The sequence below is a fragment of the Lactuca saligna genome, chromosome 3 (assembly GCF_052625555.1).
Source record: "Lactuca saligna cultivar CGN05327 chromosome 3, ASM5262555v1, whole genome shotgun sequence".
Lineage (NCBI taxonomy): Eukaryota > Viridiplantae > Streptophyta > Magnoliopsida > Asterales > Asteraceae > Lactuca > Lactuca saligna.
Window position 1 is genome coordinate 18,581,531 of NC_136419.1, and position 71,879 is coordinate 18,653,409.

Here is a 71,879-nt window from a genome sequence, read left to right on the forward strand (position 1 = left end):
GACTTTACTTTAAGTAATGATTTATTAAAAGAAATTTTTGGTCTTAAATTTTGGGTCGTTACATATAATGTTGTGGTAGTGACGTTCTTCGTGAAAAGGTAGGGGTATGAACTCACCACAAGTGTGTGTTCTTGGTTAGGTACGATGTGGTAGTGATGTTCTTCGTTAGAACACGCGGAAAAATTCCAAGTCCTAATAATATTTAAACATATAATATTGTGTTTAAATTAGTGATATGATTAACATAAGTGTTAAATAACACTAGTTATGTAAAAATACTTACAATAAATCTTTGGAAATTAACTTGATATATTGATTTCCTGGGAAAACTTGAAGATGTTGTGGATATCTGCTTTGAAGATATGAAGGATTGTAAATGGGTTTTGAGAGCAAAATGTAAAGTTTTCTAAGTTGAGAAAGAGAAATGAGGCTATGATTTTGGTTATATATATATATATATATATATATATATATATATATATATATATATATATATATATATATATATATATATATATGATAGAATGTTTACGTTGGAATGTGTATCTTATCACTTTGGGAACTTAATAAAATAAAATATCTAGATATTTAAGGTGGATTTCGGCCATAAGAAGGATGATTTCGGTCCTAGCATGAACGAAATCACCTTGGATGCCCCGCAATTGATTGATTTTGATCATAGAGGAGAGATCAAAACCGAAAACCTAAAGTGGTCCAAAATGCTCAGAATCGAAAACCTAATATTTCTAGATGCTTAAAACCGAAAACACAATTGTTCCTAGATTCCCAAAACCGAAATCAACACGATAAAGTGCATTTCATGCTTTTTAACTTACTTCCTTGACTTATGTTGACTTGCATTTATCTTATATATGCATGGTTTTCAATATATATGTAGATATAACTTATATTAAATATGGTTTTTAAAGTATGCTCATAAATAACGTATATATAAACCTACCCTTATGCCATTCAAAGTTCTTATTGTATCATTATTATGATGTGAATTCACTTGTATACGGTTGCAGTTTTGACTTTTATTTAAACAAGTTTGACTTATGTTGACTTGAAATAACGGGTTGTTACAGTCCCTAACTTTGTGTTTTTCTAACTTGGAAAGTCCTCATGATATGTTTCTACTTCGTCTATGGTCCCTACTAGACATAAAATGACTATTTTTTTTTCCTTATTGATTGTTTTTATTTTGTTAATTATTTTTTCTATTTCATTTATTATTAAACTTACATTGACTTGAAATAACGGGTTGTTATTGTCCCTAACTTTTTTTGTTTTTTTTCTAACTTGGAAAGTCCTCATGGTATGTTTTTACTTCGTCTATGGTCTCTACTAGACATAAAATGACTATTTTGTCCTTATTGATTATTTTTATTTTGTTAATTCTTTTTTTCTATTTCATTTATTATTAAATAAACAAAATTTATTAAATATTATTATTAAAGGGACCCACCCTACCTTAATCTTCTTCCAGTTCCCGACACCACCTCCGATCACCATCTCCGAATCCGACATCACCTCCTGTCATCATCTGCGGTTCCATCTCCGACTCCAATCATCCTCTCTCCACTATAGATCCAATGCCATGGAAATCACCATAAAGTCACACAAACTACATGGCCTTCAACAACAAATTAGAAAATACATCTACAAAAAAGCTTTAATTCTAATCCAAAACCAAAATAAAACCCAAAAATCAAATCAATCACCAAAATGGAACATACGATTCAAAACTAATTCCAACATCAAAGCTGCAATTCAAACAAAAATAAGAAACTAAAACTCGTGTAAAAACCACCAATACACTCACAAAATCAGAAATCCCAAATACAGTCCCAAATGCAAATCGATTAATAAAAACAAACCCAAATTCAGGTGAATCAACACCAGAGACCATATTTGAACATTCAGATTCCATTACGTATCCTACAACCTCATAGATTCCTAAATCGTACCCCCTCTCTCGTCAGTAGCTCCAAACTCCTTTATTCACGGAAATCAGAAACGAAATCTCTCAAGAACCAAGCCAAACGGAATCAAATAAACGTGTAAATCTCACTCCCAAACAACATAGAAAGATGAGGGGTGATGTAGGTGGTAGCACAAGAACAGACGATGATGGCACAAAAACAGGCGGAGATGGCACAAGAACAGGCGCCGATTGCACAAGAACATGAAACGATGGCGAAGAAGATGATCAAACTAGAAGTCAGCGGCAAAGAGCTTTCTGACCAAAGAAGCAAGGTTAAACATTTGTTCCGACAAGAAATGAGAGGGGTGATGCAGCCTCCGGTGAAGGGAAATGATGGAGGTGGAAGAAAGGGGTGTGTGGAGGTTGTATCAAATAAGAGCAAAACGTAGGTATGTTAAGAAAGAAATAGTTGGTCCATATTATATTTATATTTATATATATATATATATATATATATATATATATATATATATATATATATATATATATATATATATATATATATATGGGAGGGTTCATGCGAAAATGCAAATAATTTGCGAAAACGCGAAAACAAGAAAACCATATGATATTATGTCACCTCAACATTATATTTTGGAAAATAATTCATCCAAACTTTGAAATACATGATGATAATCGATGATAGATGATAGACTATTTCATATTAGCAAAGTATGATTTTTAACATTTTTATTATGAAAACATGAATTTAAAAATGATTAAGGACGTGAAAAAAATATAATTATAAAAACCGTCTTTAAATATATATTATCATAACACCATCTAATGTAAACTTACTATTTTTAATTTATTGCTAATAAAATTATTTTTTTATAGTACATGTATCTAATTTTCATAAGATAAAAGCTGTTTTCACGTTTTCGCAGGATATTTATATTTTCGCATGAATTTACTTCTATATATATATATATATATATATATATATATATATATATATATATATATATATATATATATATATATATATATATATATATATATATATATTATTTTAGTTTGTTTAATAAATTACCAAATACAAAAAAAATGATTGTTACAGGAAAAAAGTGATTTTATGTCTCATAGGAACCATAAAGGCATCTAAAACATATAATAATGAATACCATCCGAGGTAAAAAAAAAAAAAAAAAAAAAAAATTAGTAACCAAATATAAAAATTACCCAGAAGCATAGGGACTATCCATGTAATTTACTCAAAAATCTTTAATATGAGATAAATAAATGAATAGCATGGAACGGGAGACCCACACTCACCGGAACCAGAAACAACAATGTCTCTCCTCTTCTCCCACAACCCATCACTTCTCTTCGAGAACTCGGCCACCACCACCACGGCTACTTCTTCCATGCTCCACTACTCTCCCCCTATATCTCTATCTTTTTCAATCCGCCAAAAAAGAATCAAATCGGCATTCACTCGGTTCTCCTCAAACAATCCCCCAACAACCCCTGAATGGAACGCCACTGACCAGACTGTCAACGACGACGAAGAATCAGACGGGTCGCAGCTACCCACGGTCACAGATGAATGGGGAGAGAAATCTGAGCCGGAAAATGAACCACCGACGAGATTGTCAACCTCAGATCCTCCCCAAGATGAAGACGAGTGGGGAACCGGTGCTATAGAGCAACCGGAGGAAGAAATTTCTATTGCCGGCAACGGCAGTCAAACTCTAGAAGTGACTGCAGCTGAGGATAATGGTAAAATTGAAGAGCTGAAGAGGTGTTTGGTTGACAGTGTTTACGGGACTGGTCTCGGATTCCGTGCGTCGACGGAGGAACGGGCGGAGATTATGGAGTTGGTGACTCAATTAGAAGCGATTAATCCGACGCCGGCGCCTACTGAAGCGGTGGAGCTTCTTGATGGTAACTGGATTTTGCTGTAAGCACACTGAAACCCTTCGTTCGTATCAACTTTTTGATATTGTGTTTTCTTGCAATTGCTGTGATTTTGCGGATTAGAATGCATCAGCTCTGGCTTTATCGATCTCTCAATCTATCACTTGTCAATTAAATCCAAGAAAGGTCTACGCTGCACTTATTATTTTGAGATAACCAAAAACTAGAACTGTTGCATTTGTATTAGAAATTATGGACTACGAGTGTAAAGCAAAGAAGTAACGACATTTGGTACCTTATTGTGAGAAAATGCAAAAGATAGCTGCCTATTGTTTATTAGAATCAGACATAGACATCTAAGTAAATTCAGAGTAATACATCACAATTCACAAATGATGACATTTAGATAGAACAGATTTTTGAAGGATAAAGCTAAGCGCATATGTCTATAACGAAACTGTAATTCTTCTATAGCCCTGCCCTTTCTTTATACTACTTAAAGCCTTTACATTTCTCTCATTGTAATTTCAAGTTACTTTCCCATTTAGCTATTTCTTCTTACTTCACTTGCTTCACTTAACCTTGTTTACAAGAGGCTGTCCAATCATCAATTAATTATTTATTTTTAGTAATCATGTTTACTTCTTTCTCCAACCATTTTCCTCATAATTTCTTAATTTTCTTATTCTGCCCTTGTTGTGTTCTGAAACATATTCTGTTTGTGTGGTAACACATAACAATTAACAGGTACACTGCATTTTCTGAGCTACTGCCACTTCTGGCTGTGGGCACAACTCCATTGTTGAAGGTTGACAAGATTTGTCAAGAAATCTCTACCACCACACTTACCATTGATAATTCCATCACATTCTCCACCCCTTTTGCTACTTTCACATCCACTGCATCTGCAAACTTTGAAGTCAGAAGTCCCTCAAGAATCCAGGTACCTTTTTTTTTTACAATACAAATGTACTACAGACTTCCATTGATTTGTTTATTATAGCTTAGCACCCTACTGTCACTTCTAATTCTTCCTACTACAACATTAATGTCGTCTGATAAGAAAGAAGAAAGAATGGAAGATGAACCAAAAGGAGAACTTAATTCATTCAAACAGAGAAAAGCTCAAATGAGTCTTCCTGCCCAAGCAACTAAGCCGAATACAAAATAACCTGAAGCGCTAAAGCCTTTGGGGACCGATGCGCTAAGGGCTAAGCGAAAGCGCGCACCTAGAGCACACGATGCGCTCCAAATTGAAAAAAAATATAAAAATTATGGAAATACTTAAAAATCTCATAAAATCATAGTAGCGTCATTAAATCCTAAGTACTTGATAAGTTATAACTAGTTTCGTCTAAACTATCATACATGATAACAAATAACTTATGAATTATGTGTATGACTTAGCAGTTAAGTAACACAAGTTAACAGCTAACAACTTCATAGAAAACATATAAATATTATGACCAAAGTTCATACTTCAAACTATCAAAGTTTATAGTTTTAGACTTGAGAAGAGAATCGAATATGTAGATTAGTATAATTGAATGGAAGTAGAAAACATTAGCAGAGTTGATTTCCGATTACTTGGAGAAGATGTGTTGGAGCGATGATACGATTTGCTATGTTTTGTGTATTTGTATGTATTGCCTACAAGATTGATTCATCGTTTCCATCCTTTTTTTCAAATTTATATAAACCTATTTGCCCACCTAACTTCATTAAAACCCCATTTTCTATTAATTACCGTAAGCGCTATTAAGCACTGAAGCACAAAGCGGTAAAAAGCGGAAAAGGCGACTGCTTAAGGGAATCGCATCGCATCTCATTACTTGAAGCGCTTTAGGTCATCGCTTGGGCGCCTAGCGCATTAAGCGTGCCTAGTCGGCGCTTTTTTAAACCAAGGGCCCAAGTTTTGGGTTGATCGGCAGCAAAGCATCGTAAATAAGTCTCGAGGCTGCGATTAACCACCTCAGTTTGACTGTCTGTTTCGGGGTGGTAGGCTGAGCTAAACTTCAAATCGCTCCCTGCATTTTAAAAATTTCTTGCCAGTTTTGTTGATCTGGAGTGGTGATTCTCTGTTCCAACAAATGTTTGAGGCTTTTTTGATCAGCGAATACAGTAAAATTTCGACCAAGGAGGTAGGGCTGCTAATGTTGGATTGAAAGGGCAAGTGCCATGATCTCTTTTTCGTAGGCAGATTTGGCTAAAATATTAGCTGATAATGCCTTACTGCAAAAGGCAATGGGTCATTTTTCTTGCATGAGGACTGCCCCATGTCCTCTCCCGGAGGCATCACACTCAATCTCGAATGGTTTAAGGAAATTAGGGAGGGCGAGGACCGAAGCGGATGTCATATGAAGCTTCAAAGGTCTGGAAAGCTTGCTGAGTTTCAGGTCCCCAATTGAAGTTGTCCTTCTTGGTGAGTTCCGTGAGTGGTTGTGCCAACTTGCCATACCCCTTGATGAACTTGTGGTAATACCCCGTAAGACCAAGGAAACCCTGTACGCCCTTCACGTTGTTTGGAACGGGCCAATCCAAGATGGATTGGATCTTGCTTGGGTCCATAGAGATAGTTCCATGCTTGTCGATGATATGGCCAATACTCCACCGACTTCAGACCAAAATGGCTCTTCTTTTGGTTGACTACTAACTGATGTTCCTGCAATAAGGTCAACACTTGTGATAAGAGATTGAGATGATGGTCCCATGAAGCGCTATTCATAAGGATGTCATCAAAGAAAACAAGCACTCCTTGTTGAACAAGTGGCCGGAAAATATCATTCATCAATGCTTGGAAGGTGGCCGGAGCGTTGGTGAGGCCGAAAAGCATCACGAGAAATTCAAAGTGCCGATAGCGTGTACGTAAAAACAGTCTTTTCAATATCCTCATCTCGCACTTTGACTTGATAGAAACCGAACTTGAGATTGATCTGTAATTCATCGAGTAATTCTTCGACCACAGGAATGGGGTATTTGTTGGGAATCATTACTCTGTTTAAAGCTCTGTAATTGATACATAGGCGCCAGGAGTCATCTTTTTTTTTTTTTTTTTTTTACGGGCTGGAGATAGAATTTTGGTTGACCCGAATGATGCTAGTTTGTAACATATCATTAACTTGGTGTTGTATCTCATTCTTCTGGGCATGAGGGTAACGATATGGGCGGACACAAACCAGGCCCTGGCCCTTGAGGAGGGTAATTTTGTGCTCGATGTTACGAATAGGAGGTCGAGACCAAGAGCGCGAGCAAAAGCTTCTTTGAGAGGAAATTGTGTGTAGCTCCACTATCAATAAGGATTAGGGTAGTAATTTCAGTGTTTTCAGATCGGAGGAGGAAGAATCAAGTGTGACACCACATAGCTCGAGGGCATGACATTCACCATCTGGTGGGGGTGTCATAATCCTAAGCGATGCCGTTCTTCCCAATCGGATTTGGATAGAGGGCGGGTCCGGGTAAGGGATGACGAAATGGGTCCTTTTGCACCGGGTGGCCCAATAGCAGGAAGGGGTTTAGTGAATGAAATGGGCTGAGGTGTATCCGACTTTGTGAAGGTCTGAGTGCTCATGGTGTGGTCGGAGACGTAATACTCCAGGGAGACGAAGGACAGGATCTGGTGGACGTCACCAATGTACTAGTGGTGGCGATAGAGACGTGTCTGTCGAGATCCATGGCATGATCACACGAAATAGGGTTGAGAGCTCGTACCCAGTTTCGAATCTCCTCCTGCAATCCCTTAAGGAACATTCCAATCCGATTGGTCTGGAATGAGGGCAGAAAGGGCTTCAAATTCCTCAATATACTCTTCGATGGAGCCCGGTTGGAATAGGGAACCCAGAGCTTCATGAACATTACGAAATTTTGTGCCATTAAAACGCACCAGGAGTTTATCGCGAAATTGGGGCCAATCATGCTACTGACATATATAGATCTTATTCCCATGTAACATAATTATTCCTTGGCACGTGAATTGGATCTCCTTCGACAGACCATAAATGGTTTCGACCCATTGGGTTGCTCCACACTATTGGACTCATCCATTTGTTCTTTATCGTCATCCAAATACATATAAACTATAAGTACAATGCTGTAATAGAATAGAAATACACAGAATAAACGAAAGCATGTTGCTGTTTCTTGCATTTAGTTATTTTCAATATATTGCTTCATGCATTGAAAATGACCTGTTTACTCTTTAATTTAAGTTAAATCTATTTTCTGTATAATAAATATTTCATGATCTTTTCAGGTACAATTTAAGGAAGGGAGTTTTCAGCCTCCAAAGATAAAGTCAAATGTAAGCCTTCCGGAAAGTGTTGAGATTTTTGGCCAAAATATAAATTTGTCAGGTGTACAGCAATCTCTGAACCCTTTGCAAGAGGCTGTGGCAAGTTTAGCAGGTGCCATTTCAGGTCAAGCTCCTCTTAAGATTCCAATCCCAGGTGAAAGAACAAAATCATGGCTTTTAACCACTTACTTGGACAAGGATTTAAGGATTTCCAGAGGTGATGGTGGCCTCTTTGTTCTTGCTAAAGAAGGAAGTCCTCTTTTGGATTAATTATCAGGTATAGATTATTGTTTTTAATTTTTACATGCTTAAAGCTATAACCTTACCCAGGAGAGATGGTAAATTTTTTTTTTTTTTTTTTTTTTTAAACAGATTCAGGGTGTAATTGTTGCAGAAATTGAAGCTTTTATGAATGAATCTAAGGAGGAGGTTTTCAAAGCTTATAAAAAATTAAAATATATTTATTTGATAGAGATGAAAATAAGCATGGATGTTGTTGAAAGGTGTAATAGGTTTATTTACTTTCATATGTAAATTGTGTTGTATATTACTATGCTGAATTCAAGCTCCTGTGCTATATGTAAACTCATTTTGCCTTGTATAACAGCTTTATGTGTTAAATTTTCTAATTAAAAATGATAGATTATTTGGAAAAAGAATCACAATGTAGATTCTAGAACAAAACGACTTGTCATCACATCGTATGAATGAGAATGAAAATCCACAAAAGTTGCATGAAATGGATTTGGACACTTAAAAATCAATATATGACAGTCGGTCAAAATGATCAGGGGGTCAAACACTCAAAGTGATTGGAAGTCAATATTCACGAGGGTGATTTTGTAATTTCATAGACATTATTCCAAGCATGATTTGTAATTTCAAAAGAGCGTGTGGACCTCAACTCGAAGTCTCTTTAGTCACTAGGACGGCAACTAAATTTGGGCAGGAGTCTGGGTTAAACTATTGTGAGGTGATTCCCACAGATGTTAACATGCTACCTACTACGACCTATATATTTTTTAAAAGTCAGATTAGCATCAAATATCGACGTTTGTTACTTGTTAATTAAATCAAATTATCTTTTTGCATCCTTTTTTATTAAGTGGGTCTATACACCGTACCAAATATACCAATTCAATAGACTCTTCAAGTCTCTTGAGTTTTCATATATCTCAAGAAATTATAAAGTCAAAGGTTGATTAACAATCAAAATTTGATGTGGCATCATCTCATTGGTAAGAGGTGGCAGATGGATCATAGCATAGGTGATGCAGAGGATCGCAACCATCCTACCCTTGTTGTGGAAACTTTTAATTTTTCAGAAAGCGGTTGAAAAGCCAAAAAGACGTGCCCGGCTTCACGCGATTGCCGCCGCTTTGTCTTTGCTATTAACTTTTTTTTTTTTTTAATTTTTTTTTAATTTTTTTAAATTTTATTTAGTTCCAACAAAATTTTAAAATTAATAACTATATTATTATTATTAAAACTAAAAATTGAATTTGTTTAATGAAAATACGTCAACCAATGGTCGTGTCCACAATTCAATCGATCCATTAAATATGGAGAGGTTAACTACCAATTCCAAATTCCAAAATCCAAAATCCAATGCAGATAGCCAGATACAGACTCATCTCATCTGAGTAATCGTAATCGCTTCGTGGAATGTTTGTTGGGTCAATTCTTTCTTCGAATCCCTATATCCACCTTCATCATCTGTAATCTGTATAGATCTGTTTGCCATGAAATTTTAGATTGTTTTTCAAACACGACGGAAATGAGCAGTGACAAGGAGGCCGTGAAACTGGACGACGAACAACTGGGAGAGCTCCGGGAAATATTCCGATCGTTTGACAGAAACAACGACGGCAGCCTCACACAACTCGAATTGGGTTCGTTGTTACGATCGTTAGGTCTTACACCAAGCCCTGACCAGCTCGATGCATTAATACAGAAAGCCGATACCAACAGCAACGGTTTGGTGGAGTTCTCGGAGTTCGTAGCGCTGGTGGCGCCGGAGCTTCTTCCGGCGAAGTCTCCCTACACAGACGACCAAATGAAGCAGTTGTTTAAGATGTTTGATCGCGACGGCAACGGGTATATCACGGCGGCAGAGCTGGCTCACTCTATGGCGAAGCTGGGACATGCGTTGACGGCGGAGGAGCTGACGGGGATGATCAAAGAGGCGGATACTGACGGCGATGGACGGATCAACTTCCAGGAGTTCTCTCGGGCAATCACTTCAGCCGCTTTTGATAATTCTTTTTCCTGAAACATCATCATTCCGGCCATGGGTTTCCCTTATTTTCCTTTTCAGGTAAAATTTTCTATCTAGGTGTTGCTTTCTTCATCTTGTGTTCAGATTTGTTATCATCAATGAGGTCAGATTAGTAGTCCCAAGGTCGAAGGGTTTGAGTTATGAGCATCTGAATTGTTTTGTATCAGTTTATAAACATGAATGATTTGTAATTAACTTGTATGTTTCTCAACCCAAAGATATATCCCCTTATTGAAAAATCGAAGACAAAAATAATTAAAAAGTGAACTTAATGAGTAAAATATATAGAACTGAATGGTTTTGTTTTGTAATTGGTTATCAGATGATCGTTGTAGCTTATTGACAAAGGGGCTAGAATCTCCATATCGGTGATTAAAGGCTCTTCAACTTTCATACATGATGATACACATTATAAAGCATGCATTGTGAATATGGTTCATGGTTGTTTGTTTCATGAGTAGGCCACTTATCGTGGATAAGAACTAAGAAACATGTGCAGAGATGAAGATAGATCTGGTGAAGTCGATGATATGATGGGGCACGTTCAAATAATCTGTACATGTTTGGCTCGAATTCCTTACTTTTGTTGCTAATAAGCATCATTCATTCATATATAGCTACTTTTGGAACCAAATTAATGTTAGATTCCCTTTCCCCATCATGCATGGATTTACCCGTCTGTCTTTTTGATATAAAAGAGTACTGATCTATTCGTTTACAGTTTTTGTAATGTTTTATATGAAAAAGGTGTGTGCCAGATGCTTTTTAGTTTTTACAAATATCATAGTAGATAGGGAATCAAAATATTAATACAAGCAAGTTGTATTTTGAAAAAGGTGTGTACCAGTGACGCATATAATTATTCATGTCATGTACTTCAACCTTAACCCGTGTCTCCTTCACGCATACATGACCCGTCTATCAATGTTCAATTATACGACACATAGTTATTTGTGTCACGAATGTATCTGCCAACCCAAACACGACTCGCATAATAAACGGGGCATGCGGGTCAACCTATTTATGACCAAACCTGTTTATTTTTGTGTGTCGCTTCTTGTTGAAAAATTGTCATCCTTAATTGAATGATGTTTTGGTTAATCAAATAATAATAATAAACAATTTTTATATTAAATGTTATAAATGAAAATAAAAAACAACTCTATCTCCAAAATAATTTATCCATCTAAATTTTACCAATAAGAAACAGTAGAAATAGAATTGTCTCGTTATCAGATAAATTTAAATATTATGCAATATTAATTAAAACCAACATTGTTGACAATTTTCCATCAATATGATCATTATGAATTTGGAATCTTGTCCTTCAAAGTTTGTTTTTGTATGCTGCTTATTTGTTGTAAGTGTAAGTGTAAAACCTAGATTTTAATGTACAAAATGTATTGGTTCCGATAGCAATGCATGAGAGCTTCAGTGATTAAAATTGTGTGAAGTTGTATTTATACAACCAAAACCCTAGTATTTATGCGGTAAAACCGTATAGTGGGGAGACATGTAACATCAACCCAACCAGAACACAACACATGACCAAAGAATTGACAAACCATAGTCACACTTTGACAACACCAGAACACGACACATGACGTATTTATGCAGGAAAACCGTATAGTGGGGAGACATGTAACATCAACCCAACCAGAACACAACACATAACCAAAGAATTGACAAACCATAGTCACCCTTTGACAACACCAGAACACGACACATGATCATGCCAAAGAAATGACAAACCATAGTCACACTTTGACAACACACGATAGTTATTAGAGCACCAGAACACGACACATGACCAAAACCCTAGTATTTATACAGTAAAAATAGTCACACTTTGACATCACACTATAGTTCTTAGAACACTAAAACACGACACTTGACCAAAACCCTAGTATTTATAGGGTAAAACCATATAGTGGATAAATACTAGGGTAAAACCCTAGTATTTATAGCCACACTTTGACAACACCAAACACGACACATGACCATGTCAAATAATTGATAAACCATAGTCACACTTTTGACGACACATTGTGTATGTCTAAAGTGCTAAATGTGCATACAACGCGTCACTTTGTGAACCTTGCGTATTTCCATAAACAACCACGTCTAAAGGCACATGTGGGTTGCACCCTCTTTTAGGTTTTAGCCCCCACCATTTTGTCTTATGTGGTAAGGAGAAAAAGTTCTATATAAACCAAAATTTGGTTTCTTTTTCCACGTATATGGGTCAAAGGAATGAACGACTTCCAACCTTCTCATCCCACGTCAATTCCAACAATTCCCCGTCAGGTTAGAAAATTTTCCTTTCATTTAAACAAGTGGTATCACAAGTGTCATGAAGATTAAACCCACTTTAATACAAACAAGGTAGAAGTGATTAATTTCAAGGTATCCCATGGGTTTAAAGTTTAAACCAAAGAATTCAGTGATCTCTCCGGCTAACCCAAACAAATACATGCCATCTTTGCGTTCTTATTGAACATTAAAAATAAAAATAAAGAGAGAGAGAGAGAGAGAGAGACCCACGTCTCTGCAAACTAACAATATGTTTAAAGGAAAGCAAGACGTCTTTTAGCAACTAGGCGAAAGTAATTTTTGCTCTTCATTTGAGGTGACACTACCTTTAGATAATATAGGCAAAGTTTTACATCCATGTTGATATGTTGTTTAGACAGCCTCCAAAACTTTGTTACGAGTATGGACACAACCTTATTCTCGACAATGACATTATTTCTACCTCACATAGATATATCATTTTGATAGCACCTTTTCTTTGTTTAAGTGACTTGTTATTACATATTAAATTTGAGAGATTGAAGCACTAAATCAAGTTGGGTTCCCATTGCTAAATGCTAACCGATTAAATTGTGGTTTGAGATATATGTCTCGTTTGGTAGTTCTAACCAAGTCTCTCTTCAGAGGCTTTGTTGCATCTCGATGAACAGGATGGTCTTGTGTTGCATTTAGCTTGAATTATATACCATTGTGAATAATTCTTTTGGTATGCATTACAAAAATATGGTTGGTTGAAATGAATCATGAAAGCCTTCTTCATCATTATCATTCAAGAATTGCCCTAGGAAACCGGTCTAACTCAGTCATGTATAAGATTCCAAATTACTTTTAGTTGCCTTTTTTCCGATAACAATTGTGTTTCAATATTTCCCTTTGTATCCGTTTGTAACATAAACAATGCTGTAGCTTTGAATTTCAAATTAAAACTGAAATGCTTTTGGCAAGTGAATACGTCGTCTAAAGATATGAAGAGAAATTACAGTTAGTATTTAGAGAGATCACACATATATTTATATTTTTCCAAAACATGTCATATTTCCTCTGCAAAACTAGAAAAATAAGACTAGATTGCAAAACTTGAACTAGGCTTTCTTCTTCTTGGAGTTGGATTTAAGCATGACATATCCAATAAAGACAGATAAGAAGCAAATGAGAGAGACACCAGCATAAACAGGTAGCAGGATTGCATACTCTTGGGGTAAGAAGTAACTGTGTACAAAGTGATCCGAGTCTACAAAAGGCTGAAAGACCCATAATATAATAATAAGTAAGACCTTAAAATCATATGGTAATTTTAAATTTTAAGTAATTAGATAAAATGAAGAAATTAATGAATTTATGCAAAAACTAACCAATACAATCACCCAAAAGGAGTAATACGTGAAAACAGTCACACTGATGCTTGCTAAAATGAACCCAACTGCCCTGTCTGCCAATTCCATTTCTACTTTTGTAGTAGTTTTACTGTAAATCCTATCCTACAACCATTTCTGTAAACGTTAAGTATTAACAATCTCAATAAAGCCTTGAATATCAGGAAAAGCATTGATGTTTGTAGATAAAAGATGAGTCAAAGTGGTTTGACTAAAACCATCCACGATGGTGAGGAAGTAATTAAAGCCATTGTATGTGGAAATTCAATAAGATCCACATATATCAATGGTGAATGAGTTTAAAAAAATAGATGAGTTATGGCTATGAGGAAGATATTTCGCTCGAGGATAAATATCACAACATATGATTTCATGAACGTTTGTATGAGGAAAACCAACTAATTGCTTCAAGTTGATAAAGCTTTGCTCCATTTGCTTGACCAAAGCTCCTATGGTGTTTCAATATACAATACACTTTCACCAATCTCTCTGGACAAAACAAACCTTTTGAAATCTATGAGATAACCATGTCATTGCATCGTTGCCAAAGGTCAAACAAAGGAGATATGGATGTAGGTCTAACAGATCCGCCATTAATGAAGCTTAACTTGTTCCTAACATAGAGTGCAATACTCATGGCTATCTTCCAAGCCCTAAATCCTGATCCACCAAATTGTTTGGAACACACTATATAAAGGATGAGAATGATCGAATGAAGGATCTGAAGAAGACGAATTAGCATAATTTGACATGATTTGAAATGAAATAAAAAATGACTGAATGGGAAAGTAGGTTGATCGGGATGAAGATGATGATGATAACAAGAACAATGAGATTATCACGAAATTAGGTTAAAATGAATAACCAAGCGATGGAATTCAAGACATCTGAACGATTGATGAACTTTTCATTGTTATTGAAGTACTGATACTAACTTGTAACTAAATTCCTCTTTACACAATCCTAACAACTTTACATAACATTTTAGGAATCGATCAGGAAATATTATAGTCAATAATCAAGTGATGAACTATTTTCATTATATAACAGGAGACAGAGACATTATGAATCTAGACACTAACGGAAAACAGAGGAGTAAATAACAGAAACTTACTCGATTATCGACGAATGTAAATTAGGGCTTTTGTTGAATGCTCAGATCATGCCCTTCTGCAAAACGTTCCTCTTGTATTCGTTGAAGACCAAATGCTCTCGGAGTTTGACGAAAACCCAAATCAGGAATAACCAAATATTGACGGATTAAACTAAATCAAAATTTGGTTGTCACCGGGTATATTTGCCTATTTGGTTGTGTTTTGGATTTTGTTGAAATGGAAATCACAGTAAATCCCGAAACGTATGAAAAAAACCATGTTGTCATAATATTTTTTTGATGCAGTTTTTAATAAAAAAAAAATGCAACTTTTATGGTTGGAAAACTATCATGTTGTCATAGTATTCTTTTTTAATGCAGTTTTCCAACTTTTAACAAGAAAAAAAAAATTATAGTTTAAATCATTTTAAGTACCAATTTTTATATTAAAATATGTTAATATCATTATCTATATGTAGAGGAAAATAATTATGCATTTTGATGATTTTTTCTCGAATAAAACAAATGTAATTATTTACAAAATAAATTTTGTTAAAAAAATTAAACTCTACAAACCGTTAAGTAAGTATGTGAAGTGAGAACTTTATGCCTTATATGGCAATCATGAACATCATCCCAAACAATTTTATTTATTTAAAAGTGGTGACGTGGAGTATTTCATAAGGTAGATAAAAATATTGTGAACCTATGTGACATTGAGTTGGAGGTAAGCACATTGTGGAGTATACAAAATGACCTAAGGTAAAAGTGGTGGATCAAAAGTCTAACGATTTAATAATCCAACCGTTTTTAGCCCAACCATTTTGACGATCCAACCCTTATGAAAACAACGGCTTTGGATAAATACTAGAATAAGAAACATCTCTAATTCAATTTTACGGGATATTATACAGTGGTGGAACCGGTTTTAAAACTAGGTACAAAAAACTCATCTCACCGAGCACCTAATGTTTCTATAGTTGTCTTTTGTTTCACTAGCGTATATGTATGTCAATCACTCAATTGTCATGTTAGATAGAGTTTTATAACTTCTTGTTTATTGAACCCATGAAAACAAAAAAGCCATATGGTACACCATATAAGGCTGCTATTTTTCTCTAATTCAAGTATCTATAGTTTCATGCACTTAAATTAGCATCTGGCTTACTCTTCATATGTGTTTGTTGGTTCAAGACGTCTTTTTTGGTATATGAAAACAAAGTTGGACAAATACTTGAATATTGTGTTAGAAATTTTTAAAACTTGTTTCAATATCAATTTCGGCAGTAGACCCCACATTCTGATCGGGTATCCACCAATGCCTAACCCTATCGTGAAGTATGAACCCCATCACAACCCAAATTATATATAAATAATCTATTTTGACACATTCTCATTACAAGTCTTCCTACACAATAAAAGTTAGACCACGTGTTAACTCTCATGACAAACTCACAAGCCAAACTTGACCAATCGAACGCTAGCCTGGTAATTAGATTTTTACAATGTTTTTTAGTTTATAAAAGATGTGATTACTAGAAAAAACATTTAACCTTTCATCAAAGAGAATATTATATTTGTTTTAAAAAGTTAAGACAATGCAATTAACAACCTAAGAATATACTTTTTTCATTCGGGATAACTATTTCTTTTTGTTATTCTAAGTCATTAAAATTACAATTACAAAATCACTATGATAAGATGAGAACATGTTGTGAGTTGCGCTTTTGTTTTGTACCCAATTTTGTGCCAGCAAAGGGGATCTCACATCAAAATCAAAGCCACTCGCAATTCATGTGAATGAGAGAAGTTTACCCCAAAAATCACGCTCACAGTCCAACACTTTCTCTAAAGTTGCCTAAAAGAAACAAACTCACCCAAAATCTCTCAACCAAGGGACATTTTCTTTTAACTTAATTTGCTTAATGAGTCAAACACGTAAATTGGACATTTATAGACGCTTCCTTTTGACTTGATCAAAAGATAATAACTTAGAAGATTCAACCAAATAACATGGCTTAATGTATTAACACATCAACCCTTTAAGTATTTGCCCATCTTATTTTTCCTCCCAACTTCTCTCATGTTATAATTGATAAATATTGTGAAAATTGTTTGTTAAAATATAAAGATAAAATGATCATTTAGCTGGTATGTATAAAACAACTTAATTTTTTTTAAGCTTATTGCGATGCAATGTTTTGTAGATACCTTTTGATAAGCTCGTGAGGCTTTGTCCACAGTTTTCCAAATTTACCATAGTTTTTACTTGTATATTTAAATATTCTTATATTCTTTCATTGTTTTTTTCCTTAGTTTTCCAAATTTACCATGGTTTTTTGTTATATATATTTAAATATTCTTTTATATCATTTTATATTTGTCATTTAACTTATTAATATTTTTTTTATCTAACATTATTACTTTTTCTTTATCTAGGTTCTCTGCAATCAACTAACTTATTAGCCAAAAACTAGATTTTTTAGCTAGTTTGCTAACTACAGTTTGTCTTATTCATATAGTTTATTTAGATAGTTTATTTAGAGGTTGCCTCTTCAGATAATTTTTGATGCGTACATTCACAACACTTGTTCTTTTGCAACAATTTCTTAATTTTTTTTTTATAATTTTCTTCTTTTATGTTCTTTAAAATTAGTTTTTCCAGAAAAAATTGATAGCTTCTTTTATAAATTTTATATTTTTGGTCTTTTTTTTTTTTTAAATTTCAATGTTTTAAAACTAGAATTATTAAAATTTCAATGTTAAAGAAATATTTTCAGATTATAAATCAGTTTATTGAAATAGTTTGTAGATGTTCAAAAACAAATATATTTCTTATTACAGACTGCAACCATTTGGTCCATCTCTTCTGTTGCAAAGGGTTATAGAGGTAGTCTACGGATTTCATGAATTTCCGCTTAAAAAAACAATATACATTGAACCTCATATATATACATTGCTTAATAAAAGACAACCATCATTAAGCATTTAGCCACTTTACCCATATATAAGGGGAAAAAAACAGCCCAAGGCCTTTAAACACTAAAAAAACTTCAATCACCAACTGTATCAAATTTTGATATATTCAAATTCACGACGAATGATGATATAAAAATGAAGTCTCGCAACAATCTAATGATGTAAAAGTTGTATCATCACCACACGACAATGGGTGAAACACACGATTTTCCCATACAAAATCCAATTTCCCAATAAAAATAAAAATAAAAATAAAAATGTATATATATAAAACGGGCACCTACAGAACCAAACCTGTGACAGGTGCAGGCTTTGAAGGATGATGCTGCTGCTCACTCACATCCGGAGCAGTTGGTGACTCAGACAAATGAACCTCAGCATAATCATCCACCATTTTTTTTCTCTTCTCATCTTCAGCCTTTTCTACTTTCTCTTTAGTCTGCTGCCCTACTTCCCCAGCAGCTTTTGCCACTTTATTAAAAGCACCAGTTACCCATGAAGCACTAGTAAACACATACCTGTTCTTCATTATAGCAGATCCAGCATTACTTACTGTGTTCTCAGCAGCTGTGAAGGCTGACTTAGCCTTCTCAGAAACCTGAAGCTTCTGATCAACTTCTTTCACTTTATCACTCACAATAGAAGTCCCAACATTCACTTTCTCAGTGAACCCAATCTTCTTGTCCAATGAGGCTACTTTAGCAGATGCTGTGGATGTCAAACCGTGTTTCTCATCAAACGTTTTTGCTTTTCCAACAGCATCTTTACCCAATACAAAACCCTTTGCAAACATGCTGGTGACAACATCTTCGGCTTTTCGTAGAGCAGAATCGGTTCTAACAGGAGCATTGCTTCCATATGGCTACAAGAAAGTTTCCAAGACTCTAAGGGTGAAAAATGTTTAATGGTGGAAAACAGGTTGTGAAATTAGTCTTACTGGAGAAGAAGCAGCAGTTGCAGCAGGTGGAAGCTGGTATTCTGGGTCTAGAGTTACAGTGACAGTTGTATCGACTATTGTTGCACCCTGATTCATACGACACAAACGGATCAATCACATGTGGAAGGTGTAGTATGTATAAACACTGATTGGATGTAAAGAGAGAAGTGAATTACAGAAAGAAGAACAGCGGTTTCAGCTCCTTGAGAATCTGTGAAGGTGACATATGCGATTTGGGAACGCTCGGTGTCACTGTAATCAGAGGATTGAACTGGTTTTAGTTGTAACTTGTAAGAAAAGGAAAAAGGGAAGTTTAAAGTCATTTAGTTTACTAACCTTTTTGTCTCAACATATACAATATCTCCAGAAAAGGAGAAGAACTCCCTTACATCTCGCTCAGAAGCCCCTAGTGAAAGATTGCTAACTTTAACAGATTTAACCTGATGCATCAATGGTGAAAGATGTTACATCGCTACACATACAAGTAAAGAAACAAACATTTCCCAGCACATATCCAGTATAGTATACTTATACGCTTGTTCAAGATGTTCCAATGCTCTGATCTATTAGATCAATTTCCATAGACTTGTATCTATAATTCTATATCATCAGTTTTTTCTAGATCAAACTGGAGTTGTTAAACAGTAATTAAATGGACATGCCTCTGTTCATATAAAATCACCTCAATCATAACATGTAATATGCGTAATGATAACTGTTAAATTAGATCCTTGTGGTAAGCAAATACATCAATCGCGATTTGGACCAATTTGCAACCATTAAGTTTCCGTAGTTATTTATTCTGAGAAAGGAAAAGCGAGTAATACATGTGTAACACACTAAAATCACCAAAGAGTCGAAGAAAACTGAAAGATGCGTTGTTGATTATCTAGTCTCGTAAAAATTTAGATCTATTGAATCAGCCAACACTCAAATTTGCAGTTCTCAACCATCTTGACTCGTATTTGACTAATCTACAGTACTTCAAATGCTAAAAACAAAAAAATCAAATTCACAAAAACAGATCTACACTAAATCAATTAAAATAATGGATTAAGCTCTGCAAATAAGCAAGCAAAATCGTCGATAATAACGAAGAATAACAGGTACATTAATATTTCGATACGATTGATGCTTACCGACATTGTAAATGCTCGATATGAGATCAGATATCAGATAGAAGAGAAACGGAGGGTTTTCCTCGATAACAGAAATGTTCAGCGGAGAAACGCCGACTAACAAGAACAGTCACCGGAAACTGCAACAAATGTATAGATAGAGGGTTTTGAAAATATGTGGAATTCGAAAGGGGTTTGCGTTGACGGAGTTGTGATTGAAATTTCTCAAATCGAGGTATTTATGGAAAGGAAACGTACAAGTTTTAAAGGAGAGAGTGCGATGAATGATGCATGGGTACGCTTTAGCGTATTTGTACGCAGTGCGCGTAGAAAGTCGTGGAGGCAACTTCTCACGTGTTCTTGCAATACGACGTGCAATGTGGATGAATGATACTGTGCGATCCAATCGTACTATAAGGAGAATACACGTAATAAAATGTTTTAAATTATATTTTTTAATAAAATAAATTACTCAGAAAATATTCCCAAATAGCAATCATCTGTCAAGTATATTTTATATCTAGTCATAATAATCATTTAATTATTTAATTATATCCGATAAACGAGTGAATTTTTTTTTTTTGTATGTGTGTGTGAATGTCCGGTCGAATCATTTTACCAAAACGTTGAATCCCTTGGCAACTCTTATCGACTGACACCTAACATCCCGAAAACTAGATATATACCGGTCCTTTAGAATCAAAGTGTTTATTTACTAACAAGGAGCTCCAAAGAGGACTAAAACCACAATTGGAAAATCATAACAATAAAAAAAAGAGATCCCAAAATCAGGGGCGGACGCAGGAATAAGTAGCAGTAGGTGCACAAAAAAAAATTCCGATAAAATATAACAAAAAAAAATACGAGTGCATTAAACATAACAAACTATTGTAGACAAACTTCGTGAAGGTCGAATTGGTCTTTTCATGGAACAAGTTTTTGGTCTCGTGGAGTTTATTTTCGTGTTGATTGTGGTTGTACAAAGTTTTGAAGGCAATATTACCAAAATTTGATTCCGAATTAATGCATATTTATAAGTTCCATTGTTTAGAGCAAAATATAATATACAAATGCTAACTAATAAATGCATTTTTATAAGTTCGATACATTTGCTTAACAAAACAAACAATGTATAATAAGACATAAATTGAGTTGACCTAAATTTTAATAATTATGAAGAAAAACAGTTGTTTAGTTTGAAACATATGTAATGCGTATGTACACATATATGTGTGTGATGTGTATGGAAAAAACTGTTAAAGTAGGACCCCTATAGGAGGAGGTTAGCTCGCTAAGTAATTATTTTACGCTAAAAGTGAATATAAGATCGTTAAGTATACAACCTTACATATAGAACATATTAAAACTATGTAATTTTGATTAAATCTTATATAAAAATAAATGACTATTCAATGTCTATATTTTTTTCTAGTATATCTCCAAAATATATCTTCTTCCCTCATTCACTCCACTATTTTCCGTCACTTCTTATCATATTATTGTATTATTGTTTTGCTGTTTTTTATGTTACAAAAGCTATTACGTTGAGAAGAAATTAAATAGAAAATTATGAAAGGTCATGGGTCACAAAGAATTTGTATATAGCTCTGATATGCCTAATTGTGTATGAAAATATATATTAAATATGAAGACGATTGAAATGATTTTGAGTTCATGGAAGCATATATTTGCTAACGGAAAAAAAATGATTTTTTATTAAATGGTTATCAAGTTAATGAAAAAGTAAACTATTAATATAAGAATTTTAAACAACCATTAAAGTGATTTAATTGAGTTTTATTGAAAGGGTTTAGTTTTAACAAGTTATATTCACCAAACCCTTACTTCATATGTATGATTTTTTTTGCTAGAGATTTTTGGGACCAGTAACAAATAGTACGTAAAAGGAAAAGTGAAAAAAAAAAAAAAAAAAAAAAAAAAAAAAAAAACCCTTGACGCTAGGAAGATTTGAACTCGAGCCCTTTTCCAAAAAAGAACTTGAGCATACGTCTTTCACCAACTTAGCCATACCAACTTTTGATTATATCAGTGAAGTGTAATGTTAATATACTCATTCCTTTATAGGTTTATAATAATAAAAAAAAGTTTTTTTTTTCTATATTAATACGAAAAAATCTAGTGGTTGCCGGTGCAACCCCGTGCACCACTATAAATCCGCCCCTGCCCAAAATTCCATTGTAATAGATAGGATGTCGACATTCATGCATCCATTGGTGGTAGAATGACTGCATCATATCATGTTGAAAGAGCGTGACACCAAAAATATTCTTCTTAATAAGGAAGTTATCTCATTTTTCTTAATTGAATAGTTTATCTTCCTTGCTTAATTAAGAAGAATTTCCTTATAGATAAACATTAATGCTTAAGTTTTCGCTTTGATACATATTATAATGCCAAGTCTCTCTTAAAAATAGAGGATTATCTTTCTTGTTAACCATCATCTTATTTTCAAAAGCATTGTAACATAAATCGATATAGTGAAGTGATTTTTGGCATCTTCACTCGTGGTTTTTTCCGGTTGGATTTCCACATAAAAATCTTGGTGTAATTTTAACTTTTTCTTTATTTCTTGTTTTAAATTGTTTTTGGTTGTTCGAATAGTTGATTATTCTCTTTGAATCATTATCATAATACTTGACTTAACGTCTAATCTTAGAGATTGTCGATTTGTCAACATTTGGTGTCAGAGCTGTTGGATTTGGTGTCAGCTCATAATTATAATTGGTATAAACTTGAATTTATAGTAGCATAATCATTTTAGGTTGTCCTCAAACATAGTAATTGAATATGGTAACTTTTAGAGAGAGAGAGAGAGAGAGAGAGAGATATTGATTGATTAATTTATTATATGATTAATAAATTAATTAGAAATCAAATAAATGATTTGTTAATATATTATGAGAATAATATATTAATTAGAAATAACGATATTTAATTAATAATTAATCATAAATTAATTATGATAAATTTTGGGATTAATAAAATTAATTAAAAGTACAGAGGTTAAATGTAATTGTTCAATAGTTGAGCAAGAGGCATTCTAGAACCTTCCTAAAAGCCTTGGAAGAGTTTTTGTAAGGATCTAAAGGATCTAGAATTATTCTTAGAGGATAATTAGGAAGTTGGATAATTAACAAAACGAAATAATATTATTTTATTCATTTTAGGGTTATTTAGGGTTTCCTTGTGACACTATGTAAAGACCCCTTGGGATCCTAATTTCGGCCATGACTTCTATAGAAAGGTTAGGCCGAAATTCTTACCTCTTTCCTCTCTCTCTCTCTCTCACTCTCTCTCTCTCTCTCTCCAAGTTCCTTGGTTTCTAGGGTTTAAGTGTGAACCATTAGAGGCACGACACTTGTGGTGCTTGCTTCCAAGAGTTTTTCAAGAAGGTTTTTGATTAGTAATTTACTATAATAACTAAAAGGTAAGTAAACCCTACTTTGCTTTGTAAAATTCGAAAATTAGCCTAGGGTTTGTAGTTTTTGTTGTTCAATAGAATATTACTTCAATAGAGTTGTGACACATATCTTTAGGTTGCATGTACCCTTAAGTGTTAAGGATTTATCCAAATTAATGCATGTAAAACCCATCAAGAGCTTCTCCCCCTCCTCTAATCAATTCTTACTGACTCTGTCCTTATTGTCAATGTTGGTATCCTTTTATAAGTTTCTGATCATCTATGTCACTCACAATGAATTACTGAGAGGTATGTTTGAAATTATGTCAAAATAGGTTCTACAACAAGTCCACATCAACATCCCCATTTTTCTTACTTATATCTTCCTCTTGTGTTCATTATTACTCGATCAATATTCATATTCATACGTGAGAGAAAATTCATCAAATGACGAAAAAGAGGGGGTGTTTGTAGCAAATGACCATGAAACACACAAATTTATTAAATGACCACAACTTCCGCAGAGAGGTGCTTTGCGGAAGTCTTTACGCTTTGAGGAATGGGAAAATCACTATGAGGAATCGGACACGTGGGGAAAAAGACAAAAAAAGTGCTTTTACATAGTTACGCAGAGAGGGGCTCTGCGGAAATAAGTACGTCTGCGGAACGCATGTACACCTCTAAGGAAATGGTACTTGAAAGCATTAATTTTTTTTCTAACATTTCCTCATAGGTGTACATGCGTTTCCAGAGTTGTACTCATTTCCACAGAACCCCTCTCAGCGAAACTGTGTAAAAGTATTTTTTTTTTCTTTTTCCCTACGTGTTCGATTCCTCAGAGCGTAAAGATTTCCACAGAGCCCCTCTTTGCGAAAGTCATTATCATTTAATAGATTTATGTTTTTCAGGATCATTTGCTACAACCCCCCCCCCCCCCCCCTCCCCCAATCTCCTCTCCTTTTGGTCATTTGATAAATTTTATCTTCATACGTCATAGCTAGTCTAACAATTATCATGTAAAACTTTCTGTGTGATTTCAACGAAACCTTTTTATAACATAAAACTCCTAAGAGTCTGCTCATTTTAAACCACCCACCTTAATATTGGAGCACCCGTAATTTACGGCATAAAGTTTAAGCTTTAGTGAAATTCCTTAAAAAATAAATTAATACTAGAATTAATAAAACAAAAAATGGATTTAAAATTTAATTTCTTAGTTAATTGAAAATAGTTAACTATATGACATAGCTAGTCTAACAATTATGATGTAAAACTTCTTGCATGATTTCAACGAGACTTTTTTATAACATAAACCTCCTAAGATTGTGCTCGTTTTAAACCATCCGCCTTAGTATTGGAGCACTCGTAATTTAGGGCATAAAGTTTAAGCTTTAAGTGAAATTCCTTAAAAATAAATTAATACTAGAATTAATAAAATAAAAAATGGATTTAAAATTTAATTTCTTAGTTAATTGAAAATAGTTAAATTAAATTTTATTAATTGTTAGGTGAATATTGAAGTAAAACAACCTTGAGATTGAGAGTTTAACTTATAATATTAAAAGTTATGACATTTGATTAAATTATTAAAATAGAAAATAGATCTAATTTAATTTGTAAGAGCTTTAATATCTAAGGATAAAATACAGGAGTTGGAATATTAAATAGTGTCTTAGGATAATAGAAAGGGATAATGAATTAAAAGGGTAATATATTTTTTAATTTGTACATATTTGATAACTGAGTTTATTTTTTATTAACATTTACCACTTCAACTTGTTAAACTGTACACATTCGGTCCTTATGACCGGTTATCTCAGGTTAACCGGTAAAAATATCTTAATAATAAGGTAATATATACCTCATTTTGTACACATTTACTCCTTATATTTTTGTATACATTTAGTCCTTATTTTTTTTTTTTGCAAAATAATTTATTTTGTTTTTGTACTCATTCAATACTTATGAATGTTTTCTTTAAATTTTCTCACAACATCTTACATGGAACAATCATTAACGATGTGTTTTATGCTTTTGATGCTTATGCCCATCGCGATATCGATTACTTGGTTGCTTAGGTCATGTGTTTTGAACGTCATAACTTTTTCATACTATCTCAGATTTTAACGATCTTGATATCTATGTGTTTGTATTTTAGTCTACTACAACTTCCGTTTAGATTATTCCCGTTAAAAAGTATATATTTTTTAATTACGATCTTTATATCCATACGTTTTTATGAATGCATGTATGGATGTTTTTTATAAAATCGTAAGTAAAAACATATTATATTTTAATGGGAGTAATCTTAACGAAAGTTATAGCAGACTTAAAAACGAACACCTAGATTGATGATGTGCCTACGCCAGCACGACGAAACCACACCCTGGCCAAGGCCTTAGCGTGCTGGCCAGGCAGGGATCAGTAAGCTCAGCGTTCGCCAACGCTCCCGCTAGCAGGGCGCCTCAACAAAAGTCCTCAGCGCCCGCTAGGAGCACTTCTGGAGTCCCAGCGAAAGGCCTGCGCCAGCCAAAGGACGCTCCCAACTCCAAGACAAAAGATATGGTCAGGAGACAAGTAGAAGGGTCAGGCCATTACCGTCAAGGCCAATGAGAGCGCTCTAACGGTTAAAGGCACATGATCCTCCAATCAGCGCCCCTGATTCTGACTCCCCCAAAAAGCGATCTTGTCTGGTACGGATTAGACAAGAGCGCTAAGTATAAAAGGATACACCCTCGGGCTCACAAGGTAAGCACTCTTCTCTGGCTTAGATACACACAGAGAAACCCTAGAAACACTTTAACTCGGCCGTCGGAGCGTTCTTCCGGGAGCACTCTCCTGGGAACGGCTGACGACTTTCTTCTCTTGATATTGTGCAGAGGCGACGAAGAATCCGATCACACAGCATTGGATAGATCAAGCTCGCCACACGCATCATAGATATAAAGATCGTTAAAATCAGATATCATATGAAGAAGTTACGACGTTCGGAATACAAAACCTAAGCCAAACCACAAGACATATGCAACCAAGCAGTCGAGGCCACGATGGACATAAGCATCAACAACCCCAAACACCTCATCAATCAGGGACGGACGCAGGATTTGATAGTAGGTTTTTGCTGGTCTGTAGTAGTTGTTGCCGGTAAGTATAAAAAAAGAAAAAATATCAAAAAATATCGAAAAATTTACACTGCATACAGAAAAAGCAGGGGTTGTCGGTGCCACTGCAGGCACCTAAAGAGAACCGTCTCTGTCATCAATGATAGTCTCATGTTAGATGTTGTGAGAAAAACCCTAAATAAATCATTCATAAGTACTAAATTGGTACAAAAACAAAAAATGACTTATTTTGAAACAAAAAAATAGTAAGGACTAAATGTGTACAAAAATATTAAGGACTAAATGTCTACAAAAAAAAAAATATCGTTGTCATCCGATACCCGACGGAGCACAACATCATCCTAGAAAGAACAACCCTCCTAAAGCTAGGGGCAGTCCCGTCAACCATGCATGGAATCATGAAGTTCGACACTTCGGCTGGTCCGGGTACAATACTTGCCACTCCACCCAAAGAGTTGCAATGCCTTACAGTCATGAAACCGTCAGAGATAACCAAGGAGGCAAAGAACCTGCGACACGATCCTGCAAAAAGCAAAGAAGTGATCGATGAAATACACCCCGATCAGCTAGTCAGTATCGGTTATAATCTCCCAGGACATGTAAAAGAAGCAATGGTTAACCTCCTCAAGCGATACAAGCATGTGTTTGCATGGACTCCTACGAACATGGTGGGGGTAGATAGGAAGCTCATTGAGCATAAACTCATGATCAAACAGGGGTAAAGGAGGTCAAGCAAAAAAAAGGGTCCAAGGAGGGGACCGGAACAGGGCAATTAACGCAGAGGTAGCTAAGCTAACGGAAGTCGGAATAGTAAGGGAAGCAATTTTCCCAACCTGGATTGCTAACCCAATTATGGTACGCAAGCAATACGGATTGTGGCGTATGTGTATTGACTTTTCCGACCTGAACAAAGCATGCCCCAAGGACTGCTATCCTCTCCCGGAGATCGATCAGAAGGTGGAGTCGCTGCAAGGATTCAAGCTGAAATGTTTCTTGGATGCATATAAAGGGTATCATTAGATTTTGATGCGCAAGGAGGACGAAGAGAAGACGACTTTCTATACAGATCACGACACCTTCTGCTACACCAAGATGCCTTTTGGTTTAAAAAACGCAGGAGCCACATACCAACGTTTGGTCGACTCGGTTTTCGCCAAGCAAATCGGGAGAAACATTGAAGTATATGTTGACGATATGGTGATCAAGAGCCCAGATGAAGACAGGATGTTGCAAGACATCGAGGAAACCTTCCGCACACTAGAAAAGACCATAATGAAGTTGAACTCGGCCAAGTGCACATTTAGGGTAGAGGAAGGACAGTTTTTGGGATACTACATTACCAAGCAGGGCATTCAACCCATTCCGGTTAAAATAAACGAGTTTATGGAGACACCGCCCCCAGGCACCTTGAGAGACACACAAGGCTTGAACGGGAAGCACACTGCCCTGAGTAGGATCATCTCGAAATCTGCGGACAAGGCAATGCCATTATTTCATATCCTAAAAGGCTACATTGAAAAGAACAACTTCCAATGGACAACCGCGGCGGAGGAGTCGCTCCAGAAAATCAAGGAAGTGCTACACAGGTTGCCTACACTAGCCAGCCCCATCCCAGGGGAAACGCTACAAATGTACCATTCGACATCGAATGAAGATATATCCTCGGTATTGACCGTATAAAGAGAAGGAGAACAGAAGTCGGTATACTTTATGAGTAGGGCGCTGGAGGTCCCCGAACTCAACTATCCCACCCTAGAGAAATTAGTCTTGGCACTTATTTACGCAGCACGGCGTCTGAGATGCTACTTCCAAGCGCATCAAGTTGAAGTACTAACGAAATCCCATCAAACAAATACTGCTCAAGCCGGAAACATCGGGCCGGCTAGCGAAGTGGATGATCAAGCTAGAGGAACATTACATAAGTTATCGGCCAAGAACAAGCATTAAAGGGCAAGCATTGTCCGACTTTTTGCTCGAGATCCCGGATGAAGGCGGTCTGGCTAAGGAAGGAATCTGGGCAGGGTAGGAAGTCCCGGCTAGCAACTGCTCATGGACCTTGTATACTGATGGGGCGTCCAGTAGGGAGGACTCAGGGGCGGGCCTAATCTTTACCAGCCCAGAGGGGGAAGAAGTAACTTACGCCCTCCGTTTTGACTTCCATACTTCGAATAACGAGGCCGAGTATGAGGCCTTGCTGGCGGGGATGCGGGTAGCTAAACAAATGGGCACGAAGGTTGTAACGGCCTTAACAGATTCGAGGCTAGCTGCGAACCAGATCAATGGAAGTTTCGAGACAAGACATCAAAGAATGGAGAAGTACGTAAAAATAGTGAGATGATTAATTCAATCCTTCATACAATTCACGATCAAGAAAATACCCTGGAGTGAGAACAAAAGGGTGGATGCCCTAAGTAAGCTAGCATCTACATGTTTTGATCATTTATCAAAGAAGGTTTTAGTAGAGGTACTTAAGGAGAGGAGTATAGACGAATGACAGGTAAATGCCCTTACAACCACTGGGTCCACATGGATGACACCATTTATGGAGTACTTGCAAAGGGGTATACTACCAGATGATCACGGCGAAGCCAGGAAAATACATATAAAGACGCCCTTATACGCACTGGTAAACAAGGAACTGTACCGAAGAGGATTCACGGCACCATAGTTGAAGTGCGTAGACCAGTACAGAAGAATGGAAGCGTTGAAGGAGGCGCACGCAGGCCAGGCGGGCGCGCACGAGGGAGCACGAGCTTTGATGGGCAAAGTGCTCTGGATGGGAGTATACTGGCCCACGATGCATTAGAATGCATTGGGATTGACCAGGAAATGCGAGGAGTGCCAGTCGTATGCCCCGGTACAAGCGAACCCTCCAGTAGCACTACACAACATATCCAACCCATGGCCATTCTACCAATGGGGTATAGACATCATGGGACCGTTCCCAGAGGCACCCGGATGGCTAAAGTACATGGTAGTGGCAGTGGACTACTTCACAAAATGGATCGAGGCAGAGCCTCTAACCTGCATATCCGGGAGACACATGATAAAGTTTGTATGGAAAAACATTATGACGAGATTCGGAACACCCAAAGTGCTCATCAGCAATAGTAGTTTGCAGTTTGCTGAGAATCCCTTTAGAGAATGGTGCGCCAATAAAGGAATCAGCCAACGATTCACTTCAGTGGTGCACCCGCAAGCAAACGGCCAGACAGAAGTATCTAATCGAACCATCGTGAATGGAATCAAGAAACGCTTAGGTAAAGCTAAAGGGAATTGGGAGGAAGAGATACCAACAGTACTATGGTCGTATCGAACTACCCCACGAACAAGCACACATGAAACGCCATTCAGTTTAACGTATGGGACGTAAGCCATGTTGCCTATGGAAATGATAGTAGGCACGCTGAGATCAACCAATGCAGAGGAAGAAACCAATACCCAAGACCTAAGGCTAAACCTGGACATGCTGGAGGAAAGGCACAAAAAATCAGAGATACGCCAAGCCGCCTACAAGCGACTAATGGAGAGATATTACGATCAAACGGTAAAATAGAAAGCATTTAGGGTAGGCGAATACGTGTTAAGGAAGAACGAGGCAAGCTAAGCCCAACCTCAAGGCAAGTTGGGTCCAACATGGGAAGGTCCATATAGAATTGTAGAAGAAAATTGAAACAGCGCGTATGTTCTGGAAACAGTGGAGGGAAGACAAATCCCAAGAACCTGGAATGCCAGAAATTTGAAGAAGTTTTTCTTTTAAAATGAAGCAACGGATAACTACGGATTATTGAATGTCGTATTTAGTGTACCACATCCTAGGTAGTTAGTGTACTTAGTTTCATGCTTAGTGACATGATTCTCATACTTAGTTTATTGGAGACCACGAGTCAATGTAAGTTAATGGCTGACATGCCAAACCTTGATACTCAGTGTAACAACTTTTGTAAAACGTCTAAATTCTTGATGCATTAAAGTTGAACGTTATGAATTTAGAGCTACCAACTTTGACATTTAGCATGTTAATACTAATATAGGCAAGACAAAGTGCTTAGCGCATTAAAATACTGACAAGTAAAGCAGTGCTTAGGGCATGCAACTGGGTACCTGATATACCAAACATTTCTGCATACATAAAACGAGAAAGGAAACAATGTTTAAGCAAAGTCCATACATTACATGCCCCAAAGTAAAACATACAGAAACTAGAATGTCCATAATCGTAACAAAATGATTAGCAAAACGCCAAACACAAAACATAAAGAAGGTAACCGAAAGGAATATATTCACGCCCCAGAAGAGGTAGCACACGATGCCAGAGCATCTTCATTTTCAGCAGATGTAACCACCACCACACTCATCGAATCTCCACCAGGACCTTCACCACTCACCCCAATGTTGCGGTCACTATCATCTTTGACACCACCTTGACCATCTTTGCCAACATTACCTTCAATCGTCTCCACAGCTTCCTCTACCTCAACCACCACACCCTCCGGGGTACCCCCCCCCCCCCCAAATTGGAGAAACAACACAACTCCCGAAGGCCCTCAATGTCCAAATATCCCAATCCCAACAAAGATGCATGGTCCATGCTCGCAAAAGATAGCAGAGCATCGTTCACATTACTATAGGACCATCAGCAGGAAGGCAAGCACCGACACCCTCAAACCCAACACCAGCAGCGGCCTTCTGAAACAGATTCAACACCAGCCACAAAAGCAACATGTCAAATGAGACTTATAGCATTTGTAAATCCTGGATGCTCGATCAATTTGTCAACAACACGAACAACACCAACATGCACTAACCAATTAAAATCCCAACGTAAGGTATCAAAATTTGCTTGCAGAGAAGAAACCATCTTCTCATGGTCAACAACATCACGTTCAAGGCTCTTGACTTGAATCATCAATCCTTCATTGACCTGGGAAAGGTAGTCAACCTTGGCCTCTAAAGTAGCCTTAGTGTCCTCAAGGGTAGACTTCTCAAAGGCAAGGAGCTGATACTTTTGTTTAGAAAGTTGAAGGTCCTCACCAAGTTCACCAACACGACGCTCTAACCCCACATTACATGCTTCACAGGTGGCATGGGCGGTTTCCATCTCACCCAAAGAGTGGATACGTCGAGAGCCCGCGACAAGATAAAACATGTCTTGCGCTGTGGCGTAAGCCATGTCATGGACAAGGGCAGGGTTGCGCATAGCATCCATATCACCAACCACAACGGGGGGGGGGGGGGGGGGAAGGCATGGTGAGACAACTCAAGAGCATTAGCGTGGACAGACAACCGAGAGTCATTGTGAAGTTTCCATGAAGGGACAAAGAAAGGGGGCTTGACAAAACTCTCCCCAGTAACGCCTCTTGAAAGGATCGAAGGTTGACTGGGGATGCTAGAGTCACTGACAGGTAATAATTTTGGAACCTTAGCAACTGGGACACTTGGAACAGGTGGAGCAGGAACAGATAAAGCAATGGGCTGATCGAACGCCCTATCGATCCATTCGGATTGTTGTGTGTCGTCATCAGAGATCACCACCACACTGGTCGGGGTAAAAGTCATATTGTCCAACAGGTGGGATAAGCTACGCCTGGTTTGAACCCTTTTAGCAACATTAGATGCATCAACGACCGACTCACCGATAGATAAGATAGTTTTCCTTTTCGCTTGCATGCACCGGACATCAGTGCTAATCCCCTCCTTGCTATCTTCACTACTATCCAAGGAGGACGAACGAGTACTGCCCATAGGCATGAAATCAGACAAAGGGCGGACATGTAAAAGATCCATCTCTGATGCTGACCCACCCATAGGAGGAGCAGATGGGGCAGCAATTAAGGCAAGTCGATCCATCCAATGAGGAGGACGAAGCAGATCAACCAGATCCACCTCACGGTGCTCCAACTTACCCCGGTACCGTTTCCTCAGAACTTCATCCATAGATAGAGGACTCAACACCTAGATATTGAAACACAAAGTGGTAGCCGACTAAGGGCGACAAGAAGAAAAGAGAAAAATATTGGAAAATACAAAGCACTTACCATTAACAATGCAAAAAAACACCGCCATCCTACCTCGGCATCTCCAAGAGGGACTCATCCCCACACCAGAAATGAGAGCCTCAGAGTAGTCCTCAGGGGATACTTGGATGCCCTTCAGGAAGTCGGCGATACCCTGATTGTGAGGGAAAAGTTTGGGGATGGTATCAGCAAAGGCAGTCGCACGATATCGCCCACTCCCGAACAACTCTTGATTTACCCATAGCCATTTGCCTTGCCAATTCTTAGGCGTCCGCCCGTCGGGAACCAGAGCGTGTCCCCCTCGCCGGACTGAAAAAGTATACTTATCTCTGGTAACGCAGAATCTGAAGAAGTATTTAAAAACAAAGTAGTCGGGAAGATAGTTGTTAGCCCTGCAGATCATTTTGAAAGCTACTACCTTGTTGAGGGAATTTGGGGTCAACATCTGCACACTGCAACCATCTTTTTGGAGTACTTCCTCTTGGAAATCTGTTAACGGGAAACGTATCCCAGCATCTAGGGTTTTTAGGAAAACCCCGATTTTACCAGAGGGGGGATGAGATGCAAGAACCAGGAGAAGGATATTCCATGCCTTCCACAGAGGATAAGCCGTACGTAGCCTCAAGATGACGATATTCAGCGGCGGAGGGAAGGATACTAGGAAGACTCGCCATGGAGAATGAAGAAAGGGAAACTTAAGAAAAGAGAAAACGAAGAACGAAGAAGGAGAGGTCAAAATAAAAAATAAAAAAAAAACCCTATAGACGCTCTTATACCGGAAACGAGAAAGGCGGGACATTTAAAATGACTGACAATGACGTAACCACCAACCATCATGCACAGTCACGTCACCATTAAAAAAAAGGAATGGTGGGCAAAGAAGAAATAGACACGTGTAAGCTCCTCAAGCCCGAAACGCAGCAACTAGCACTGCAACGCTACATCTACCAGATCGGGGGACTTGATGACGTGCCTAAGCCAGCACGGCAGAACCACACCCTCGCCAAGGCCTTAGCGTGCCGGCCAGGCCGCGCTCTGTAAGCTCAGCGTCCGCCAATGTTCCCTCTAGCAGGGTGCCTCAACAAAAGGCCTTAGGCCCCGCTAGGAGCACTTCTGGAGTCCCAGCAAAAGGCTTGCACCAACCAAAGGATGCTCCCAACTCCAAGACAAAAGATACGGTCAGGAGACAAGTAGCAGGGCCAGGCCATTACCGTCAAGGCCAATGAGAGTGATCTAACGGTTAAAGGCGTATGATCCTCCAATCAACGCCCCTAATCCTGTCTCCCCCAAAAAGCGATCTTGTCTGGTATGGACTAGGCAAGAGCGCTAGGTATAAAAGGATACACCCTCAGACTCACAAGGTAATCATTCTTCTCTGGCTTAGATACACATAGAGAAACCCTAGAAACACTCTAACTTGATCGTCAGAGCGTTCTTACGGGAGCACTCTCCTGGGAACGGCTGACGGCTTTCTTCTCTTGATATTGTGCAGAGGCGACGAAGAATCCGATCACACAGCTTTGGATAGATCAAGCTCGCCACATGCATCATAGATATAAAGATCGTTAAAATCAGATATCATATGAAGAAGTTACGACGTTCGGAATACAAAACCTAAGCCAAATCACAAGACATATGCAACCAAGCAGTCAAGGTCGCGATGGACATAAGCATCAACAACCCCAAACACCTCATCAATCAGGGATGGATGCAGGATTTGATAGTAGGTGTTGCTGATCCGTAGTATGTGTTGCCGGTAAGTAGAAAAAAGGGAAAAAAATCGAAAAATATCGAAAAATTTACACTACGTATAGAAAAAGCAGGGGTTGTCGGTGCCACTGTGGTCACCCAAAGAGAACCGTCCCTGTCATTAATGATAGTCTCATGTTAGATGTCGTGAGAAAAACGCTAAATAAATCATTCATAAGTACTAAATTGGTACAAAAACAAAAAATGACTTATTTTGAAACAAAAAAATATTAAGGACTAAATGTGTACAAAATGAAAAATATATTACCTTAATAAGTCATTTTTCCCGACTAACCTAGAGTAACCGGTCATAAGGACTCGACGTGTACAACTTAACAAGTTGAAGGAGTAAAGGTGGACGAAAAAAAACCTCAGTGACCAAATGTGTATAAATCGAAAAATATATTACCCTTTTAAGTCATTATCCCTAATAAAAAATTTCAATCTTGAAGGGTCAAATTTGTCAATTATGGAAATTAAGGTATGTCATTGACATAAATTGATTAACTAGGAAGTAAACTAAATTTATTTAAGTCAAGAGAAAAATATTATGTTATATTAACCTAACGAACTTGTCACATTTGTTTTAAAAAGTCACTTATTATTATTATTTTTATACATTAAGAGAAGAAAGTCACATTTACCGTTTTAACATGTTTTTATATGACATTAATAGGTAATATGAATGCCACATGGAATTTTGGTCAAAATTAAACACCACCAAAACTCCCCTTTCCATTTGTAATGAACTTCATTATCACTACTCGAAAGTTCTAAACCGTAACATATGTTTTATCGATTTTGGTTTAATCATGAACAACCCAGGTTCAACATTTTAGTCATGTTTATCATCACAGATTCACATTCGTGTTCTTCATGAAACCTATTAGTATTCATGGATCCATCCCTAGGTAACCGTTGTTGTAATTGCACCTTGAATGTTTCTTCGACAATAATATTCCTACAACAAAACATCATAACTTTAGAAAGGGATAATGCAATCACCTTTACACATGACTTCTTGATTTCTTCATTTACACATCCCAAATAAGCATACGATTCCAAAATCCACATCCAATGAAAAGAATGTCGTAATGCATTCTACAGTACGCATACATTAGGTTAATTATATATACCATAATCTAAACCTTCGTGAAAGCGATAAAGAACGCAAACAAAAAGTCAAGGACTGCATCCTTCCGACTTCCAATTGTCTCACCCCGAAAACCAAAGGCGGAAACATTTTCGGGGCGGACTCCACGTTGAGTATCAAATCCAATGCACATAGTAAGCAAAGTAAAGAACCATTACATTACATATATATATATATATATATATATATATATATATATATATATATATATAAGTTTACATTTGTTTCAAAAGTAAATTGTACAAGTGTGATACATAGTATATATGAATAAATTGAGACGAGTCTTCTATGCACTCCGTCTTTGCCAAAAGAGATCGTCGGGTACCTGTCTAACGCAGACCTGAGAATACAAGCGATTAGTTTTCCCGAAAATGTACGAGTTCCTTTGGTTTCCTGAAAAAGCGGTTATCCAAGAAAATCCCATATTTTCTTAAAAGTAATGTTTACCAAATCCAAAATGTAATGTAAAAGATGTACACTGAAATCATAATTGTTCTTGTGAATTGTAAAGTTTAGTTATTCAAATTGTTACACTTTCTGGTTACGTACTACTGTTACCCAGGAAAATCCTATATTTTCCTACCTGTGTGTGTGTGTGAATTGTTACCGATTTTGATTATGTTCAATGTTATCCCCAGGAAAATCCCATATTTTCCTACCTGTGTGTGTGAAGTCTCTTGAAAGTTTGATTATCCTTATATGTACATTAGTTTTAACACATATATAAAACTAATAATTAAGTGTAACGTGTTCATAATCTTGATTGCGAGTCCTTAACGATACTTCAGACTAGATATGACTCGGGCTGGGGCCAGTATCCTTTTTATGACTTTTGTCACCCTTGAACCTTTCGGTTCGGCTGTAGCTAGCAGCCAGGTGCGGGATTGTCAGTACCGTATAGATCTATACACTCAAGTCACACTCTCCTCTGTTCGGAGATTCTGGTTACAGGGGTAGTTCTCTACTCTCTCGTGCCAAGGAAGTGTTACAGAGGACGTGTCTCCAATCTTTAAGATTTCTCTTTACTTCTCATGCCTAGGGGAAGTAGTATCTATGACTAACTAAGTTCTAATGGAGCCTGTCCTTTACACTCGAGCCTATGTGTTTTATTAAGGACATTACAAATGTTTTATGTTTTCTAATGGTGTCTGTCCTTTACACTCGATCCTAGGGTGTTCTATTAAGGACATTACAAATGTTTTATGTTTTCTAATGGTGTCTGTCTTTTACACTCGAGCCTAGGGTGTTCTATTAAGGACATTACACATGTTTTATGTTTTCTAATGGTGTCTGTCTTTTACACTCGAGCCTAGGGTGTTTTATTATAGACATTACAACTGTTTTATGATCTCTATCAATATAAGTGTGAACAATCAATTGTGAAACATAATAGTATTAATAAGAATTGAAATCATTTGAACAAACAACTCTGCAAGTTAAAATAGTTTGTTAGTAGGTTTTCAATTCTTAAAAGGGTAGGGGTATGAACTCACCAGACGAGAAAACGCGACGTTTCGGATGCTAAGCGTTGGTTCGGGGCTTGATTACACGCGAGGTTCCTACGTAATATGAAATGGTATCCAAATGTATCTAATTAGACTTTAAAACACTAATTAGATATGATAATACACTCCAATGAGCGAAAACACTTCAAAACAAGTGTTTGGAGTGACCCGGGTGACATTTACGGACGTGTGGGACTAGGGAAATGAGTTTACTCTTCAAGAGTAAACTCCTTATGGAGTTTTCGGCCTCTCATACCATACACACATGACTTCACGGTCGTGAACTCATGTTTAGGTGCTTTATGGTGCTAAAATGGTCAATAACACTTGAGGGATGATTGGGATGAATTTATCTAAGGCTTTGGAAGGAATTAAATCACCAAGAATACCATTTAAGGGAGTTTACGACCGTAAGCTCCTATACCCCCTAGAGTGATGATTTAATGGCCTTAGATTAATCACATGTGATTCAAACTATTTTTCCAAGCCTTGGGATGAATTTTAGGCACCATTTGACCTATGTAAAGGAGTTTACGGCCCTGGAACTTGTTCTTGGGGAGTCATGGCCGTAAACACTCAAATGGAAGGATTTCATTGTGTTTAAGGTCCCCAAACTAATTTTGGTTGGTTCTAGGATTTATTCCAAGGCTATTGGTGGGTTTACATGGCTTTTTAACACTAGAAAAAGTGTTTACTCCCCATGAATGAGGAGTTTACGGACCAAGCATGCTCTTGGGCAGTAAACTCATGTTTACTCTTCAAAATCCATGTTTAAGGCATTCCAAGTCCATTCCATGAAGTTATCTAGCCATATCTAAGGTCTAATTGTGGTTTGGAAGGGTTTTGTTGCTCAAAAACCCCATTTATATGAGTTTACGACCTAGGACTGTTCTAGGGCCGTAAACTCATGATAATGGTCCTAATCCATGGTTTAAAAGAGGGTTTGTATAACAAGTTAGGGAAGTTACCTCAAAGATTTGGGGCCTTAATTCTATGTTTTTGGACCTTGAATCTTGTTTGAGGAGAAAGGTTAGAGAGAGAGAGAGTTGTGTGAGAGGGCAAAAGCTTCAAATGGAAGCTTAGGTTCCTTTAAATAGTGTCCAAGTTCGGGAAACGGTGGAATTCTACCCGATACCGGCGTTAGACGGGGCTTTTAGTCGCACCCGATTAAGTTGTCGTAACTCGATGTGGTTGATTCTAGAAACGTTCTGATCACTAATATGAGATGTTAGAATGAGTTCTAAAGGCATTAGGCTCGCCCATTAAGTCATAATATAAAATACACATTAATGAATCAATTAAATGACGGAATCGGAAACGAAATTGGAAGCGGCGATTGGATTATCGAAATGAGTTACGAAAAGGGTTACAAGAAATGATACGAATTTCGGGTTGTTACACCAATGCCAATTACTTCCACAACCTCAGTTTCTTCCCATAAATTCAAAGCACCCTCTCTGTTCAATATTGGTGCAGACGAAGACGAATGTTTGTCAAAACTCGATTTTATTCGGCAGAGGCGTTTCAAATTACTACTAAATTGTAATCTTGTCAAAGGGAAACGACAATGGTATTTATAATACCCATCGAAAACCCAAATTTGCACTTATGAACACCGAATACAGAGATAAAAATCAATGAATCGGATTTCTAAACCATAATGATTGAAAAATAGAGAGAAGAACTCGAATCTACAAAACCCTAATGATCGAAATCGAAAGATAAGGAGAATGAGAAATCAAATCGGCTCACATGGATGTGAGGTTAGGGTTCTTGTAGGCGTTAATGACGACAGGAACGGAGGGGATGATTTCTCTTGTTGGAAGCGTTTATAAACCTATATTTTTGTAATGTCCCAAATTTCAAGTCCAAAAATTTCAGTTTTAATAGAACGGGTTGGAAAACATTTATTAGGAAACATCATTAAGTCATATCATTTGTAAACATAATCTCGTGTTTGAATATCATATCATAAAAGTAGTAATATTGTCAGAGTACAATCCTAAGAAATCTCGTAATGCAGAAATCCAATGTGTGTGTATGATGTGCAGCTACCGTGCAAGCTCTTTCCCCTTCACAGAAGATGTACATGAAACAAAACTAAAAACTACAAGCACAAAGCTTAGTGAGTTCCCCCATCGTACCACATACCATACAATCATATAGCATTGTCACACCCCCGAACCAGACGGCGGAAACGTCCGAGGGTTGTCGTGACTCAATTGAATACCATAACATTGAATATATATGAAATATAACATCATACATCACCATGCATTGAAATAGTACAACTGGTAGAGTTTACACTTAGTACATTGCTTTAACATTACATTCCCAAAAAGAAATTGTTCGATAATAGATAAACAAACTGCAAGCCATCACTGAGTACATTTTCCCCCTTGGTTTACCTGTTACCTGAGAATACAAGTATTTTGAAAAACGTCAACATATGAAATGTTGGTGAGTTCATAAGCGGTGTTTGAAAGGCAATGTTTTGTATTGTTTTGAAGCTACCAGAAAATTCGATATTTTCTGAAAAGAGTTTATGAAAAGTTTGTGAAGATCCATAAGTATGCTTGTTTGTTTCTATAATTGTAAAAAGAATTTATTAAACTTGGTGTACATCTCGTAAATGTGTGTATTGAATAACCCTAGGAAAACCCGATGTTTTCCTAACACTTTGAATTCCGTATAGTTGTTGTAGCATCGCGGTATGTGAAGTCATTGATTCCAGGCGACATTGGATTATTGTGCATGGTGAATTCTTATAAACACGCGTTACACAAACGACCAGTTTACAACTATACTAACGATCCCTTAGGCGTCGTCCATACTATTCATGTAACCCAACTGCCCTGACTTCGTGTAGCCCCACGACCGAGGAGAAGAGAGGGCACGAAGATCTCAATAATCCCATTAGTCGGTCGAGGCTGTAGTGAATGTGAAGAACCCTTGGCCCGACTCGCATTTGGTGAATTCTCGACTTTACTAGCAGTACCAAAGGACCCTTGGGGACCAATAGTATAACAACCATTGAAAGTCCTTTAACGCTGTGTTGGATCATGTAAGACCCAACAACTCGTAAGGTTGATGTCTTCGGGCCTAAAGATCAGGTCATTGGGCTAGCTAGGCCCAACAAGCAAGATTTGACACTTTTGGGCCCAAAGATGGAGTATCGACATCTGTGCATTCCCACGTGTGTATTAAATTCCCGAATTTTCCGTGTATGTATCAAGTTGTCGTTGTGTTAGTAGTTTCAGGTTCGTTATTGATTCGATACCGAATCAATTCGTTTGATAACGATTTTTGGTGTTAAATGTGTATTGTGATTTGTTGGTTGTCGCAGTGTCAGTGTTTTATCGCAACGGATTTATGGATTTAAAACATTGAAGTTTTTCTGTTTACAACCCCTTTTCTTTTTGTAAATTTACATTTTTAACCCTTTGAATAAAATAATTTCCGATTTAGTCCTTAAACCATTTTTCTTAGCATTTTAATATCAAAACTTGTTGGAAATGATATTTTTCATCACATGTTCATTTGAAAACAGTTTAAGTCCCTCAAAATATAATTTTTACGGCTGTAACCTCATATTTCCGCAACTTTTACATTTTTGGCCCAAATTAGAAATTTTTTGCATCGTTGATCCTTTTTAATTGTGAAAAGCATTTTTAACCCTTGAAATGGACTTGGAACACTAATAGTTCCCTGTTTTACAGAAAAGTACAGTTTCAGTCCCTAAATTTTGAAAATATCGCATATTGGGCCTTGTTGGGCCGAAAATGTCATTTTTGGCCCATTATGCTTAAAATTTCACTTTTAATCCCTCAAAATGGTATGTTTCCAGAAAATACATTATCAATTCTGTTTTGACTCATTATACCCATCAGAATTCGTGTTTTGTCATTTTGGGCCCTTTAATTTTATGTTTTTAACATTTTGAGCCCAAAAATGAGTTTTTAGCCCAAAGAAGATGTTATCCCACAACTTGGTTATTTTTCTTGAAATAAATTTGTATGTAGTAATAAAATTTATGCTAATAACATATAACACAAGGTAAATCTCGATTTTTAGGAGCTTTTGACTAGATCCAACATCATATTCACACAAAAACACACATATAAGCATAGAAATCATACAAGGCATACAAATACACATAGATCTACACTTTCACTTGTATTCCCCCCCCCCCCACAAAACTTATAAAACAGAAAAATAGGGAGTATGAAGCTCACCTTAGGGTGTGGTTTCGGTTTTGGAGGAGAAATGGAAGAAAGTTTGGTGATTTTTCGGCCCTAGCACCCTTTGATGAAGATCTCGGCCTTGAGGTGTTTCTAGGATACAAGATCATGATTTCTCATGAGTTAAGAAGAGATTTTTGATAGATCAAGGAACCTAGATCATAGAATTTAGTATAACCTTACCTTGGAGGGTGATTTTTTTTGTGAAAAATCTCCTTGGAATGCCCTTAAATCTCTAAAATTTTAGGAGAGGGAGGGAGGAATGCTCTTCAAGACTTAGAGAGATTTGGAATGAATTTTTGTAAGTGTATGTGTGTGTGTTCGGCCGAGAATGAGAGAGGGGAAGAAGAAGAGAGGGGTTTGCATGGAAAGATGAGATTGTATGGATGTTTGGAGTGTAAAACATGGATATCCCCCATGTAAAAGTGAGGTGTCATGGTAATAGTCAACTTCTTCCTCTTGGGCTTGTCTTGGGCCGAAATTTGGAAAGAAAAAGAGAGTATTGGGCTTTAATGCCCCTAAGCCCAATATTAGAGTTAGGTTTGATGATTGTAAGATATAAGTGTGATTTTTATACTTTGTTGGGCTAGTTTAATTTAATTATGGTTCATAATATTTAATTTATTTCATTCTAGGCCCAATATGGCCCAAAATGTTGAAATAAATGAATGTGGGTCCAATTAGAGCCCATTTAAAGGTTCTAAGCCCATGATAGTCAAATTGGAAGCTTATTGGTCCATTGAGTCCAATAAGGAAGTCCTAGTCCAAAATGGACCTAAACAAGAACTTCTAGGGTTTTCCAATTGCTTGTTGACTATTTGTAGTACTTGTATGATGTATTTGATTGAAATTTTTGATGTCATATAATAAGCATCACACATGTTCTTAAGTTTTTGATTCACATTTTACTTGAGCATAGAGATTACAAGACACAAAATTTCTAGTTGTGACAAGCATACATACTGCCGGGCAATTCTGGGATGCCCAACCTACCCGTGTCAAGCCATTCTAGGGTGCTGACCTACCCGTGTCAAGCCCTTCTGGGGTGCTGACCTACCCTTCGGTCCTAACAACCGAACCTCGGGGACTATTCCCCTCCTACTACCACTTTCACATATAACATATCATAACATACTATCAGGCATATCTAGGGTGTCCGACCTACAATTCGGTCCTAACAACCGAACTTGGGGACTATTCCCCTCCTACTAACACTATCACATATAACATATCATGCAAGAATATAACATATCAGGTAGTAGCAAACCTAGATGAATATCACAAAGACAATCATCTAACATACAACTTCTACTAGTGGACCGACATTGTGGTCGTAGACCCACCGCTACTAGAAGGTAACTCACCTCGTATGAATGAATGTTGTCAATCCAAGTGAGAAGTCTTTGTCTGTTGCTCCGGCGATTCTCCGACTATAATTCCCATAAAGACACTTAGTCAGAAGCTGATAACTACTCTTAGGGTAAAATGACTATTTTACCCCTGACCAAAAGTCAATATCCTGGTCAAAGTTAACTTCCAATTGACCTGACTCGCCGAGTTGTGCCGCTAACTTGCCGAGTCCCTATTCTTTCATCTGACCCCTTCCCAACTCTACTCGTTGAGTTTAGCAAAGCCTCGACGAGTTCTCCTTCTATAATATCATCGAATGAACCTTCATCCAACTCGCCGAGCTGTATGAACAACTCGTCGAGTCCATCTTCAAAGGGTTGGGAGATTGCCTTTGACTCGCCGAGTCTGTTCCTACACTCGCCGAGTCCCATGATTCCCAGGTCCATTGCTAAGTCTAATATGTTGAGTCACTCCCCTGGACCCCTCTAAGACCCTTATAACACTCAACTGGGTTCCTTTAAGCCTCAACAACTTGGGGACTCAAGCCCTTGACTCGCCGAGTTCCAAGAACAACTCGACAAGTCGGTGTTGTCCAAGTCTTATATCTCGATTTCTGATGTACAACATTCATCCAAAAGACAGATCTGGGCTTCTAAGACTGATCTAGCACGTAAAGTTATGAAGTTTATGTGCATGCATGGGAGTATAAGCTTAATGGACCCAAAAATGAGGTCTAAAGATGCATGTGGTTCTCAATGGCTACAAAGTTGGCCACTTTAGGCCATGTAGTCCCTTAAGGACCCTGGATCTGGAGTCTTGACCCCCAACCATGCTTGCACTCATGATTGGTCACCAAAAATGGTTCCAAAAAGCCCTAATTCACTTCAAAAAGGGATCTAGAACATGAATGAACAAGGTATAAGCTTTATACCTCTAAGGAACTGTACATGCTGCACAAACTCGAAATCTTCTGGTTTCCTCTTGGCTCCTCAAGCTTTTTCTTCTTTCTTGTGATCACAAACCACCAAAATTACCAAAAAGGGCCTTAGATCTCATAAAACGATTCGGGTTTCAGTATGAGGTGTTCTGGGAGCATAAGGGACGATGGAGGCTGCATTAAGACGTTTAATTAGGGTGCAATCCCTCAAATTTAGGGTTTTGTCCAAACAGCGCCTACTCCTCGAGTCGGTTTGCCGACTCGTCGAGTAGGTCACTAAACTCCCGTGTCCAAAGTCGATTCTACTCGACGAGTCCCATGCCAAAATGTTATAATTACTTGAATGAAAATACGTACCAAGAACCGGGTGCTACAAATTTACTATAAAATAATTGAGAAAACCAAATAAAAAGCCACATAGGCAACATTTAACTATGTCATCCATGGTTTACCGGTAAATTGGAAAAAAAAATTCTCATTCCCCTTATTAGCAGGTAAATTGTAAGTCATGTTATCTAAACTACTAAAAAATTAATTAAGTGATATTTTAAAACAAACGTGACAAGTTCGTTAGGCTAATATGACATTTTATTATCAAACATGGTTAAGTTATGAGTTACAAGACTTGTATGAAAGTTGGGAGTTATTCGAGGGAACATAGTTAAAACTTAAAAAAGTTTAGGGAGCAATTTTGCTAAATTTCTTAACTTATGAGCCTAACCTCCTCTTTTTTCTCTTGATTTGAGATGCTGGAAGCTACATAGAAGAAGGAAGATTTGATTTCGAGAGTGGGTTGGTGAAATTAAAAGTATCATTGAAGAATGTCCGTGAATCAGCATCTTAATCTCCAAAGGAAAACTTAGGAGGTGGTAAACCGCACTTCTCCATTCTCATTTAAGCTTCTAGATTTATGATTTCATCTCAAATTGAAATTTCCTTAGATGACTTATGGAGTTGTGGTTCATATTGAAGTTTTGTATATATTTCCATGATTCTATCACAAATCTAGAAACAAAAGTTTGTTTCCCAAGTTTGATTTTTAGTTTATCAAGTTTTGTGGAGGATTATTTATTTATTTATTATTTTTTTAATACATTGATCTATTAGGAATTCGATTTATGTTATTTATTTATCAAGTCTTTTATTGAGTTTACTTGGTCATTAATGGTGATTCACTCTTAACTTTCTCCTAATTGAAATTTATGGATTATATAACACTGCCTAAGGTGTTTGATCAATGTTTGTAACACTATATGTCCATTCCTAATATATATAATTTTAAATTTGAGAAGTTAGTAGAATGGTGTTATGAAGTTTTGAATATTAAAATCTCTTTTTCATGCGTTCGATTATTATGCTTCCGAATGAACATATTAAGAGTAGTAGGTGATAAAATAGCTTAAAAATACTTGAGAATTTGTATTTACCACTTATACCCGCGCAATGCAACGGACATCATAGTAGGGCGCTAAATCGTTTCGTTCTGGGGGCGGGGAATAGTTTTACAAGGTTGACATTTTATTTTATTTATTTATTTGGAAAATACTAGGTGGCTACAAAAAACAAAAAAATATGATGGCATCATGTTAAGCTCACCATCACTCCCTCTAATTTAAAAGAGGTAACACGAAAGGTAAGAAATAGGAAAGAAAGTATGATGATAGTAAAAATGTATAATCATAAAATAGAAAAGTGATTTAAAAATTAATAGTTATTGTCATATACATTTAACGGTAATGTTGTAACACAGAAAAATCAATCGTCCTTTCTAAACAATGTTAGAGAGAAAACATATCAATCGTAGACATCGTTTCCCTTTCAACGATATTATTTCGAGCAATATTGATTAATGAAAACTTAACAACAATTTTATTTTTAAGCAATATTGACCAATGAAAACTTAACTGTTTTCTAATTTCAATAAAGGTTATAGTTATCAACTTTTCTAAATGACATAATTGGAGGTTTAATTTTTAATTTACGAATTAGCAATTCATTGTGATAGCCTTCCCAATATTTGATAATACACAATATAATTCAATTTACCAATTATCTTGCAACAAAACATTTTAGAAAAAAAATTACAAAATCTTAATTTTTGACATGAATGAAAAGTTAAACAAATTGATATGTTGTTGACAATTTTAAATTTTATAATCAATTACTCAATTCAATGTATCCAAATTTGGTAAGAATTAATTGTGATTTCAACATTCCATAAAATATTACTTGTTTGTCTATGCTTCACTTGTTTGTACATCAAGCTTTATATTGTATACCTTTTAGATTTCAAGATTTATCAAATATGCTTTATAATATAGTTAAGATACTGTATTAGAGTTTTTAGTTCATTCAATTGTATCCATTTAGGTTACCATTGATTGATTTACACTTAGGTGTTGTCTGTTTTGGAAGTCGTTAAATGTTTTTTAGTCTTTTTCCAAGTTTGCGGAAGAAGACGTGCATTTGCGAAACGTCTACCCGCCAGAAGGGAAAAATGCTCAAAAAGTACTTTTGTAGAAAAACAAAGGGTTATTGTCACTATAACCCAACAATGTTTCATATATTTGTTTAAATGGTCTCTTGTGACTTTTTTTTGGTCTTTAAAGGGTACCAACTTGTGTTTTTAGGTTATAAAAAGTCATTATGGAAAATTTGAAGGGGTCACTCGGTAACCCCATCCTAGTCATCAATTTGCATATGCTAGATGTTTCTTTCACAGCCTTGTCCTTTTTTTTATCCTATCTCGTGTTTCTCTCTCTAAAATCCACCATCTTTCTCAAGAAACCCATTTCCCATGGCAGCTCAACCTCAAGATCTGACCCAGATACACCTATCTCCTTCATTTATCAACTTCAGTCTCTTGTATGATTCGATCTATTTCCATTTTTTTCTTATCTGTTTCTCTCGTTTGATTTGTAGGTGGGTAACATAATTTGTGAAGATGAACCAACGCATATCCTCTGTATCACGTGAGATAATGGTGTTCTCCAGAAGGATAGATAGAGATGGAGAGCATTTGTCCTGATGCACCTGGTTGTTTGACTTCAGTATCTGAAAATCGATTGAATCAAAGATCGTCAATTTGATCTAAAGAACATTTGCTTGCTTCCCATCAATTTAAGCCTCGATATATGTAATAAAAACATTCCTAATTCCATCAATAGTTGGGATTGCAACACCATGGACGCACAATGCTTCGACCTGATAATTTCATGAGGCAAAAAAACCGGACTTTCAATGGTCAAGAGGAACAAATGATGTAAAAAATGAGGAATAGATAGGTTTTAGCATGCTTTCTGGAGAAATTAAGCACTACACAAAAAGAGGGGTGTATCTTCGAAGTATAAGAAAGCTGGTGAAACAATAAAATTGAAAGAACAGGATCAGCTAGCAAAAATTTGGGGGGCCGATGATTTGGGGAAAAAATTGCTTATTCTGACATCCAGGAAAATGGTCGCTCTTAAGAATGGTCTTTTTCCCAAGCACAGGTTGATCTCTTTGCTTCATTACTTGCTCTGGGTCCTTGGGTATGGACATGGTTTGATCGATTCCTAACCATCAGATTATCTGACCTAAGTCTGGGTATTATTTCAATGAGGACGACGATGGATGTTCTTCAAAAATCCAAACTTACAATACTGAATCATCACTTGTAACATAAGCTTGCACAAATGTGTTTAATCACCCCCACAAGATATAACATACCACAACAAAAGGTGACACACTCGATGCAAACCAAAGTATTAGATAGAAGATTGAAGCAAAGAAAATAGGGTTACAAGTAGGAATGGGAAGCAAGCAAATGGGATTAGGAACGACCTTGTGAACCAATGGTATATGGTCGACGTGAAGATGGAGGAAATCTTACAAATTAACTCCAACGCCTTAATCAAAAATCATCGACGAAACTAGAGACAATAGATGAACATATTTGGGGGTTAAATGTAAGGATTTGTGTCGTGATTAATAACAAAGAATTCAGGAGCAACGATGAGTCGACTCACCTTATTAGTTGGCAGCTGACAAGGCAATGTAACCTTCAAAAATAGGTAAGGGTACGAAATTAACCGGTAAAACACAAGTTTGTGCCCTTCAAAGACAAAAAAAATCACGAGGGACCATTTAAGCCAATATACTAAAAATTGTTGGGCTACAGTGACAATAACCCAAAAACAAACGAGGCCTTAGAGAACTTGTTGGTGGACTACTCTACTCTCGAGATAGGTACTTCACCATAAAGCGCATGCACCCTACTATACATTTGTAATTTGAGATGTTTTCTAGTTTGTATACCATTTTATATGCATTTTTTTTAAAACCCTATTACGAATTTAATTTTTCCAATCATAAAATGTTTTGAAGACTAAGATCTAAACTGTAGAACAAGGAGCAAGGTAAGATCTTATGATCCTAGTGGGTATCCTACAATTGTAATATAGCTATTGCTTCACAAAAATTCCTAATGAGATTGTGATCATTTTCGTTTGTAGGATCTTAACAACCATACTTATTTATAATGCTTTATTAAAAGACACCATTTCCAAATAAGTCGTCCCCGATTTTGATTATTTTAGTGGTTCAAATACCATAATATAGATCTTCTAAACATCCTTGAAAAATAAACCCAATAATGTTGATTAAGAAAAGGTAACTAGTTTGGTTTAAATATGATATTTTTTATAAACATTCTAAAAACTTATAACTATTGAAAACGAGGAAGACATAACATATGCAACCATCCCATGTATGATCTATATCTAGATGCTGGCAAATAAACCATGTTCTATGGTATTTTTGTGCATGAAATCCATATATATATATATATATATATATATATATATATATATATATATATATATATATATATATATATATATATATATATATATATATATATATATATATATATATATATATATATATATATATATAATCTATCTCTGAATAATTTAACATGTATCAACGGCCACTTATAGATATCCAGTTATCGTTTCTCTGGACAATTTAACATGAATCACCCACTTATGACTTATTGATATCAAGTTATCGTTACTATTGTATTAAACAACCATATTATATATGATATTTTGTTAATATTATGGGAATAATTAAAATTTGGTATTTGACCAACTCTATTTTATTCGAGAAGGAATCCTATTCCTATCTGCTCAATGCAAAATTACAAAATCGCCCCTTGGAGTCTCCGAATTTCGAAAACTATAAAGTGTCAGCTACATAGCTACGTCCCCACTCTCCACGTGTCCCCTTTGGTTTGCTTTCGGATCGCCGGCAATGCAATACCTGCTCTTCCACCACCACCACATCCTTCACCTGTAAATCATTGCTGTCCCTTTCGTTTCTCTCACCTCAATCGGTGCCTTAATTTCGATTTTCGATCAATACTAATTCGATCACCGTTGCAGAACAAGGGTTCAGTAATTTCACCGTTTTGATCGAGACCCTGCTCCGATCGGTAGGGTTTCATCTCAATCGGAATTGTTGTTTGTTTTAGGATTTATCAGTTGGGAGATATAAGATAAGATAATGAGTTTTCAAGATATCGAAGCTGGTCGCCCGCTCAATTCGAGACGCGGGGGATTCAACAATGGCATGAGGAAACAGGATCCGACTCAAGCTGTTGCTTCTGGAATTTTCCAGATCAATACGGCAGTCTCTACGTTTCAGAGGCTAGTAAATACCCTTGGTACTCAGAAAGACACCCCTGAGCTTCGAGAAAAGCTGTACGTCTGATTCATTTTTGAGCTTTACTTTGACTCAGTTTTGATAACCAGGGTTAAAATTGAAAAGAAACCTGATTCGTTTTAGTTTCTTACATTTGATTTAACATGTTAGATGTATAATTAGTTTGTGATTGCTAGTATATTATAGAACACAATCAACAACGCATCCTTAAATATTATGATTTATTAAGAACTCTATTTTATTCCCTAGCTTTACTTTTGCTTGGTTATGAACCATAAAACCTGTAAAAGTGCAATCACATTATTATTTCCTTTCATACAAACGACGATGAATTAAAAATGCCTTCCATGAATTCATCGTTATAATCATTTTGACTAGTTTGTATGACAACTGTATACAATGATGGCGACTGTTGTCTTTTGGTGGTTTTCACATGACAGGCACAAAACCAGACTACATATTGGGCAATTGGTGAAGGATACTTCAGATAAACTCAAACAAGCAAGTGAAACAGATCATAAGGCTGATGTTAGTGTAAGTGACACTTTGATTCTTCTCATTCTAAATGTATTTGTATCATACGTACCTCTTCACATATATATAGCATGAGGTTTGAGTTGGTGGGTTTCTTAATATCTGATTATCATAAAACTCCTCATTAGTTTCTTCTCCTTCTTCAAATTTCTTGGTGGTGGAATCATCATGTTTTGTGCAGGCCAGCAAAAAGATTACTGATGCTAAACTTGCAAAAGATTTTCAAGCAGTTCTTAAAGAATTTCAGAAAGCTCAGAGACTTTCAGCTGAAAGGGAGACAGCTTACACGCCTTTTGTTCCTCAATCTTCTCTTCCATCCCGGTAAGTTGCAGTTTAATGCATATTCCAAATTGTTAAAAAAAAATGAAAAATCTCTGTGAATGTAGAATTCTGGTTGATTTAGTGATTTTACTTTTTCTTTAGTGATCCAGCCAGTGAAATGGATTTAAGCTCAGACAAAACTCAAGAACAACGTGTTCTTCTAGTGGACTCCAAAAGGCAAGTTGTTGACTTGATTAGTAAGGGAAAGTTGCAGACTAACAATTTGTTCAAGTTGTTTTTGGGTTTTTTTCAGACAGGAGGTTTTGTTGTTGGACAATGAGATTGCATTTAATGAAGCAATCATTGAGGAAAGAGATCAGGGAATACAAGAGATCCAGAATCAAATTGGGGAAGTAAATGAAATTTTCAAAGATCTTGCTGTTTTGGTTCATGAGCAAGGAGCTATGATTGGTAAGATTTAAGAAAGCTTTCTCGCTTTATTTTGTTAAAATTTCAACTTTTTATAACGCCTCAATGATTCTTTTTCAGATGATATTGGGACCAACATTGAGAATTCTCATGCTGCCACTTCACAGGCAAAGTCCCATCTTGCAAAAGCATCAAAAACTCAAAGATCAAACTCTTCCATGGTAAAATTGTAGTATTATGTTTTTACTTAAAGTTTTTCCAGTCCTTTTTACAGTGCTCATTAGTTTTCATTTTTCCATTCAGACTTGCTTGCTTTTGGTGATTCTTGGAATCGTGCTTCTGATCGTGATCATAGTTCTTGCAGCTTGATCCTCTCAACATTTTCCCATACAAATAAAAATCAAACTCTTTTTAAGTGATCCATAGCAGCCTTCAAGAAACCTTTTTTTTTTGAGTATGTGTGTTTCTTTAAGGCCAGGTGGCCGATTCATTTTCTTTCCTCGTGTTTGTTTGACTCTGTAAATCTGATTATCCGACTCTTTATGTCGTTTGTTGATATTTTGTCGGTATTATAACTATAGTCTAATCTTTGGACTTTGTGTTTTACTTTCATATACGTTTGTTTGTTGCACGTGTGAAATATTACAATTAAAATAAATCAAATACATTTAAAATTTCTCAGCTTTTCAAAAATTGGTACCTAGATTCCACATAGTTCTCCGCATCCCACAAAAACGACCCAAAAGCAACTGCTTCAAGAACCAGCATTGTCAACCCAGAAAACGTCACATTAACCACTTCATCATTAGAAGCACCCAACGACCCATCCTCCGATACCTTAATATCAGGCCTCCCAAACAAAGCCTGTGTTTGTTTCTCAATCAAAGAAATCGCTTCTTTAGATCTTATCGTTGCATATCTCTGAAGTGTCTCAGCATCCAAATACATCACATAAGATCTTAACCTATACAGCTTATCATCACCACCACCACCCATTAAGCCCTCATCTTCCATGTCATAATCGGGCTGGATCCGGATCAACGAATCCGGATCCCAAAACGGGCTTTGCGGAACCGATGGGTCCGCAAAACCCGATTGTTGTTCCTTGAAACCTTCCGGAAGCGTGTTCATGGATCTCTCAAGTTGAAATCTTTCATCCACCCGTTTCAAGAAGTATCCATACATTATTGATGCAGCGTATAGTTTTCCGAGTTTGATTTTGCTGATCTGGACGATGGATTGTAAGGGCCCCACAACGCGGTCCCCGAGGACGAGGGCTACATGGTTTTGTATCATCTCGAGTGCTTCAGCTGAGTGGACTGATTCCAGCTTCATTTCTTGGTTTGGCCAGAAGTCAACCCTTCCGGAAGGATCCGAGGTTGATGATATTTTCGGGATCATTAAGATTTCTTTGTCCACGAATTTATGAACAATCCAGCAGTACATTATCTCTTCTAAAATCTTCTGTCTGTCTTTTTCTTTCACTTGGGCTATTCTCCTGAAATTTAACGACTACACGATATGATAAATTTTGTCTCTAGGAAATATGATATGACAGGTCATAGCAAAGTTGCTCACTTGTAAAGGCTGAGGTCCATAGATGAAGGAGGGCGTTCTTCTTTTTGAGCATCTTTTTCATTTTGAAGGTTTTCAAGCTGTTGATCAATGGCTGCAGGGAGGAGATGAGGATGGGTTTGTAAAATTTGTTCCAGGAGTTGACCAACTGGAGACTCGAGCTGATGTGGCGCTACTGGAACCAAATCATGACCTGAACTGCCAGATGCTTTTGCTATACAGCTTCTTGTTCGGGATGATTCGCCTCCACCTCTTGCCATGGGGAATGGAGAGCTCTATAAGACGTAAGAAATTAAGAATCATGAAGACAGTTGTAAGCACTTGATAACATAAAGCAAGAAAGCATAACAATAGGATTTAGGAACTTTACTTTAGGGCTTACTTAAACCACATATTAATTTAAAATTGGACATGTTTAGCAATAACGTATTTGAATTCCTATTATTGATTGGAGAGCCACTTGCTGTATAACCACAATCATGTAGAGATATGAGACCATTAATCTGTAATACCTTACTTAGAGATTAGTATATCAGAAAGAAGGATGCCCCTGTTTATGTCTTCACTACAGCTCTCTCGTACATTAAAAAAGTTTAACATTAATTTCAGTTCCATATCATCACCCCTAGGACCACAGTCCACAGACCACAAATATATAGTATGAGAGTATAGCTTGAGACTCTATTTAAGAACCTTTGTAGTCTTGAATCAAAATTAGAGAAAGCCCAAAATTAGAAAGAAACGAGATTCAATTTAGTTAATCGGATTCGGATTTCACCTCTTCAAACACTTACTTCCGAAACAATTTACTAATTACTACAGTACCTAAAAGGCGAATTACGTTAATTGTACGAATTTCAAACGGCTTAAACGTAAGCATAGAAAAACGAAAATGCGAATGAGGAGCGTATTACCTTAAGAAAGCCGAGAGAAGGAAGGGGCCTAAAGTCAGAAAAGGCATGGACATGTCGGAACTCATGAGACCTAGCACAGCAAGGAGGAGTCAAAGACGGATAGAATACGGCTGTGACGTCGGTCAACACGCCGCCGGAGATTTGCATAGTTGCTGCCTTGCGGGTTTTGGTGATTGGAAGAAAGGGCGAGTCGGAGGAGAGGGGAGCGGAGCAGAACAGAGATATTTTTGTTGAACGTTCTAGGGAAGAGTCCAGTCTTGCAAGGCGTGTTTGGATTTGGAGCCCATGTCCCCCATGGTTTGATTTTATATTATTTTTAATATCTTTACTAAAGTTTCCATTTGGCAAGGCTTGTCAAGTTGAAGAACTTTAATGGGTTAATCACCTGTACAGTTGGTATTGTTTTCTATACGAGTTATCATTGAATTATTTATGGTCAGTAAGGTTATCAATATACGAGTTATCATTGAATTATTTATGGTCGATAAGGTTATCAAGATCGAGATCCTATATAGTATCGCTTTTGAGTTTGCAAGATTGAGATCGTAAGATCGGGATCGAGATCCTAAGATCCCACAAATAAAATAAAATTTTAATTTATAATGTTAAATATGAAAAAGTATTTCCAACATTCATTTTTTCATTCAAAACTTATAAAAACTTTAAAATATTAGTTATAAGTCACAACATAAAATGATAAACGGTAAATTGGTAAATAGCAAAAGACATAAAGTGGTAAAAAAAACCATTTACAAAAAAAAAAAAGTAGGATCGGATCGAATTGCGATCCTACGATCCTACCTGCGATCCTACAACAAATACGATCAATTTACGATCTGGCTCGTTTTTCATATCTAAAATCGTACGATCCTACGATCAGGATCGTGATTTTGACAACCATGGTTCAAAGACATTAATACGATTGATATTACGCTGACGGGAGCGGGAAGAATGAGGAGTCCGACAAGGAGGACATGGAGGCTCGGGTGTACTCAGCAAAAACATCGCCCCTCCGTCTCGACGTGACAAAAATTCTTTTCTCCTCAACAATGGGATACCGAACTACAAAGGGGAAGGAGGATGTTCAGCTGAGGTGGATGTCGATTGTCTTGACACCACTCCCCTCAGCCTTATATGTTAATATTTATTTGACATCTCGAGCATCATATACGGCTACCCTAGTACCTCCGCGGGGAGGGGGGGGGATTCCGATCATATTTGTGACAATTGGTAGTTCTGGGTCAACAAAAGTCAAACAAGTCAATGAAAGTCAACAGCTTAGGACATAAATCATGATTTATACCTTGCTTTCAAGGTTCTCGGCTTAGGACCCAAAACATTATGATTTCGGTTGGTACTTGGACTAAAATCACCTAGTGAACTCGGTGGTACCTAGACCGATATCACCAAGTGAACTCGGTGGTACTTGGACCGAAGTCACCATGTGATTTCGGTGATTTATGATGTGAATAATGCATCTGTTCCCAATAAGAAATATTACTCAACATATAATAATGCTTTTACCCAACATATAACGATGCAAATATCATTTCACCCTTCCCTCCTTTTTAAATTCAACCCACCCCCTCCCATTCTTCACCGTTTCATTTTCTTCAACGTTTTATCACTTCACTTTTCTCTCAAGAACACTTCATTTCTTTCAAAATTTATCCTCTACAAGTTGGTTCTTGAGTTTTTTGTAAGCTTTTTCTCATAAATCTAGTGATTTTACACACATACATACTAATTTTGTTACATTTACACACATTTATATATGTTATTATCCATAGGGTAATATCATCTTCAAGTGTTCTTCAACCATCTTCGAGTGTTCTAATCTTGAGGATCTTCATCTTCATCTCTTTATCCACTAAGAAATCCACTCAAGGTGAGTTCATACCCCACATTTTCGAGATTTTCATGTTTTAGGGGGGGGGGGGGGGGGGGGGGAATATAAGCAAAAATTATATATTAACAAAGAGTTGTTATACATGTTCATCTCTATGTTGTGTATAAAGTGTTACTTACATAAAATATGGTTTTTACTAGTTATTTGAACCTTTATACATGGTTTGTTAGTTTGAAGTATATAACTATGAAAAAACAAGTATATTCGTATTATGTAGTCTTTGGAAAAAGTTACAATAACAAAACTCTGAAAACTATGGTGTTTATGAGCATAAGATGACTTTTCTGGCAAAAATGGTTAAAACCAAATTATTACACCATTTTTGTAGGTCTTGACCAAAATATGTTGTTTTAAACATATAAAAATTAACTTTACTTGAATATCTCAAAAAGGTGAAAATAAGTTTCATTAAGTTACATTTCACTCTTTGCCAGGTAATGTCAAAAACTAGTAAGATTGACTTTATCATACCAAAAGTTCTTCTATTTGCGTTAGATGTAAATTATATGATATAATCTTTTAAAAAACATCTAAACATAGTAACTTATATATATATATATATATATATATATATATATATATATATATAACAAAACATTTATAATAAACTATAATATGTATAGTTTATGGGTCACTGACACTATTTTACCATTTTGGGATACAACACGAATAATTATTTTACATAATGTAACTACTATGGAAGGATAATACTTCCACTTACAAAAAGGCTTTCATTACACTATACATAAACCGTTAATACAATGTTGTGAGCTATAGTCTTCACGTGCTTACTAGAGTACCTACAAAAGTCCTCTATTATAACCAGAATCTCCCATAAGAGAGCTTGATACTTGTGTATAGATGTATACAGGACTGAAAATGCTGCACCTAAGCTGTTAACTTGTAACACCCAATCTCAGGTACGCATTTAATTTCAAGTCAAATATCATATTTTACTCTTAGACTCGGCGAGTTGGGGGCTTAACTCGTCGAGTAGGGTCGACTCTGGGTCGGGGATTAAGTGACCTACTCGACGAGTCGGAAGACAAACTTGGTGAGTAGGAGCTGTCTGGGTGAAACCCTAAATTGGAGGGTTTGCACCCTATTTAAACATCTTATGAGGCTTCCACCCCAGCTTCCATCACCCCCCAAAAATTACACTCGAAACCCTAATCCTCCATAAGTGAGCTTGAGCTTTCTTGGTTGTTTTGAATGTTTCTTGGTGTGTTTTGAAGCTAGAGCAAGAAGTGGAAGATAGAAGACCCAAGGGGGAAGGAATAGATCCAGGATCATCAACATTTTCTCCTCACTTTTTGGTAATCAAGCTTCATACTTGACTTGTAGCTTCTTAGATATCCTTGTGGTCATTTTTATGGAGTTTTGGGTCCAAGTAACTTGATCTTTGGGACTTGGACGTCCCAAGTTAATATATCTTCAGATCTAGAACCTTGGAGGGCCCTCATGGCATAAAGGTGCCATCTTTATGGCCATGAGAACCCCATGTATGAAATAAACCCCTATTGTTGGTCCTTTGAGCATAAAAATCCCATGCATGTACGTAAAGTTCATGACTTTACGTGTTATATCGACTTAAAGAGCCTAAATCTACCTGTTGGATAAGAGTTGTACATCAGAAACCGAGTTTTGAACATGGGCATTAGTCGAATCGGCGAGTCGTTCTTGGGACTCAGCGAGTCGGGGGTTTGGGTTCCTAACCTTCTATGATTCGAGGGAATCCAATCTAGTATAGAATGGATTTAGGTGAGTCTAAAGGAAGGACTCAGCAAAATGGACATAACTATGGACCTAGAAGCCATGGGACTTTGCGAGTGTATGAATGCACTCGATGAGTCCAAGGCTATCTCCCAAACCATGAAGATGGACTCGACGAGTTGTTCATATAACTCGGCGAGTTACAGACTAGATACATTCATATGACGAAGATAAACTCGACGAGTTCAAGGAGGAACTTGGCAAGTGAGTTGAAGATTGTCCGGATGATATAATTGAAGGAGAACTCGTCGAGTTCTTGCTAGACTCGATGAGCTGAGTCGGGCTGAGGGATAGATGAAGGGACAAGGACTCGACGAGTTGGCGGGCTAACTCGGCGAGTCGAGTCAACTGAAAGTTGACTCTGATCAGGATATTAACTTTGGCCAGGGGTAAAATAGTCATTTTACCCTAAGATCGATTACCAATTCTTGACTATGTGTCTTTATGGAAATTATAGTCGGAGATTTGCAGTAGTAAACACCGACTGCAACCCATTGCATGTAAACTCTATTTTAATAAAAAAGGGTTTAGAAAAATTAATCACCGAAAACTAACAATTCGTCCTTAACAGAAGAAACCTAATCACCAAAAGAATACATATTCGTTGCTTGCCACTAGCTGTATTGCATGTTCTATGATATCATAGAGTATACAATAGAAAACTAATCATTAAAGCAAACTATTTCCAAAAAGCGAACTGTTTTTCATATGCAAAAGGGATTCATCGATACAATTGTTCCAACATATGAATACATCTATCCAACATACACAAAAACAACAAATACATTAAATAATACATTGTTCGCTAGAAAGAAAACAAATCGTTGAATTAAGATAATGCTCAGTAATAACACATAGTGTTTTATTTTTAATATGATATGTTTTCTAAAACAAACTAATCGTTGAATTGAAATTAATCATTGTCCGTCCAAAAAAACTAATAGCCGAACCAAACTATTCGCCGCTTTGCGCGGACAAACGACTAGTGTGTGTGTGTGTGTGTGTGTGTGTATATATATATATATATATATATATATATATATACTAGTCGTTTGTCCGCGCAAAGCGGCGAATAGTTTGGTTCGGCTATTAATTTTTTTGGACGAACAATAATTAATTTCAATTCAACGATTAGTTTGTTTTAGAAAACATATCATATCATATTTTATATATATATATATATATATATATATATATATATATATATATATATATATATATATATATATAAAAGAGAAAATCACAAAAGATTAAAACTCTAGGGAACACTACTTGAATTAAGTAACTCACCCTAAATTTCATACAGAAGAGTATTATAAATTTCAATATTTTTATACAAAAGTTTGGTCAAAACCAATATTTTTCCTGAAACAGATGAAATGGAAAAAGATATTAATCTCCACATATATATATATATATATATATATATATATATATATATATATATATATATATATATATATATATATATATATATATATATATGCAGAACTTGAAAAATTTCAGGACTCAGAAAATACACGGGTCCATATAATTCACATAATCGACTGTAATTTTATACAAATTTAAACAATATACACAAAACAAGGGAAGAGCAAAAATTCATGATTTATGACAACGAAATGAAAACCCTAGTACTGAAGAATAAGGCGTCTGGAACAGAGAGTACAGTAGTATTTGCGTTTGGTCTTATAATAGAAAGGAAGGAAGCACAACCTCCACTGACTTTCTATGTCCATCGCCTTTATCAACCCACCGCAGTAGGGGCATGATCCCGGAGCCTGTTGTTGTCCGACGATCCTCTCGTCTTCATCGCATACAAACACCAAACACATGATCGCTTCCGATCTTCTTTGACTTCCTTTCAAATGATTTCGATTGTTTGAGATTTTGACGACGAAAACCTTCCCAGAAAGTGATGAATTTGACACAACCCTTCAAAGATTGTCGTGAAAACAATACTTATATGTGAAGAAGATATCCGATGAAGAGAGTGAGACGAAGGGACGAGAATGTTCTCGTAAGGGGACAGATGGTTGTGGGCGAATTTTCTATTAATAATCTAGAATGTTCGTGAAAATAGTATTGTATATTAGGCAAGTAAGGTTGTACGTTAGTTAGGCGGTGGCGGGTACGTATAAAAAATCTCAGATGTAATTTTCAACTGTACCTGGGGGCGGTGCAGCCAACGCTTAACCTGGTATGGAATTTTATTTTGTATTTCCTCGAAAAAGAATACCTACACATGTAACATGTGTAAATTGTATTATTATAGTACTATATGGTCTGGGAGTTGATCATTTAGGCTTAGGGGTGTATATGTCTACTAGGTAACACCGTCTTAGGGTTAGTAGGTGTAATATGGAGTGAAAGCTAGCAAGCATGTGTTTATATATTAAAATAAAAATAAAAAATATGAAGATAAATAATGTGGTACGGTAACTTTCCAAAGGCTACTAGTGTGGGAGTAAAGATGATCTGATGTAGGTATGATAATATTTTTCTAAGAGCGATCGGTATGGACACATAAGTAGGGGTGAACGTTTGGACCGGTGGACCGGACCGTTTTTTTGAACCCCGCACCGATTATAAGATTCCATCAAAACTGGTCCCTTTTTTTTTCCCGGTTCGGTCCGGTTTTGACTGGGTTTAGAACCGGTTGGATCTGATTTAAACAATAAAACAATAGTCGACTTTGTTGCTTTAAGACTTTGACGCCTTAGATGAGTTGACGGTCCCTTTCCCATAACTACGTAGCGTACCGATTACCAGGCTCAAAGAAAGATCGACTTCGATTATTGAAATCCTATTGTGGACGTCGGATGTAAAGAAAGATCGACTTCTCTCAAGTCTCAACCTCGCAACGATCTCAATGATCTCAACTTCGATCAAGACTTTGACACCTTACATGTTTTGTTCCTTCTCAGTTCTCTCAACGATCTCAACCTTCTCGGATTCTCCCTCTTTCAAGTTTCGATTCAAGTGAAAATCGATTTCTATGAAACTCAAGTGTCGATTCAGAAGTAATGGAATAAAAAATCCCGAATGCTAATTGGATTGGAAATGATGATGATGAAACTCAAGTAAGAGTTACGATTTTTGGTTGTTTTTTTGTTAATTTTTGTTGAACTAATAAAGAATGTTGTTATATTTAATTGAATTCTTGTCAAAAAAAATTTATGGTTATTATATGTAAACTAGGGTTATGATTTTTTGTTGATTATTGTTAATTGTTGTTGAATGTCCTAAAGTATGTTGTTATATTTAGGTTATTTGTTGTTTTTTTTTTTTTTTTTTTTTTTTTTTTTTTTTTTTTTTTTTGTATGTAAACTAGGGTTATGATTTTTGGTTGAATTTTGTTAATTTTTGTTGAAAGTTATAAAGTATGTTGTTATATTTTGGCTGATTAATTGTGAAAATATTTTTGTTGTGACTATATGTAAACTAGGTTACGAATGTTGATGAAGAGGAATTTATTAAGAATACACCACAAATTAATTTAGTTGATGATTCGGCAAAAGATGATCAATCAAATTTTAACAAGCGAAAAAGAACAAATGGGAAAACAAAAACAAGTCGCAAAAAAAAGTGGCAAAGAAACATCCTCTTGTTGGGACACATTTGATTACGTTATAATAGAAGAGGATGATGGTGTCAAAAGAAGATATGGAAAATGTCATTGGTGTGAAAGGCTACTAAAGGCGGATGTGGAAAGAAACGGGACTTCTAGTTTACTCAAACACGTAGGTAGGTGTCAAAAAACCCGGATAAGCTACAAGATCAAACTCAAGCAAATTGAATCTAAAGAAGGAGTCAAATGGGGAGACTAGTGTTAAAACATGGAAATACGACGACGCTAGGATCAAAAAAGCATTACTTAACCTTTTTGTGGTACGCGAACTACATTTCAAGTTCGTTGAAAACGAGGCTTTTATGGAATACACCAACGCACTTAATGCCAAGGTCGTCCTGCCATCTAGACATATGATATCCCAAAATGTTTCCAAGTTTTACATAGAATAAATAACCAAAATACTTCAATTTTTAAGTAACCCAAACACCGTTATACATTTGAGAATGGACACTTGGACATCTTCTTGTCAAATAACTATTTACATGGTGGTCACGACTCACTTCATAGATGAGAATTGGATAAACTTTAAGGAGATAGATAGCCATAAGGGAGATGATATGGGCCGAGAATTACTCGATTGTATTCGCGGATGGGGAATGAAAAATGTCATGACCATTACCTTGGACAACGCCACTACAACCGACAAGACAATTGACCTTTTGGTCAAAAAGTTGTCCAATCTTTACGATGGTGGAAAGCATTTCCAAGTTAGGTGTATGGCCCACATATTAAACCTTATTGTAAAGGATGGACTAAACTACCAAAACTATCATGTTGAGTGTATCCAAAAGGCGTCACGGTATATTAGATTGTCACCACAAAGAATAAACAAGTTAAAGAAGACAATGAAAGATTGTGGCTTACAAACGAATAAGTTTCTATGTGGTGACACCCCTACCCGATGGAACTTGACTTTTGAGTTATTGAAGTCCGCATACCAATTACGAGAGGCATTTATGGAATTTAGCGTAAGAGGTAATATTTATTTTTAAGTTATATTTCAGCTTTTTAACAACATATTTAAAATTTTGCAATCTGTGAAAATTTTTAAACAACCATAACTCATTCATTTTATGTCGGATCGACACACGGTTTTTATCAACGTTTATTTTACAGTTTGTAGATGAATTTAGATTATAATCTTGTTGATTTTGGTATTATATATTCAATGAGTTATGGTCTTTCAAAGTTGAGCTATCAAAGCTGAAAATTTTCAACTTTTTAGCAATATTTTTAAAATTTTGTAATCTGTGAAAAAATTTAAACAACCATAATTCATTCGTTTTAAGTTGGATTGATCTGTGGTTTATAGTTTGTATATGAATTTAGACTATATGTAACATCCCAGAATAACAAGAATAGAGTTGAAGGGCTAAAAGTGTAAATCTTGAAGGGCGACTCGGCGAGTCCATGGATGGACTCGGCGAGTAGAGTCGCGACTGTGGTCGTGTGTCAAGCGACCTACTCGGCGAGTCCAAAGATGGACTCGGCGAGTAGGTGCTGGGCGAAGAAAACCCTAAATCCGGGGAATGAGCCCTATATAAAGACCATTATGTTTCCTCCACAGCCTCCTTGATCCCCCTTGAGTCCCAGAAACCCTAATTTCGTGGAGGAACCCCATTGTTAAGCAAATTGGAGCTTGGAGAGGTGCTTGTTGAAGAAATATTGAAGGATAAGAGGCTTGGATCAAAGGGCTTTGCTTGGATTCGAGTTTCATTGTTGTTGGGGCATTCTTTGGAGGTAATACTTTCGTTCTTGGGCTGTGTTCTCCTAGATTCTCATTTTGGGGTTGTGTGGGAAGCTTAGTTGTGTGACATCTTGAGTTTGAAGGATGGATCTGAGGTTGCTACCTCAGATCTGGAGTGGAGAAGATCTTAAGAGCATTAAAGCCCATGTTCTTGTGTTGTCAATGGAGCTATCATGTCCCAAACCTTAGTTCTAAGGTGAATAAGGCCTAGATCTCTTTAGATTCACGTAAAGTTTGCCACTTTACGTGATGGATGGATTGTAGGAGGTTGGATCTATGTTTTGGATCAATTGCATGGCCTGGAGTACTTCTGAATTGATTCAGACCGGTGATACTCGGCGAGTCACATGGGTGGACTCGACGAGTTGCTTGAAGATGGCCTGGAACCCGGCGAGTTGGAAGAATAACTCGGCGAGTAGGTTGAAGATAGCCTTAGACTCAGCGAGTCTTGTCGAAAAGTCCCAATATTTCCTGGTTGAGTCGAGAATCGGTGAGTCAAGGGATGACTCGGTGAGTTGGGTGCGAGTGGACTCAGAGTTGTTGGACTCGGCGAGTCTTGGGGTGACTCGGCGAGTTGGGTCGCTGATGGAGAGAAGTTCTGAGCATAGGGACTCGGCGAGTCATCGGGTTGACTCGGCGACTAGGGTCAGTCAGGGGTTGACTTTGACTTTATCCAAGGTTGACCAGTTGTCTTCCAGGGGTATTTTGGTAATTAAGGGTATTTATTGAATTGAATGTTTTGGTGTTCAGTGGAAGAGTTCGTGTCAGAGTTGGAGCAGCGGGATCTTATCCTTTCAGCCGGCAGTTTCGAGGTGAGTTATCCTCACTATATCAATAGGGTCTAAGGCACCAAGGTCGGCCCTTATCGGATTGAGATCCGGATAGTTGTTATTATTTTGTTGTTGTGATATGCTTGCATCCTGAGAGTTAGGACGGTATATGTTAGAGAACTGATTGAGATCAGTATCCTGAGAGATAGGGAGATGCTATGCTAATGACTTGTTAGGTCGGTATCCTGCTTAGAGTATGTTATGCTATGTGATCTGCTAGATCGGCTTGTTTGAATGTGAACTGTTATATGATTAAATGTTTATGTGTACATGGTTGTTTAGAGTGGAGATGGGTTGAGGCAGTCCTGCTTTGTGCTGTAGGGATCTTCAGGATTTCTTGATGTGTTGCCTGATTTATGATGCCTGCTAGCCTAGGGTTTCCTTGTGAGAGATTTCTAGTGTTCCTCTAGTTGTGAGGATAGAGCGTTGTTATGTATATTTGTCTCTAGGGTGTTGTGGAAGTACTTCATACAAATATGGGTAGGTGTGGAAGGTAGTATGGGCCCGTACTACTGAAAGCACAGGACCCTTACGCGTATCGGGGAAACCATGACCTCTAGGGTTGGGTTGGGAGTTGGGTCCCGGGATAGTGGGAAGTTTCTGAGATTTCTGGTGGTTTATTTTCAGTATGGAGACTTCAGGACACGCTGGGAGTGGATCCGGGTCAGGATCAGGAGCAGGAGAAGGAGTTCCGGGGGGGTCTGTACAGCCCGAGGTTGTCAGTCAGATGAGTACGCACGAGTTGGATGCGAGGATTCGTGAGATCCTGCATGATGAGGTTGCTGTATTGTCTCGGCCTAAGCTGCCGAAGTTGTTTGGGTCGATCATGTGACATCCCCAAAATCACGGCCAGAAAAGACCGGTTTTGTTTATACTTTATTTCAAAATCAGAGTTATCTTTTAATAAATGGTTTGCGGAATTTGTCCCAAAACAATAATATGATAAAGATTTATCAAAAGCATTTCCATAGAAATGTATTCATTAAAAGACTCGGGATGTCATGTTCGTACAGATCAAAAGTATAAACAGTACAATATAAGCCTTACTACATTATTTCATATCTACAGGTCTATATCCGTAATCCCTCGTCCAAAACATCACACCTATGCTCATGCGCCACTACCTGTAATACATAAAACTGAGTGGGTCAGGCTTGGGAGCCTGGTGAGCACATAGGGTTTTCAACCCACAATAAATAAGTTTATTAATTTCATCAATCAACAATAACCCGATTACTCGTTCCCGTTATCCTCACTTTACGTCCCTAAACACCTATCATAAGGGACCTAGCCTAAGGATTATCATCGGGACGGACACTACTGCTAAGGGGATTCCTCAGCAATAAATGTCCTAATAGGCAACCATGTGGGGGATGGAGTACACCGGTGAACACATCGTTCACAACACCTACAGGTTGCGAACCTGCTAGTGTTCCACTGGACTGTCTAGAAGAGTCCGTGGTCGTCATCTATACTCCGCTAGATGACTGGATCAACAACAACAACATCGAGGCCTCTCATCATTTTATCACACATCACCTATTACATCTACCCATGTTTTACCCCAACATTTTCGTAGATATAAAATACATATACAGTTTAAATCATTGAAAACATGTATAACAACGTTCATCTAGCTTAGATAGCAAGTATTCAGATAATATGCACACATAACACGTAATTTATATAAAATACTTCATATCTATGTGTAAGTTGAAGGTAACTATGCACTCACCGGAAAAGGTGGTGATTCCGAACTCAGACAGCGCTTCGCTTCTTAAAAAGAATTTTTCTTCGACGAAACCTAGTATTATTACCACTAGAGTTTAGTTTATTATTCGTCGAGACTAATTAATAGTCTAGCTATTATTATTATTATATAAGCGTCAAAAAAATACTTATATAACCCATAATAATAGCCCAAGTATTTATTATAAGTTCCTAATAACGTTACTATAATTAAATAAAAGTTATATTAAAAATAGCGTAGGCGTAGCTCACTTACAGCGGGTTTTATAGAAAACCGGGCTTTGCTTGGAGCAGCGTTCCCGAGCTGAAAAGCTCTTCTTCTCAGAGCCTTCGAGCACTCCGGGGCTTCCGCCTCGTGCTAGGGAGGTTCCCTAGGCTTTTCGGGGGATTTCGGGGCTAGAGAGAGGTTCTAGAGAGAGAGAGAGAGAGAGTAAAGAGAAGAAAGAATGGGAAAGGTGTGAAGAAAATGAGGGTGGGAGAGGTGGTATTTATAGGGTGAAATGTGGCTGAACTTGGTGCCACATGTCACCATCTGGTGGCAAGCCTTGGGGAGAAAGCAATGGCCAAGATTGTGCCACATCACCCATTTTCGCACAGCACACTTCCGACTTCTAAAATCCGTAACTTTCACATACGACCTCCGTTTTTGACGTTCTTTATATCCACGCGTAGGTAATAATAAGATCTACAACTTTCATTTTGACACCGTCAGCTAATTCTCGACCGATCTTAAATTTAACAGTACAAGGAGATTATACTGTTAAACGTCTGCGTAAAATTAATAACTTCTACATACGGACTCTGTTTTTGTCTGTCTTTTTACCGTTGATTTCCTATTAATGAGATCTTCAACTCTCATTTATGTTGCGTAAGCCAAAAACTGCTCGAACTAAAATTCGAGTTTCAGGCCGTGCACTGCTAAGCCGAATCTTAGAAAAATCATAACTTCTTCATACGAAGTCAGATTTGGGCGTTCTTTTTATCGATGTTCTTAGTTTAACATATTCTACGACTTTTGTTTAGATTGCTAAGGCTAAAAAGTCTTCTATCGTAAATTCACTATTTACGTCTCCCGGTGTCGTGCCGGTTTTGTCGTAAAACTTCGGCGGGCCATAACTTCTTCTTTATAGCTCGGATTTCGGCATTCTTTATATGCACGGAAACCTTGGGACATATTCTACAACTTTATGTAGAGATATCGGGATTATCTCACACTTTAATTTTGACGCTCATTTTTATTCTTTATTAATTATACATTTATAATTAAATAATAAACACATAAACACACATAATTCACATAATACTCAAATATTTCATATTTATTACTTCAAAAAGAGTTACAATAGTTGACCTAGACTATTATATTGACAAAAATGCTTAGCCCTGAAAACCCGGGCGTTACAGATCAAGACCGCCATGGTGGAGTATTTTGATGAGCGCTATGCGGCTCTAGCGGAGACGGCTGCCGCGGCGGCTACAGCAGCTGTAGCAGCGGCAGGGGGAGGAGCCAGTAGAGGTTTTCAGTATCGGGACTTTGATAATACGAAGCCTCCCACCTTTGATGGAGTTCAGGATCCGATCGTTGCTATGAGATGGTTATCAGATGTGGAGGGATGTTTCTTCACGTGTTCATGCCCTGCTGATCAAAGGGTGAGGTGCGCTCTAAACCTGTTAAGGCTCGGGGCAAAGGATTGGTGAAGATTGACCACGGGGTCGTACTCGGATGCGCAGAGGGCTGCGATTTCATGGGATCAGTTCAGAGAGATGTTCAGCACTCGATATGTTCCGCAGGTCGAAAGGGAGAGGTTGGCTCAGGAGTTCTTGGAGCTGAAACAGGATTCAGAGTCGGTGACGGAAATCACCAGGATGTTTACTGAGAGGGCGATGTTTTGCCCTGAGTTCGCTTCGGAGCAGGCTCAGATGTCCCGATATCTGAGTATGCTAAAGAGAGACATTAGACAATTTGTGTCCGCGCAAAGATGCGGGACCTTGTTGGAGTTATAGGAGGCCGCCAGGCGGCGTGAGTTAGAGATTGAGTTGCAGATGCGTGAGCTGAGGCAAGCTCCGGTTTAGTCGCAGCCGGCGACGAAACGGTCTAAGACCGTTGATTCCAGAATGGGAGATCAGGGTAGACACGTCTGTGGAAAGTGTGGAAGGGGTCATGCCGGAGTTTGTCTGTCCGGTGGAGCATGCCGCAAGTGCGGAAAGGAGGGACACTATGCGAGGGATTGTCGGCAGTCAGTGCCGGTTCGGGATTTGAGGATATGTTATCATTGTCATCAGTTTGGACATTTGAGGGTCAACTGTCCACAGCTTGCTGCAGGACCGGTGCAGGCTCCAGCACCGGCTACGTTGAGGATCACAGGTGGAGGTCAGGGTGGAGCGGAGCCCCCAAGGGCTTAGGGTCGTGCTTATCGGTTTGCTATTGCGGGTATGTTTCTTTCCTGTGTCTTGATTATTTATGATTATTGTGGGATTATCGTCTATCTGCTAGTCTCATTGGATGGTTATGGGTTTGCATTTCGGGTTCTCGTGTGGTATCCATTGTTCCGTGAGGGTTGGGCGAGTTGTGTTCGAGGTTCCGTTTTGGTATCCTTTGTTCCTTGAAGGATCGATATGGTTAGGGATCAGTGCTTAGAACTATCGTTGATTATCTTTGTGAGGATTGGTGGCGGATGCGGCGTTGGTTTGGAGGCCGGATAGATTCTGCAGTCTGAGGAATGGATAGTTAAAGATTGGGTTCCTTTCAAGCGGGTTGTTCAGTATGGAAATATGTTTTTATGAAAGTTGTTAGTGATGGTAAGGGACTACGTGCGTGTAAGTATTGTTTTTCTCTGCATTGTTGTTTTGGGAGATCGGTGATGGCGACCGGTGGTTAATTGTCAGTGTCTTAAGTGGGGGAGAATTGGAAATTCTCCGGATGGTCGTTAGGCTTGAGAGGCTGCTTAGCTGCTTGGGGAATTCAACGGTATTTCTATCAGCCGAGAGTAGGCTCCTATGGGCGAGTAACAGGCATGCGGGGTGGAATACAGACCTAGGGCATTTGATTGTGGAAGGCCTGGGAGCAGGCCGGGATCGAGTATGTATGATGGAGATAGAGTTCGGAGCCCCTAGAGGGCTAGAACGACATGCATGGGAGGATTTCCTGAAGAGATAGCTTGGAATGATGAATGATTGTTGAGCGGTCCGGATAGACTGAAGGCCGGTAGGCGTACCAGTCAGGCCGAAGGCTCGGAGGACGGTCCAGTCAGATTGGCTGAAGGTTCTGAGAGTGGTCCAGATTGGCTGAAGGCCTGGGGAGGCGGTCCAGTCATGTTGAAGACTCTGCGAGTACTATTGGATCGGTTCGAGGTTATGGGTTGCGTATGTTGCAGTGTGATTACATTGGGAGGTCAGGCCCCGGGTAGCGATCTTGAGCAGTGAAGGTAGTGCATGGGCTTGAGAGTCCCTGCGATGAGAGTCAGAGTAGTGGTGATGTATGGATGTCGGGTACGCTTTAAAGAGGTAGTGTAGTGTGGGGTGAGCACCATAGTACCTGTCATGGTGACAGGGCGGACGAGTGGTTTCCTTGGTAAGGAAAGAGGGAGGAATGAAATTCCGAAAGGGAGTGCGAATTCACGGAAGTGAAAGCGGCAGTGTAGAGTTATGATTGGAGTGGTCCGTCGATGGTTTTTGAGTAGCGTGTTTGCGGCAGTGGAATAAAAGCTCATTCGGCTTGAGATGTCCGCACAGGGCGCAGAGGGAATTCCGCAGGCGTAGAGCCAGGGAGAGGGGTTCGGAAGGGATGCAGGGAGAGAGTCTTGGACTCTCAGTGAGATTCTGATCAGGGTTTTGGGTATGTATTAGTGGTTCATCCTGGAGGGATGTTTGAGGATATCATCAGTGTATCGGGTTTTCCAAACCCGAGGGTGCTAGAGCTAGATCAGCATGTGTGTGTGATTGCAAGAGGAGAACTCGGGGGAGTTGCTCCGGGATTGAAGAATGGGTCTTTCTGTCGTCATGGAATGGATAGAGTGGGATTCGGATCGGGGATCTGATGGTTCATGGTTTTCTAGCCATATGAGTCAAGTGAATGATGAGAATTAGAGCAGTAAGGCATCATGGGTAATTCTCGGTTGTTGAGTGCGGCTATCGGAGGGTATAGCTGGTGCTCGGGTTGAGTAGGTGGTTGGGACACCGCATGAAGGGAGAAAGTGAGCTTCTGGTTTCTATGGTTGTGCCTTGAGGGACCTGGTCCGGTTAAAGCCACGTGGCGCATCGTGGGAGTATTTTGGAGTTGAGTTGCCGTAAGCTTAGAGGATGAAGCCTAATTTAAATGGGGGAGAATTGTAACATCCCAAAATAGCAAGAATAGAGTTGAAGGGCTAAAAGTGTAAATCTTGAAGGGCGACTCGGCGAGTCCATGGATGGACTCGGTGAGTCCAAAGATGGACTCGGCGAGTAGGTGCTGGGCGAAGAAAACCCTAAATCCGGGGAATGAGCCCTATATAAAGACCATTATGTTTCCTCCACAGCCTCCTTGATCCCCCTTAAGTCCCAAAAACCCTAATTTCATGGAGGAACCCCATTGTTGAGCAAATTGGAGCTTGGAGAGGTGCTTGTTGAAGAAATCTTGAAGGATAAGAGGCTTGGATCAAAGGGCTTTGCTTGGATTCGAGTTTCATTGCTGTTGGGGCATTCTTTGGAGGTCATACTTTCGTTCTTGGGCTGTGTTCTCCTAGATTCTCATTTTGGGGTCGTGTGGGAAACTTAGTTGTGTGACATCTTGAGTTTGAAGGATGGATCTGAGGTTGCTACCTCATATCTGGAGTGGAGAAGATCTTAAGAGCATTAAAGCCCATGTTCTTGTGTTGTCAATGGAGCTATCATGTCCCAAACCTTAGTTCTAAGGTGAATAAGGCCTAGATATCTTTAGATTCACGTAAAGTTTGCCACTTTACGTGATGGATGGATTGTAGGAGGTTGGATCTATGTTTTGGATCAATTGCATGGCCTGGAGTACTTCTGAATTGATTCAGACCGGTGATACTCGGCGAGTCACATGGGTGGACTCGACGAGTTGCTTGAAGATGGCCTGGAACCCGGCGAGTTGGAAGAACAACTCGGCGAGTAGGTTGAAGATAGCCTTAGACTCGGCGAGTCTGTTCTTGGACTCGGCGAGTCTTGTTGAAGAGTCCCAATATTTCCTGGTTGAGTCGAGAATCGGTGAGTCAAGGGATGACTCGGTGAGTTGGGTGCGAGTGGACTCGGAGTTGTTGGACTCGGCGAGTCTTGGGGTGACTCGGCGAGTTGGGTCGCTGATGGAGGGAAGTTCTGAGCATAGGGACTCGGCAAGTCATCGGGTTGACTCGGCGACTAGGGTCAGTCAGGGGTTGACTTTGACTTTGTCCAAGGTTGACCAGTTGTCTTCCAGGGGTATTTTGGTAATTAAGGGTATTTATTGAATTGAATGTTTTGGTGTTCAGTGGAAGAGTTCGTGTCAGAGTTGGAGCAGCGGGATCTTATCCTTTCAGCCGACAGTTTCGAGGTGAGTTATCCTCACTATATCAACAGGGTCTAAGGCACCAAGGCCGGCCCTTATCGGATTGAGATCCGGATAGTTGTTATTATTTTGTTGTTGTGATATGTTTGCATCCTGAGAGTTAGGACGGTATATGTTAGAAACCTGATTGAGATAGTATCCTGAGAGATAGGGAGATGCTATGCTAATGACTTGTTAGGTCGGTATCCTGCTTAGAGTATGTTATACTATGTGATCTGCTAGATCAGCTTGTTTGAATGTGAACTGTTATATGATTAAATGTTTATGTGTACATGGTTGTTTGGACTGGAGATGGGTTGAGGTGGTCCTGCTTTGTGCTGTAGGCCAAGATACTCAGGGCGGACCGGTTGTTCCGAAGGCCCAGCGAGCGGTCCGGATATGCTGTAGGCCCCACGCGGGCGGACCAAACGTGCCGGGGCTCGGAGAGTGGACCAGGCCGACTGAAGGCCCGATGCGGGCGGACCAGTCATACTGTAGACTCAGAGAGTGGACCAGGTGAGTTGAAGGCCCAATGCGGGCGGACCAACCACACTGTAGACTCGAAGGACATGACTAGACTCGGAGGATGGATCCGGTGGACTGAAGGTCGATACGGCGGACCAGTCACACAGTAGACCCGATATGCATGATTGTTCTATGTTTTGTTATGTTATGTATGTTTTATATGGGCCGTAAGGCAATATGTTTTGGACCGGAAGGTCGTTGCCTGGAAGGGCGTATACGTGGTTGGTATTTTGGGGGTATTACACTAAGCTTTCGGGCTTACAGTTGTGGTTTAATGTTTTTCAGGTTCTTCAGGTGACTGTGGCAAGGCGAAGGCGTGATCGTACCGCTCCTCATGATTTTGTAGCAATGTGATTCTGGGAATACTCTAAATGATTTGTATTGAAAACCTTTTTGTAAACAATTTAATGAAATCGGGTTGTTTTTGAAAAATTTAAATTGGTTGTATTTTTCGGTCGTTACACTATAATTTTATTGATTTTAGTATTATATTCAATGAGTTATAGTATTTCAAAATTGAGCTATCAAAGTTGGAAATTTTCAGCTTTTCAGCAACATTTTTAAAATTTTGTAATATGTGAAAAATTTTAAACAACCATAACTCATTTGTTTTAAGTCGGATTGAGCTGAGATTTTTTCCAACATTTAGTTTACAGTTTGTAGATGAATTTAGACTATAATTTTGTTGATTTTGGCATTATATTCAGTCAACTAAGGGATTTAGTGAGTTCCTTCAATCCCTTTCATGTTCAGCCCTTTCCAGTGGGATCTAAGGTCCTAAACTTTAGATCTAACCTCCTATAGTGCAGATACCACGTAAAGTTGCTACTTTACGTGCATGTAAGGCCCTTCAAGGCCATAACATTGAAAGTAGGCTTCTTATAAGGTTATTGTGCATGGAAAGGGGCTAGATTATATAAAATGAGCAACTTTATGTCATTGGGGACCTAGAGAGGTCCAGATTTGGAACCATACCCTTGTGATAGATCCAGATCCGATTTTGACTCCATTTTGCCCTAAAATTGATCATTTACTTTTAAGAGAAGGGATC

The 71,879-nt window shown here is 37.7% G+C and overlaps 7 protein-coding genes across 9 annotated transcripts; 3 read left to right on the forward strand and 4 right to left on the reverse strand.

The window, feature by feature from the left end:
* Positions 1-3,246: 3,246 nt before the first annotated feature.
* On the forward strand, positions 3,247-8,739 carry LOC145034626 (Plastid-lipid associated protein PAP / fibrillin family protein). The gene is made up of 4 exons (XM_078983084.1): positions 3,247-3,890; positions 4,595-4,790; positions 8,097-8,412; positions 8,508-8,739. Exons 1-3 carry the CDS (start codon positions 3,280-3,282, stop codon positions 8,403-8,405), a joined length of 1,116 nt encoding a protein of 371 aa, XP_078839210.1. The 5' UTR covers positions 3,247-3,279; the 3' UTR covers positions 8,406-8,412; positions 8,508-8,739.
* Positions 8,740-9,660: 921 nt separating this feature from the next.
* Positions 9,661-11,170, forward strand: LOC145034627 (putative calcium-binding protein CML11). The gene is made up of 2 exons (XM_078983085.1): positions 9,661-10,452; positions 10,736-11,170. Exon 1 carries the CDS (start codon positions 9,913-9,915, stop codon positions 10,405-10,407), a length of 495 nt encoding a protein of 164 aa, XP_078839211.1. The 5' UTR covers positions 9,661-9,912; the 3' UTR covers positions 10,408-10,452; positions 10,736-11,170.
* Positions 11,171-13,661: 2,491 nt separating this feature from the next.
* Positions 13,662-15,435, reverse strand: DPMS2 (dolichol phosphate-mannose biosynthesis regulatory protein-like protein). Of its 3 annotated transcripts, none has more exons than XM_078983089.1 (3): positions 15,214-15,435; positions 14,079-14,199; positions 13,662-13,967 (listed from the first exon to the last, which is right to left on the reverse strand). In XM_078983089.1, exons 2-3 carry the CDS (start codon positions 14,166-14,168, stop codon positions 13,809-13,811), a joined length of 249 nt encoding a protein of 82 aa, XP_078839215.1. In that variant the 5' UTR covers positions 14,169-14,199; positions 15,214-15,435; the 3' UTR covers positions 13,662-13,808. The 3 variants fall into 3 exon arrangements, with proteins under 3 accessions (XP_078839215.1, XP_078839214.1, XP_078839212.1); XM_078983088.1 differs by having other exon boundaries at positions 14,079-14,216; XM_078983086.1 differs by having other exon boundaries at positions 14,079-14,204; positions 15,214-15,430.
* Positions 15,436-18,244: 2,809 nt separating this feature from the next.
* On the reverse strand, positions 18,245-20,505 carry LOC145034629 (binding partner of ACD11 1-like). The gene is made up of 5 exons (XM_078983090.1): positions 20,248-20,505; positions 19,445-19,548; positions 19,285-19,360; positions 19,109-19,195; positions 18,245-19,033 (listed from the first exon to the last, which is right to left on the reverse strand). Exons 1-5 carry the CDS (start codon positions 20,251-20,253, stop codon positions 18,452-18,454), a joined length of 855 nt encoding a protein of 284 aa, XP_078839216.1. The 5' UTR covers positions 20,254-20,505; the 3' UTR covers positions 18,245-18,451.
* A 28,450-nt stretch (positions 20,506-48,955) lies between these two features.
* On the forward strand, positions 48,956-51,263 carry LOC145034631 (syntaxin-22-like). Its single transcript, XM_078983092.1, has 7 exons — positions 48,956-49,465; positions 49,868-49,961; positions 50,143-50,282; positions 50,385-50,463; positions 50,540-50,693; positions 50,772-50,872; positions 50,955-51,263. The coding sequence occupies exons 1-7, from the start codon at positions 49,269-49,271 to the stop codon at positions 51,018-51,020; spliced, it is 831 nt and encodes a 276-aa protein (XP_078839218.1). The 5' UTR covers positions 48,956-49,268; the 3' UTR covers positions 51,021-51,263.
* LOC145034630 (beta-casein (DUF760)) lies at positions 51,228-53,426 on the reverse strand. Its single transcript, XM_078983091.1, has 3 exons — positions 53,141-53,426; positions 52,230-52,501; positions 51,228-52,149 (listed from the first exon to the last, which is right to left on the reverse strand). Exons 1-3 carry the CDS (start codon positions 53,285-53,287, stop codon positions 51,330-51,332), a joined length of 1,239 nt encoding a protein of 412 aa, XP_078839217.1. The 5' UTR covers positions 53,288-53,426; the 3' UTR covers positions 51,228-51,329.
* A 4,905-nt stretch (positions 53,427-58,331) lies between these two features.
* LOC145033432 (methionyl-tRNA synthetase) lies at positions 58,332-58,868 on the reverse strand. The gene has a single exon (XM_078982047.1). It carries the CDS (start codon positions 58,655-58,657, stop codon positions 58,454-58,456), a length of 204 nt encoding a protein of 67 aa, XP_078838173.1. The 5' UTR covers positions 58,658-58,868; the 3' UTR covers positions 58,332-58,453.
* Positions 58,869-71,879: the final 13,011 nt, after the last annotated feature.

Coding starts and splice junctions, on each gene's coding strand:
- LOC145033432 (XM_078982047.1), bottom strand. CDS start 58,657: ATGTGTTTGGTGTTTGTATGCGATGAAGACGAGAGGATCGTCGGACAA.
- LOC145034626 (XM_078983084.1), top strand. CDS start 3,280: ATGTCTCTCCTCTTCTCCCACAACCCATCACTTCTCTTCGAGAACTCG. Junction 3,891..4,594: donor GATGGTAACTGGATTTTGCT/GTAAGCACACTG, acceptor AACAATTAACAG/GTACACTGCATTTTCTGAGC. Junction 4,791..8,096: donor GAAGTCCCTCAAGAATCCAG/GTACCTTTTTTT, acceptor TGATCTTTTCAG/GTACAATTTAAGGAAGGGAG.
- DPMS2 (XM_078983089.1), bottom strand. CDS start 14,168: ATGGAATTGGCAGACAGGGCAGTTGGGTTCATTTTAGCAAGCATCAGT. Junction 13,968..14,078: donor CCTTTTGGGTGATTGTATTG/GTTAGTTTTTGC, acceptor TGGGTCTTTCAG/CCTTTTGTAGACTCGGATCA.
- LOC145034627 (XM_078983085.1), top strand. CDS start 9,913: ATGAGCAGTGACAAGGAGGCCGTGAAACTGGACGACGAACAACTGGGA.
- LOC145034629 (XM_078983090.1), bottom strand. Junction 19,196..19,284: donor AAACCGCTGTTCTTCTTTCT/GTAATTCACTTC, acceptor CGTATGAATCAG/GGTGCAACAATAGTCGATAC. Junction 19,034..19,108: donor CAACTGCTGCTTCTTCTCCA/GTAAGACTAATT, acceptor ACTTTCTTGTAG/CCATATGGAAGCAATGCTCC.
- LOC145034630 (XM_078983091.1), bottom strand. CDS start 53,287: ATGCAAATCTCCGGCGGCGTGTTGACCGACGTCACAGCCGTATTCTAT. Junction 52,502..53,140: donor CTTCTCTCGGCTTTCTTAAG/GTAATACGCTCC, acceptor TACGTCTTATAG/AGCTCTCCATTCCCCATGGC. Junction 52,150..52,229: donor ATGGACCTCAGCCTTTACAA/GTGAGCAACTTT, acceptor GTTAAATTTCAG/GAGAATAGCCCAAGTGAAAG.
- LOC145034631 (XM_078983092.1), top strand. CDS start 49,269: ATGAGTTTTCAAGATATCGAAGCTGGTCGCCCGCTCAATTCGAGACGC. Junction 50,464..50,539: donor TAGTGGACTCCAAAAGGCAA/GTTGTTGACTTG, acceptor TTTTTCAGACAG/GAGGTTTTGTTGTTGGACAA. Junction 50,694..50,771: donor TGAGCAAGGAGCTATGATTG/GTAAGATTTAAG, acceptor ATTCTTTTTCAG/ATGATATTGGGACCAACATT.